The 72,089-nt window shown below is 36.7% G+C and overlaps 2 protein-coding genes across 2 annotated transcripts; both read right to left on the bottom strand.

Annotated features, from left to right (window-relative positions):
- Positions 1-5,098: 5,098 nt before the first annotated feature.
- Positions 5,099-34,044, bottom strand: LOC150090347 (protein SHQ1 homolog). The gene is made up of 6 exons (XM_090390276.1): positions 34,023-34,044; positions 31,337-31,459; positions 23,512-23,663; positions 12,687-12,799; positions 10,666-10,778; positions 5,099-5,262 (listed from the first exon to the last, which is right to left on the bottom strand). The coding sequence occupies exons 1-6, from the start codon at positions 34,042-34,044 to the stop codon at positions 5,099-5,101; spliced, it is 687 nt and encodes a 228-aa protein (XP_090246402.1).
- Positions 34,045-34,072: 28 nt separating this feature from the next.
- On the bottom strand, positions 34,073-34,546 carry LOC150090348 (general transcription factor II-I repeat domain-containing protein 2-like). The gene has a single exon (XM_090390277.1). It carries the CDS (start codon positions 34,544-34,546, stop codon positions 34,073-34,075), a length of 474 nt encoding a protein of 157 aa, XP_090246403.1.
- Between the last annotated feature and the right edge of the window lie 37,543 nt (positions 34,547-72,089).

Here is a 72,089-nt window from a genome sequence, read left to right on the forward strand (position 1 = left end):
AAATGATTTGCACTTAGCTAATATCATAAGCAATCATATGAATATAAATTCCAAAATAAATATAACACTGCTGAATAAAGCAAAAATATTTTTACGATGAATTCAAGGTTACTACATGTGATGAACCTCTCTGGGTGTCTATTTCACATTACGTACCATGAAAATAAACCAATTAAAAATGGGGATACTAGAATCAATTTTATAAAATTTAAAATATAGTCAAAAGTTACTGGAAGAATAAAACAAGAGAGAGAGAGAGAGAGAGAGAGAGAGATCTTTATTGTCTGAAGAGATAAATCTTCATCCAATTTACCCATAATGGTAAATCAATGATATGGGCTTATAATAGAAATTATAGCCCTCTGCATTGGGAGAAGATACAAGGCACGGATCAACTCTGGCACACAAGGACTTGGTGTGTGGGGGGGGGGGTATTTACACAGGAAGGAGAATAATTTTAGAGATTCATAAAACATGACTTAATTATTTATAGAAATATATTTAGGAGGAGAATCATAACTGAGAAACAAATAAGCACATAATTACATGTGACACAATTACACATTACAAATATATTATATGTTGGTGTTCCATGGAATCCTCTACACAGGTAGAAGTTTTCCTTTGAAAATGCATTTTAAACATTGTCTTACAGTAATTTTCTGTTACTGCGAAAGAAATGCACACAAAAAAAAATATAACATTTTATTTTTGTGGGAGAGTCAGTATAGGTAAAGCAGTTTAATTTTAAAACAACCTCCTCTGAGATAAAAAAAAAAAAAAAATATGGAGGGTACCACCTCTAAGAATTTTTCTCTGTGCTTGCTTATTTACAGCAAACTTTATATAACTGGCAACAAGATCCTGAATTTTTTGAAGGAGATGTTTAGGCAAAAAATCTGCCTGCTCAGTGAGGCCTAGTTCTCACAGCAGAGTGATGGGTCAACCCTTAGAAGGGCAGGTGGAATTCACCAACCATTGGAGCTGAGATGAGCCCTGCCCGACAACATTTCTTTTTCTTTCTTTTTTTTTACAAAGGAAAACCCCAAACACGAAAGATATTACAACTTACAGTGAGGGAGGCTGAAAAAGACAGAAGGTACTTGTTAACATTAGACTTGAATTTCTGTAGATTGCAATATTTGGGTAATATGCGTAAATGGAAATTTGTTTCAGAAAACAGAAGTAGAAGGGAAAAATGAGGAAAAGAAAAAATTGATTCTGGGAATTTGCAGTTGGGCTGTGAATGGATATGTGTCACAACTAGTGACTGGTTGTGGCAAATGTCTGGACTGGTTTTGGAAAGACACTGGAGGAATTACAGATGACAATTCAGAAGAATTGTGTTGATGGAAATATCTATAGAAAAGACAAGCAGCAGACTGAACATTATGAGGCAGAACAGAGAGACTTTGTAAGAGATGTGTCATTAATTAACCTAAAACTGCCCTCTTTTCCATGGTGTCTAAATGTTTGAGAGTTTTGGGGGATATCATCTGATATATGGGAGCAAAATCCCATGGTAGGGCAAATTTGAAATTTGTAGACAGCTGTTTAGAAGAAAAGTAATGCTAAAAGCCAAAAAGGAAGTCCAGTTTTTTTCTAATATAGGGGAAGCAGTATTTGTGATGTGATTATGCCAAGAGAGATTAGAAGTCACAGTAATTCCTAATAGAGATATGTGACCTTGATAACACTAGAAATCTGAGTGTTATCAAAAGCCTTAGAAATATCAAGAACAACTGCATGAATTTCATCAAAATTTTCCACTGAATCTATCCAAATATGAGTAACATAAGCCAATACCTCACCAGTGGATCAGTACTGACAGAATCCATGTTGGTAATCATTGATCAGATGGAAGGTTTTCAGAGTTTTAAGACTGGGTAAATTTCTACATTATTATGGAAAGAATACAGGTAAGGACAATGGGGCGATTGGCACACTTTTTTGCAAATGGCTGGATATCAGCAAATTTCCAAGCAGAAGGAAACAGCAGTAGAATAAGAAAGTGTAAAAATGCAACACAGAACAAGAGTAGGCTCAAGAGCACAGGTTTTAAGAACAAGTATGTAAAGTACTACATATGCGAAGCAGTAATCCCAGAGTAACATATCAACTCTGTGGTACCACACTGACAGTGGTAGAGAATGAAAAGGACCTGGGAGTAATTGTGCAGGCAGATATGAAGTTTTTTGAGCAGTGCAGACGGTCTGCAAGAGTAGCTCATGGTGTCTTGTCAATATATAGGAATTTTTCTAGCAGGGATAAGGAGGTGATTATCCCCTTGTATAAGGCAATGGTCAGGCCACACCCTTGAGTACTGTATACAGGTCTGGAAGCCTCATTTTAAGAAGGATGTAGAGCTGTTGGAACGAGTACAGAGAAGGGCAACAAGATTAGTGAACAGAACAAAGGGTTGCTCTTACGAAGAAACGCTTAAGTTTTGCAAATTACAGTGTCTGGAGACTAGGCACCTGCGAGGTGATCTGATTGAGGTATATAAAGCCTTGAATGGTTTGAGCATGCTCAATGCTGATGGGATTCTTCCTCTTGCTCAGAATAATCCCCTGAGAGGGCAGAAATTCAAATTGAGGAAAGACGGTCGTAGGATAGATGTGCGGAAGTTTGCCTTTAGCCAGTGGGTGGTTGATAGGTGGAACATCTTTTGTTGTGGATGTTGATAGCCTAAATAAATTTAAGGCTGAGCTGGACAGGTATTTGGAATGAACGGAGGGAAGGGGTATGTGTGCACGCGCATGCGTTTTTTTGGTTGATGCTGTATAAGCTTCCTTTCTTGCATCATGTGCCCTTGCTAATATTAAAGTGGAAAATGCCATCAAGACTAGAGCATTCTGGCATCAAGATTATTCAGAACTCTAACATCCTTCTGTTGGAAGGCCACAGGAAGCACTGAGAGGAATATACTAGGTACAGTATGACAAGGTTTACCAAGATTGCTGATACAAAGAGTTAGGAGAAAAGTAAGATGATAGTAAGTTGGGCCTATCTTTAGCTGAGAATGGAACAGAACAATCAGGTTGTAACAGAAGTGGGAGTATATAGACAGAAGATAGACAATAGCTTTAGCAAGATAGCAGAATGCTTGACTACCACCTAGACAAGAATCACATTTTTTTTACTACTCTGAGCTTGTTCAACTATGGTAATCATCCTTTATGCACTCCTTTTCTTATTTATTTATTTTTTTTTGCATTCTGGGCATTTCAAGGATTGTTTGTTGCCAGTGCTGAAGTGCTGGGTAGGATGCAGCATTGGTGTATGTAGGCTACCCACCAGTTACTAATTTTTACAACCCTTAATTCAAAAATATCTTTTTCTATAAGCCTGATGAGCTCTTTCCAAGGAGGCTTCAAAATTTATGACTGTAATAAAATATTTTTACTTAGTGGTAATTAATGAAAGCTGTATATGACTGATTAAGTTATCTTTTTCCATGTGGGACAGCTCTTTCAACTAATAAGGTTTGTGCTGAAATTAAGTGATAACACCCATAATACGAGGACTTTTCAATAAAGAATGATCATAATTTTTTATTAACAACTGTATTGCTTACTAATTTCTAGCTCAGCTGCAGAATTTAAGATCAAACCAAGCTGCGTCAGGCAGCAACTGTGCAGTTGACTTATGCACACAATGTGACCTTGGCAGTCAGTCAAGTTTATGCCTGTTCAGTTTCACCTGAATAACAATAGATGTGACCCACAACGAACGAACGCTGCTGTCAAATTTTGTTTCTATCTTGAGTAAACATCAGCCAAAGTGTATCAAATGTTAAAAGAGGCTTATGGTGAATCTATGCTTCCATACAGCACAGCTTGCAGGTGGTTTAGAATGTTTAAAGATGGATGTGTTTCAATCACAAAAATCAGCAGTCCTGGAGCTCCAACTACTGTCACCACAGAAACCATAAACACTGCTTCTGTAATTGTGAGAAAAGACTGTTGTATAACAGTAAGGCAATTGGCAGAGATGTTGACAATATCAGTAGGAAGCATGCATGGTATTCTCCATGGTCATTTGCATAAGACATGTTTGTGCACGCTGGGTTCCAAGATTACTCAAAGTTGGGCAACAGCAAGTTTGTATGGAGGTTTGTCAGAAGCTGCAATGAATAGTTACTGAAGATAGTGAGGTTCTGCACAAGGTGATAATGGCAGATGAGACATGGCTTCATCATTTTGACCCAGAGAATAAGCAACAAAGCTCTGTTTGGAAGTTTATGTCATCGGCAACACCGAAAAAAGCAAAAGTTGTGGTCATATCTTTTTTTATATTCAAGGAATGGTTTACTGGTGTGGTGTGCTGTGCATACGACTGTTATGGGGCCTTACTACAGAACTGTACTGCACACTTTGCAGGAGCACATTCATTGCAAACAACCACAACTACATGCATGTGGGTGGATGCTGCATCACAACAATGCAAGACCTCACACTGCTCATACTGTTATTGAGTACTTAGCCAGCATTATTGTCAAATGTGTTCCTTATCTGCCCTACAGTCCAGACTCTGCATTTACTATGATTTTTTTTTTCTTCCCCAAAGTTACAGGAGCTGCAAGGAAAACATTTCCAGTCATCGGAAGAAGTTGTAAGGACATCGGAGGCAGTTCTCAGATGCATGTCAAAAAATGGCTTCCACCATGTTTTCGAAGAATGGTGGAGTAAGTGCATTTCATCAAATGGGGACTACTTTGAAAAGGACCATCAAAATATGAATGATTAATAAAGGTATGTCATGAAAAAAAAATACATGATCATTCTTTATTGAACAGCTCTCATAGAAGTCATACCATACTTTTATTGCAAGTTGTATCACTACAATTGTAAAAAAAAAAAGAATTTGATATTCAGCCAGTATTTTACAGCTCAAACTAGTAGCCACTTTCAGTGCCATGGTATCCTGATGTCTAGATTTTTTGAGCCCTGTTCTAGCATATCAACCCCAATTTTAATGTTAAATCACTGCTAGAATTAGTCAGATGAATGAAACAAGGAATTTTTATTTTTTTGAATTCTCATGTGCTGGATGTGCAAGTTACTCATCCCATTTCATATTATCTAATGTCTGTACTTTATTGTTCTTTATCAATGAGTAATACAATTTCATATTTTAGTTGTATGATATAAAAAGAATTTATACCTACTGTATTTTCACCTTCTGTTGTACGCACATTATAAGCATAACCAAAAAGAATATCCAGTAATCCTAACAATAATGCTTGCTTATCTGGTTTATCTAATAAATGTAAAAACTGTTAAGAAAAATAAAAAATTTCTTTTTATCATTAAGTCTGTTTCTAATGCTTAACACAATAATTACCAGAAAAAGTGAATAAAGCATTTTTGCTGGATTATGAAACTGGTTTAACCTGCATACAAAAATTTTACTCACTACAAAAATAGTTTTCGTAATGATTAACTTTATAAATTTTTGCTCTTATAAATTTTGTTAAACTACTAAAGCCAGAAATAGAAATGAACATTTATATATCTGATATATATTTTAGCAACCAGAAGCTCACTATTCTCATATCTACAGACTTTGCAAAACAAGAACATACACATTCTTTTTTCTGCAGAAGGCACTGGAACAGAGTATGTTTTCTAAATCAATAAATTAAAGTTTTGCATTCTAGAACTTTTTTTTGCTCCATTGATGGCTTTTGGGGGGAGAGAGACCAGCAGACAAAGTGTCAATCCCATTTAAAATGACAGGTTTAAATGTGAAATTATGCTAGAATTATTTTTTTCATTATAAAGGTATAATTCATTATGAATTTATTCCAGGAGGTCATAGTGTTAATAAGAATATGTACTTAGAAATCATTAAATTTGAGGGACAAAATCAGGAACAATTCACATATTAAATCTAATTTCTGTATTCTTAGACATGACATCCATCTTTATACCAAACAAACCAGCTTTATATGAATAAATGAATGAATAAATATACGAATAAAAAATAAATTTTCTTTTTATACTCCAGGATGGCCACACAGGGTCAGCAGTTTACAAGATAAAGAATACAAGAACAGTACCACATTCGGCTAGCAGTCACAGTTTGAGAGTGACTGCTAAATATGACCGTGATCTAGAACCATGGTCAACAGCTATTGCAAAACCAACAAGTATAGCTACTAACGACGGACCCTCTTTAATTGTTAAGTAATTTCTTTTAATTAATTAATGGAGTGCAATGCTCCAGTTATTTAGTTTAGTTAGAGATTCTAGTTGTTGCAAAATACAGGACAATAAAGAAAAGTTCTATATTAATAAATGCTGTGAGTTTTGCATAAAACTTTCATATTAGTATTATAAGAAAACATCACAACATTGTTCTCTATTGCATATATAAAATTTTATAAATGTGTAGTGTTCAGGGTTCCTTGAAGGGAAAAACTGGTAAAAGTGGCTGAAGTTTTTCCTTGGAATTATAAAATTTCATTTAATATTATAGTTATCCTTCACATTAAAATTTCCAGAATTTGGAAGTTAATTTTTATACAGGAATTAAATTATCTTACTAGTCTGTTCTGAAAGGTTACTTCAACACACTAACTGAAAAATTACAAAATATTAATCTTTGCATATACAAATTGATATCACTTTGGCAGTTGGTTCTAAATTAGAAATAAATTTTTAATTTATGCATAAAAAAGACTAGCAGGGTCTTCCCTAGAAATTGGAACAAGCAGTGGGGCCCAAGTCATATGTCATACTACAGATGTGATATGTGGTTTTGTATTTGTATACCAAGCTTTTACAATCCATGTTTTTTTTTCCTTTTTAAATACTGTATGTGATTAATTCCAGTTTCCTTACAAAAATAAGAACTTGCAATTAACACTCTGCTTCCTATAGATCAAAAGGGGGCCTATTGAGTAGTGTAGAAGGATGTATTTTTTTATGCTCTATTCTTGCAATGATGCACTTATCAGTGCCATATATAGTGTGTTGCCGCCTCTCTATATTTTTGACTAACATTTATTTTTCCTGGATGTAAACTGGAGTTGTTTTCATAGCAATTTGAACATCACTGTGTGTTATAAATTAACATTTATTTTATCTTTTATTATGGTTATTAAACTTCAATAAGTGCTGAAAGAATGTGTAAAAATAACAAGAGAGTTATAACATTGCGGGGAAGATAAAAGTACTTCATAGACTTCATTGTTTTTATGTTAAATTGAAATTTAAGTTTGTATTTTTTCATACATTTCATTGGCATATTTATTATTTTTTCCCCACTCAATAGAGGTGTTAATGAAACATGGATTCAAATGGCTGAATGCATAAATTTGGTAGCTAAAGAAGTAGTAGTGAGTTCAAACAACAAAGGTATATGCAAAGAGAAAGACTTGATGGTGATGCAGTGGCGTGAGGAGGTGGTTTTATGCCAGTAAGGTCAACTACTAGGCAATTGATGGAGAAGTTTAGAGAGGAGAGAACTGATATGAATAGAATCTATATTGATTTATAGAAGGACTATGATAAGAGTCCCAAGGAAAGTAACATGGTGGGACTTGGAAGAGGATCTCATATGGGTATATTAGGGATATCCAGGACATGTATGAATGGGCCCTTATGTATGTAAAAAGTGTTTGTGAGGAAATGGGAGCATTTTCAGCAAGAGTGGGCCTGCATCAGGAATCAGCATTAATCCCATACCTGTTTATTATGATTTTAGATGAGTTAACGAGAAGGAAATCAGTGTTTGACATTTTCTGATGATTATTTTATTAATTGATATGAGTAGGAGACTCCAGGACCCTTCTCCACTCCTCCAACTTTAAACATAAAGCTGGAGGAGTGAAGAAGGGTCCTAGAGTCTAATGGTTTGAAGATCAGTAAAATGAACAGTACATGGAATGTAGTTTTAATGGAAATAGGAGTATGGGAAAGAGCGTAGTGAGATCAGCACGTGACACAGAAGAATAAATTTCAGACCTATATCATTAATATAGTGGAGCAAAGAGATTAATGAGGATGCAACAATTAGAACAGGTGCAAGGTGGATCAAGTGGAGGCAAGCAAGTGGGGTGTTTTACAATCACTGAGTATTACTAAGACAAAGGAAAATTTTATAAGACAGTGGCAAGATCAGCACATGTATGTACTGGCCAGTAAAGAGATAACAGGAACAGGAGTTACATGTAGCAAAGATGAGTCTGTTGAGGTGGATTTGTAGTGTTACAAGGAAGAACAAAGTGAGGATTGAGTATATCAGAGGGAGTTCAGGGGTGAGGCTAATTGAATAAAAAAATGCAAGAAAGTACACTGATAACACAACAGCCAAAGAAGCAAATAAGATCACAGAAATGAGAGTGGAGGGAGTACGAAGAAGAAGAAGAAGACAAAAAAAAAAAAAAAAAAACACATGGGAGACAGTGAGGAAGGATGTGAAAGAAAGCAAAATGGATGAGGATTTAACCCAAAGTAGGAATTAGTAGAAAGAGCAGTACTAGAAATGCTGATCCTCAGTAGATGGGATAAGGCTTATGAAAAAAAAAATATGGTTTCCCACTCTTATTCCATATTTCCTATGGGACCTTAGTCTTCCCAACCATGGTAAACATATCTTCCCCCCTCCTCCTGCTGTGGTTTCAAGAGATGTGGTTTTTTTTTGTATGGGATACATATAATCTGTGTACCAAGATTACTAAAGTCATGCTCCATTTAAATTTTTTTTTTATTTTTTAAGTGTAGCCTTTTATTTAAAGAATTAAAATTTCTTTTTTATTTTTATTAAGGAAAAAATTACAAAAACACAAGATGTTATTTCTGAAAGAACTTAATATGAAACGCATCACTTTTACAAATTTTTTTTCAACTTATTAAGTTTAGTTAATAGATAAAAAAAATGTGTGTTCTTCTGACATAACTTGTAACTCATTACTACCTACATCTGCAAAAGACCAACTGTAGTCCTTGCTAATTCAAGGGCATTCAAATCCTCACAAAAAATATAAAATGCAAAAGTTAAAAAATAAACATAATAAAAAAGGATATATTCTTTGTTAGGAAGCCTTCTCATTTGTTCTTTTTCTTGTTTTGTAAATTGAACTAGAAAAAAAAAAACATTTATTTTGAATTATGCTATATCACACACTTCAATTATGTATGCTAGATTTTGTACAATTCTATAGTATCGGTATTAGCAAATTCTGCAAGAAGCAAGTAGCATTAACAAAAAAAAAAAAAACCTTCCCACCTTATCTGGCCATCCCCTCAAATAATTTGACTAATTCTTCCTTAACTTTATTCAAACTACCCACTTCTGAACTCCCAACAATCAATTACTCTCACTGAATGCAAATTTTACATATCTATAATTCTCAGCAATTAGAGTTGTTAAGAAAAGACAACTGCTTTTAATACCTATATTTTTTAACATTTGGACTGGAATTGTTCAGTTTAGTGTCATTAAACACATAAGACATGGAAGTTTTTTTAACCAGTTAGCGAAGCACCAGACAGGAAAATTCTGTTAGCAAACACTGCTTATGGAATTTTACTGTTTTTATGCAAAAAACATTGCTCAGCAGTGTATTGAGAAGAATGTTTGTTTATCAAACTAGCAGTTCTGTTACAGTGAACAATAAGTTAAAGTGAGATTTGGATGCCAAAAAAGGTCCAGAAAATGCAAAATTTTCAAGGTTAATAAATAGGTTTGAACAGTCTAGTTCTGCAATAGGCAATAAAAAAGTGTTTTATAGGAAGAAAGAAGTCTGTGAGGAGGAAAATATTACATGCAAATAGGAAGCAATCATTTGTAGGAAATTTGTGAAAAGATTGGGGCAATAGCTGGAATCCTGTGGGATTAATTCACACCATTCAGCTGAAGAACTGAAAGGTGAAATCACATGAGCTGGTGGTAGGAACTCTGAAGAAACAGCAGCTGCAGTAATGATAAACTGTGTGAATCCACATGGATCACAAACAATGTTTTTGCTTGAATAATAAACTCCAATATCTCACATGCTTAATAACACCAACTTCACCAATTCCAGTACAATAGATCAAAAAATATAGACATTCGAAATTGTTGCATCTTTTCTTGATGACACTTTTTCTTTTTTTTTTATGTAAACCCCAAACACGAGTTATTAGAACCTATAGTACTTAGTACCATGCTTGGGTTGGAGGTTGAGAAGATGAAAGAAGATAAGTAGAAGACACTGTATGTAAAAGGCAATATTATTTACAGTTCTTACAGAAGAATAAATTCTCAGCTGACAATATATGTTAGCAAAGAATGGAAAGATTTAATTAAACTCCTCCCTTCAACTTTCATCTAAGTATAGTCAGTTCAACTTAAAGTGTTTACTTGGTGTTATAGAATGGTTCCAGTTCATTTTTTATAAGTTCTCCACTGAACTGCCTAACTTCAAACTGATCAGGTATCAATTAGCACTTACACCTAGGAACTGCCAGAAATTTAATTTTTTAATTTGGTTGAAAGTCATCGTTCAATAGCATGAACAATTACTTGGTGTTCCTGCTGGATATCAGCAGGTTGAAGCACTAGCCCACATATAAAGACTGATTTCTTAACATGAATGACAGATCATCTTTTCAGGATAAATGTAGCACAAAAAAGAATAACTTAATATTACGAGAAAAAGCAATTACTACTTACCTACATCATCAGGAATGCAATGAGAATTGGCTTGCATGTCCTTATATAGCTTCTCCCATGGAGGAGTGTATCTGAGCAGCGGCTGTATTGACTCATCTTCATAAAGATCAGCTCTAAAATTAAAATAAATGCTTTTCAATAAATATAAAATGTACTTTTTTTCTTTTCTTAATGATGATCTCAAACATAAAAGATTGTTGAGCTGAGGTAAAAAGAAAATTGTTCACACCAAACACGAACTTCTGTAGGTTGTAATTTTCGGAAAATACAAGTGAAGGGAATTTGCATCAGAGAATACAGGAAATGAATGAAGAAGTAAAGTCAGTATGATTAACTGTGAATGAGTGCAGACTGGTCATTGAATATGTCTCAACTGGTTTAGATGAAAATAAATTGAAGATGCAAACTCACTTAACGTTTATAGATACAACTCTGACTAGATGTGTTTTACACCGAGTGGACGAAATCGTGGGATACCTGCCCAGTTAACGGGTAGGCCCACCTTTCGTCTGGATAAGGGCAGTCACATGGTGAGGCATTGCGTCCACTAGTTCATGAAAGCATTCCACAGGTATTTCCATCCATGCTTGCTGCACCACTGTCCATAATTCTGTCGAATTCCTGGGTGGATGATCCAAAGCTTGAACGGACCTTTCCACAGCATTCCAAAGATGCTGCACAGGGTTCATGTTCGATGAACGTGGAGGCCATTCCATGATGGTAAAATCTGTGGAATGCTCTTCGAACCATGTTCTATTCACCACAGCTCTGTGGAGAGGTGCATGATGACCGTGAAGGGATGCAAATGGTCTGCAAGGATGAACAAGTAATCTGGACCATTCACAGATGCGTCTACTTACCAGAATCCCAATGTGTGCCAGTTGAACGCGCATCAGACCATTACCGACCGTTCACCTGCCTGAACAGTTCCTTTTTGACATGACGGGGTGTATAGCTTCATGTGGTTTTTGCCAGATATGCACCCTACTGTCTGCTCAAATTAACTGGAAACAGGACTCACCAGACTAGGAGACCCATCTCCTACCATCCAAGGTCCAGTGTCGATGTTCTTTTGCACAGTTGAGGCATAGAGTCCTGTGTCGTGGTGTTATCAATGAGACTCTGGTGGGTTGGCAGCTCCAATAATTTATTGCGGCTAATGATCATCTGATGGTCTTGGTGGAGACTTTTCTGGCACCTCCCTCGTTGAAGTCGGTAGTAATTTGTGGCACTGTCGCTCTGCAGTTGGCTGAAACAATGCAAGACAGATGTCGATGGCCATGTTCATCCATGACATTTCTCTGCCTATAGCTCTGTCCGTGATGAGATGTTATTCCGGAAATAGCATATTCCCGATACACTCTTGATACTGTTGAATGGGGATAGTGCAATTTTTGTAACGCCTGCGTGATAGAGTGACCCATCATCATCCCTCATTCAAAGTCTGTTAACTCACGACGTTTATCCATACTGACATTGAATTACCATCTACGTGAATTCAGTGTACCTATATACCTGCCAAGTGGTGGGTTTATCCACTAGCGAGAGGGGTGACAGCATCGCATTGCCCAGTAACCCCATGAATTCTGTCGTTTCCATAACTAGTATCAAGCTAAGTTCAAAAAACATTTATTTTTTTTCCAATCACAATCTCTCATGGAACCCCAGTTGAGAAACCCTGCTCTAAACTAAGGGGTTGCACAATATGGGTTGCTTACATGGCCACAATTGAATACCCCTGTTTTACAGTTACCTAAGCAGGAGATTAACTCAGGAAAGTTTTAATTTTCTAAGGAACTGCTATTGACCACTAGCTGTAAATCATCACAAGAGAGAGAATGTTTAAAAAGTTACTTTTTCTTATGAAAATGGTTTATTTACCGATAACTTATATAGCACATTTATCCAAAAACATTACAAACCTGAGTGCTTTTAACAGAACAATTCCAATTATCTTGATTTTAAATTTTTCATTAATTAGCAAAACTAATAAATGCAGGATAATCAAAAGAAAGCCTTACAAGTAATGATCATCACTAAATTTTTGTTCTTCAGCATGAAGTCTCTCTTCTCTCCGTTTACTTTCAGGTGTTAAATCTGGATTACACAAGTCCATAATGCTTGAAAGCTCTTCCTAAATAAATGTTATATGTGAGTCAATGTAAGTATTATGTAAATAGTATTATTTACAAAATCAGCAATCCTCACATTATGCTGTCATATACCAACCGTATTAAAATTATAATTTTGTACTGCTTAAAATATTGAAATGACTAGATAAAACAAATAAAGTTTAATCGAATAAATAAACGATTACTATGCATAAAATGAAATATAATATTAAACTTCAAGATACTATTTACAATAAAATAATGAAATTAAATTACTAGATGATAAAAGCGCTAAAAATATATACCGTAGCTTTCAAAGGCATCCGCCTCCTTTTCCAACAGTAAGGTTTTTTTCATGCAGCACATCCTTAAATATCAGCAGGCTCGCAGCTCTCAGCACGTGGTTCCACAGGAGCATGGGCAGTATTCTCCTCATGTGTACTGGAACCGGAAATGGCTCGGGAGTGTGCCAGGTGGAACCGTTCGTCACATCCAAGGATCACCGCCTCAAAGAGGGGATGAATACGTATTCCCCTGTCTCTATTAACAGTACTGTTCCCAGAGGAACAGATCCGCAAGCTCTCAAAGCCACTTGCGGTCCCAAAATCTATGCGCCCTGTTGACAATAACAGCTCTGTCTGGGGAGATTTTGGGACCGCAAGTGGCTCGAGAGCTTGTGGATCTGTTCCTCTGGGAACAGTACTATTAATAGAGACAGGGGAATACTTATTCATTCCCTCTTTGAGGCAGCAATCCTTGGATGTGATGAACGGTTCTGCCTGGCACACACCCGAGCCATTTCCGGTTCCAGTACACATGAGGAGAATACTGCCCGTGCTCCTGTGGAACCACGTGCTGAGAGCTGCAAGCCTGCTGATATTAAAGATGTGCTGTATGATAAAAACCTTACTGTTGAAAAAGGAGGCGGATGCCTTTGAAAGCTACGGTATATATTTTTAGCGCTTTTATCATCTAGTAATTTAATTTCATTATTTTATTGTAAATAGTATCTTGCAGTTTAATATTATATTTTATTTTATGCATAGTAATCTTTTATTTATTCGATTAAACTTTATTTCTTTTATCTAGTCATTTCAATATTTTAAACAGTACAAAATTATAATTTTAATACGGTTGGTGTATGATGGCATAATATGAGTATGAATATTCCCAACCCCAGAGGCCTATTTGAAGAATCAGCAATCCTCATAGCATTGGGCTGTAGGTGAAAATTCAAGATTAAAAGATAAGTGTGATCAAAATGTTCAGTGACTGATTCTGTATCCTGAAATTGTGACATCATAGTGAGATATGACTTGTCAACACATTTGATTACTCATCCAGAAATAGTAACATGCATCAAGAAATAGTAATTTGCATGATTTGAATAGAAACATTGTTTTTCACCACATCTGTCAATCAACATAGTGAAAATGTCAATCAATTTTAACACGATTTTGGAAATGTAACATTTCAGACCAAGTTTGTGGCTTGTATCTTCATTGATGATCACAGAGGGTCACTACCCTCTGTGATCATCAGTGAGTTCTCAATGTCAGGATCTTCATCAATGTTGTTGGGATATCAGAGACGTGGTGTCACACAGACATAAGCAGTGCAAAATTGGAATTTGGGGAATACAATGTGTACAGAAAGGACAGAAAAGGAGGAGGGGGTTATGCTGTTAGTTAAGAAATACATAAAATCTAAGGAAGTGCATCCAATTGATGTTGGTGGACAATGCAATGTTGAGTCTGTCTGGTGTGACATAAGTACTGGGAAAGGCAAAATGAGGGTAGGTGTGTGTTATAGGCCTAATGAATCTGATGAGAATAATGAGCAGTTATGCAGAGAACTAGAGTGGGCCAGTAAATCAATGTCTTATAATGGGGGATTTTAACTTTCCAGATATTGACAGGAAATTGTGCTTGGCCACTCGCACACTAGCAAGACTTTTGTGGATTTATTGGATGACTGTTTTCTATACCAACATGTTCGAGAGGCAAACAGAAGGAGTAATACTCTTGATCTGATTATCAGCAGTGATTATTCATGCATTAAGAATTTGTAGATAAAGGAACCACTGGGTGACAGTGATCACAATGTACTGATGTGGGAATTACTTAAAGATGTAACTACCATCAAGGCTAAATGGAAGGGCTTTTGCTTTCGTAAAGGTGGCTACAGAGGTCTCAGACAGTTTTTAAATTCTGTACAGTGGGATCAACTGACGATGTTACCAACGTTGAATTCTAAATGGGAAGCTTTCAGGGACTTAATTTTGGAGGCTACTAGGCTTTTCATTCCAACTAAGAAATATTGTTCAAGGTTTAGTCCTAAATGGATGTCACATGAACTAATGAAGCTTGTGGCAGTGAAGAAAAATGTATGGGATACATATAAAGCATCAGGTGACACAGAAGCCCATGGCAGATATAAACTAGTCTGTAATCAAGTCACAAAGGAAGTTAGGCAGGTGAAGGCAGATTACAAGAAATCCTTCGCAAAGGATGCAAAGAAAAACAGCAAAGAGTTCTTTACTTATGAAAACTCTAGAAGGAAAAGGATGAATCAGATTGGACCACTTAACATACATTGGTTGACTATTGATGATCATGCTCAGGTAGCTGATAAACTGAATGAGTATTTTGCATCTACGTTTACACATGAGGAGTTATTCAATGAGAGGCGTGCCAGACGTTTATCAAACCCTAATAGGGAACTAAGTGATTTTGTAATAATTGAGAGCACAGTGGAGGAGAAATAAGCATTAGCAGAGACATATGATGCAAGAAAGCAAGCTTATGCAGCATCAGCCAAAAAAAAAAAAAAAAAAAAAAAAAAAAACCCCTTCAACTTCACCCCTCTGTTCGTTCGAAATACCTGTCCAGCTGAGCCTTAAATTTATTTAGGCAATCAACTTCCACAACAAGAGATGGAAGCCTGTTCCACCAACCAACTACCCGCTGGCTAAAGGCAAATTTCCGCACATCTATCCTACTTCCGTCCTTCCTCAATTTGAATTTATACCCTCTCAGGCGATTATTCTGAGCAAGAGGCAGTATCCCATCAGCATTGAGCATGTTCAAACCATTCAAGGCTTTGTACACCTCTATCATATCACCTCGCCGGTGCCTAGTCTCCAGACACTGTAATTTGCAAAACTTAATGGAATGTATATTTATCAATGATATTGATGAAGGTATATCAGGTTTAATGTCCAACAAGGTAATTTGCAAAACTTAAGCCTTTCTTCGTAAGAGCAACCCTTTGTTCCGTTCACTAACCTTATTGCCCTTCTCTGTACTCGTTCCAGCAGCTCTACATCCTTCTTGAAATGAGGCCTCCAGACCTGTATACAGTACTCAAGGTGCAGCCTGACCATTGCCTTATACAAGGGAATAATCACCTCCCTATCCCTGCTAGAAAAATTCCTGTATATCATTGATAAGACAACATGAGCTACTCTTGCAGCCCGTCTGCACTGCTCAGAAAACTTCATATCTGCCTGCACAATTACCCCCAGGTCCTTTTCATTCTCTACCACTGTCAGTGTAGTACCACAGAGTTGATACATTGCTCTGGGGTTGCTGTTTCCCATATATAGTACTTTACATTTGTCAATGTTAAACTTCATTTGCCACCTCTCAGCCCGTGTGCTCAACCTTTCCAGATCCTGTTGCAGTAGCATAGCGTCAGTAGCGTCCTTAACAACCCTGCCAACCTTTGTATTGTCTGCAAATTTGGACATTAAACTTGATATACCATCATCAATATCATTTATAAATACAGAAAACAATAATGGACCCAATACTGAACCCTGAGGGACTCCACTAATAACATTAGTCCACGATGAGCAGTGTCCATTAATTACCACTCTGTCTTCTGCCACTCAACCATCCCTTTATCCATAGCAACAATTTGCCACCAATGCCACACTGCTCCAATTTGTGCAGCAGTCTTCCATGTGCAACAGTATCAAAAGCCTTTCTAAGATCCAAATATATAATAACAAATTTATTCCCTGCATCCAATTCTTTTTGTGACTACATCATAGTATCCAATCAAATTGGTCAGGCAAGATCTTCCCTTAACAAAACCATGCTGTGTCTGAGCTATAACTGAATTCCTGTCAAGATGATCCTGCAGTGCTTCTTTAACCAGTGCTTCCATTAATTTTCCTGGAACAGAAGTTAAACTAACAGGTGTATAATTACTTGTGTCAGCCTTTGATCCTCCTTTGTGAATTGGGGTTACATTTGCACATCTCCAGTCTGTGGGTACCTCCCCTGAGTCCAAGGAAGCTCTCATAATTATGGCTAACAGATTGCTTACTTCCTTTGCTGCCTCCTTTAATATAACTGGATAGATCCCATCCACCCCAGGTGCCTTTCTTGTATTTATCTTCAACAATTTCTCCTCCACTTTACTCTCACTTATTTCAAGATCACCTAGCTCACTGCCAGTGTTTACTTCATCTATGGCATTCCCCTTCCTGAATAACTCCTCATGTGTGAATGTAGATGCAAAATATTGATTTTGTTTGTTAGCTACCTGAGCAGGATCATGAACAGTTGAACCATCGATATCAAGTGGACCAATCTGATTCATTCCCTTCCTTCTAGAGTTTACATAAGTAAAGAACTCCTTGCTGTTTTTCTTTGCATCCCTTTTCAAAGATTTCTCGTAATCTGCCTTCGCCTGCCTAACCTCCTTTGTAACTTGGTTACAGATCACCTTATATCTATCATAGGCTTCTGTGTAACATGTTAATTTATATGTATCCCATGCATTTTTCTTCTCTGCCATATGTCTCATTAGTTCATCTGACATCCATTTAGGCCTGAACCTTGAACAATATTGCTTAGCTGGGTATGTTTAAAGAAGTATGTTTAACTTCAACAATTGTTGAAGTTAAACATACTTCTTTAAACTGAGCAGTTCGCTGAGCAGTGCAGAGGGGCTGTTAGGGCAAGTCATTGATTTTTTATGTTTAACTTCAACAATTGTTGAAGTTAAACATAAAAAAGGCACCTGGGGTGGACGGGACTATCCAGTTATATTAAAGGAGGCAGCAAAGAAGTAAGAAGAACATTAGCCATAATTATGATAGCTTCCATGGACTCAGGGGAGGTCCCAATGGACTGAAGGTGTGTAAATGTATCACCAATTCAGAAAGGGGGTTCAAAAAGTGACACAAGTAACTATAGACCTGGTAGTTTTAACTTTTGTTCAGAGGGAATATAATGGAAACACTGGTTAAAGAAGAATTGCAGGATCATCTAGACAAGACTACAGTAATAGTTAAGACACAGCATGGGTTTGTTAAAGGGAGGTCTTGTCTGACCAATTTGATTGGATACTATGATGTGGTCACAAAGGATCTGAATGCGAAAAATAATTATGATATCATATTTGGATTTCAGGAAAGCTTCTGATACTGTTGCGCATGGAAGACTGCTGCACAAATTGGAGAGGTATGGCATTAGGGGTAAGTTGCTACAATGGATAAAGGGATGGTTGAGTGGGAGACAACGGAGTGTGGTAACCAATGGACACTGCTCTTCATGAACTTATGTTATTAGAGGAGTTCCCCAGGGTTCGGTGTTGGGCCCATTGTTGTTTGGTATATTTATCAATGATATTGATGAAGGTATATCAGGTTTCATGTCCAAGTTTGCAGATGATACAAAAGATGGCAGGGTTGTTAACGACAGTATGTTACTCCAACTGGATCTAGATAAGTTGGGCAAATGCGCTGACAAGTGGCAACTGAAGTTTGACATTGAGAAATGCAAAGTACTGCATATGGGTAGCAATGAGAAATGTACCAACTGTGTGGTACTACACTAAGGGAAGTGGAAAGTGAAAAATACCTGTGGGTAATTGTGCAATCAAATATGAAGTTCGCTGAGCAGTGCAGAGGGGCTGCTAGGGCAGGTCATTGAGTCTTGTCAATGATATATAGGAATTTTGCTAGAAGGGACAGAGAGGCGATTATTCCGTTATACAAGGCAATGGTCAGGCCACACCTAGAGTACTGTGTACAGGTTTGGAGGCCTCATTTTAGGAAGGATGTAGAGTTGCTAGAATGAGTACAAAGTAGGGCAACAAGATTAATGAGGGGAACAAAGGGGTACTCTTATCAAGAAAGGCTTAAGTTCTGCAAATTGCAGCACCTGGAGAGTAGGCACCTGCGAGGTGATCTGATTGAGATGTATAAGGCCTTGAATGGGTTAAGCAAGCTGAATGCTGATGGGATTTGTCCTCTTGCTCAGATTAAGAACCTGAGGGGGACACAGATTCAAATTGAGGAAAGACAGTTGTAGAATAGATGTGTGCAAACTTGCCTTTAGCGAGCGGGTAGTTGATTGGTGGAATAGACTTCTATCTTTTGTTCTGGAAGGTGATAGCCTAAATAAATTTAAGGCTGAGCTGGACAGGCATTTGGAAGGAATGGAGGAGTGAAATGGGAGGGTTTTTTTTTTGGCTGATGGTGCATAAGCTTGCTTTCTTGCATTGTATGCCTCTACCAATGCTAATGTGCTGCTGCTGACCAGTGGTTTGTTTCTTTGATTATTACTGGTAACAAATAATGGGTGTATGGCTATGACCCAGAAAAACAGGCACAATCCTCTCAATGGAAGACTCCATCTTCTCCAAGGCAAAAAAAAAAAAAAAAAAAAAAAAAAACAAGCCAAATTTCAATGAAATGTGGAGGTCATGCTTATCACATTTAACTTACACAACAGTTTTCATTATGAATTTGTTCCGATGCTCAAACAGCAAACCAGAAATACTACAAAACAGTTCTATGGCAAAGAGCGATGCTGTTCAACAAGTGGTAAGAATACAACTAGTCAGGTAGGCTTCAGGAACTGGTACTTGCATTGTGACAATGCTCCTGCACCCTTAGCACTTTCCACTCAAGAATTTCTTGTGAAGCATTCCATCACCATGGTTCTCCCCATCTGTCACACTCACTAGGTTTAGCTCGCTGTTATTCCCCCCCCCCCCCACACACACTTAAACCCTTGAAAGATTGCAGATTTGTAATGAATGAGGAAATTATTCAGAACGTAGCACAGGAACAGCAATACCGAAAGAAGCCAGTCAGAAATTCTTCCAGAAGTTGGAGAAGCAATGGACTCAGTGTATACAGTGTAAGGAGACACTATCTCAAAGAAGCTCCATTTGAATAGCCAGTAAGCTTCATCATTTCCTAAAAATCAGTTCAGTCCCCCAAACATTTTAATCACATCTCATATACTAATACTACTACTACTAATAATAATAAAAGTTAACTTCAAAACATTATGTTAAAATGAAAAACTTAATTCTCATCAATGAAGATACAAAACATTTTTAACCTAATCAAACAGGTTCTTGCATGCTAGAACTCAAATATTCAAAATGTTTTTCAAACGCTTCAATTTATTATCTAACATAATGTGGTCTTTTTTATTTTTTTTTCTATAAGTGAGTAAACTTATTTTTCTGAACTTGATGGTTAAACACAAACTTAAGGTATCAAAAATCAGACCATGTAATTAACTGTTGTTGCAGTAGTTAATTATATTTCAAACTTATAATATATAAATATCATTTTATACAGTGTAAAGGAGACTATCTCAAAGGAGCATCATTTGAATAGCCAGTAAGCTTCATCATTTCCCAAAAATCAGTTTTTGGTCAATTATATTGACTGATTTTTCAAAAATTGTAATATATAAATATCAGTGTCACCAACTCACCACATAAATAGAACATAAGAGGGTAGCAAACAAAACCTTCCCTGATCTACACATTATATGCAAGGCTTAATTAATAGACGGTATTCTGTGTATGCTCTATTTCTCACTAGGGTGAAAACTTAATGTTCAATTTTGTGTAAAATAATGAATTTATGTGTCAGTCTGTGTTTTGTAAAGAGAATGGTTGATTTATTTCATTTGGATCTTATATGCTCAAAACAGCAATATTCTATTTTTTTTTTTTTTTTTTTTTTTTTTTTGGTAGTTGTTAGCGCATCGGCTTCTGTGGCCATATTGCACCTCCCAAGGTTTTTGCAGTACTTTGATCCAAGCCCGAGGCGGGAATCGAACCCGCGACCTTTGGGTTGCCGGGCAGGCACTTTACCCACTCGGCTAGCCCGGTCGGCAGCAATATTCTATGAATTTTTTTTTTATATAAAATTTATATATATATATATATATATATAAAAAAAGCCCAGCTTTTATTACTTCACTCATACAATTGTATTAGTATATGTATTAGTGATACTACGCTGGCACTTCTCTAGTCGAGATACAATACAAAATTATTTCATATTGTATTTGGGTCAGGAGGCCTCACCTATAAAAGGACATAAAACTTCTAGAGAAGGCACACAGAAGGGCAACTAGTGTGGTTGGGAGTGATAAGCATTGTCCTTATGAGAAATGTCTTAAAAGATGTGGGCTGCAGAGCATGAAGGAAAGGATAGACACCTCAGGGATGACTTGATCAATGTGTTTTAAGACCCTTAAGGAATAAGTAAAGTTAATGGGAAGTATAATCATGCCGGCAGGTGAAACCGTAACAAGGGGGAAAACAAATACAGTAGCTTGTGAAGCAATGGAAATTTTGATCTATTGAAGTTCACATTTGGTAAGTGTGCTACTGATAATTTAGGATAAGTTGCCTTCCACAGTACTTGCGGTACAGAGTATGACAAAATTGATTGGTTACTCTTTACTGATGGGAAAATCGTGATTGATTGAGGGTTTTTTTTTTTTTTTTTTTTTTTTTTTGCTGATGAGAATAAGTTTGTTTCCCTGCATCATTTGATTAATACTAATTTTCAGGTTTAACTGATGCAAAACCCAAAGAAGGATAGTGATCACAGCTGAAAAAGAATCATCAATTGGCTTCAAAAATGTTCACTACTTCATAGGGAATAAGAAAGATGCCAATTGTGAAATTTTTGAAGATAAGCTAAATAAATTTCAAAAATTAGAATATAAGATGAGCTTAAGGTTGATTTCTTGCATTCTCAGAGAATCTTTCTGGAAAACTTTGGTTCTATCGGCAAGGAAAACAAGTAATTCCACCAAGATACAGTGGTACCTCGGTATACGTCGTTCCAGATCCTTGGACTTATACCAAACAGGACGTATACCAAACGAATTTTTCCCATAAGAAGTAAAGGGAAAGTGATTAATCCGTTCCCATGAAAAAAAATCCTATTGTTACTGGTATATTATACATTGATGGGGTTGTATAAAATAATTTAAACACTGCTTAATACTAAAATACATAAATACAAAAGCAATTACGTAGATGAAATAAATGAAAATTTAACAAACTTTAATTTTCTCTTTTCTGTCTCTTTCCCCTACTTGGACCTGGTTGAGGATCACCAGGTTTGATGTTTACTAAAAATCTGACTGTCGTTCTCGGCATACAGTATGCAGCAGCCAAGTCCCGGATACGCATGCCACCTTCATACTTTTCAACAATCTCTTTTTTCACATCCATGGTGATCCTAACCATTTTCTTCGTTGCTTGGTTCTTCTCATTAACTTTCTTAGAACTCATGGTTAACGAATTTACAAAAAATTTACGCGAAAAAAAAAAAAAAAAAATCACGTGAAAATTCACAGAGTTATAGTGCAGGTTGTTCACCAAATGGTAGAAACTGTTGTACTGACGCTCGTGGGCAGTCGTGGCAGAGATGCCAGACCTTACCCCCTCTCCAAAAACCGAATTCAGTCAATTGAGGACGTAAGTGCGCACTGTGCGTGCATACGTCCTCGGTCAGTTTTATTCGGAAAGCCAAGTGAGGATGGGCATGCGTACTTTGCTAGCGTCCGTCCTTGGTCGGCTTTTATTCGGTTTTTGGAGAGGGGTTAAGATCTGGCATCTCTGAGTCATGGCTTTGTTTCAAGAGAGGTAAACAAGGGTAGCGGGCGGTATCGTGACTCATTTTGATGCACGCGAGTCATATTCCAAACAAAGGTCGTATACCAAACAGGACGTATATCAAGTTGGATGTATACCGAGGTACCACTGTAAAAAGAAGGATATGGTATTCCAAACAAAGGTCGTATAGCAAACAGGACGTATACCGAGGTACCACTGTAAAAAGAAGGATATGGTATTCCAAACAAAGGTCGTATACCAAACAGGACGTATATCAAGTTGGACGTATAATGAGGTACCACTGTATAAAGAAGGATATGGAAAAACAAAACAGAGGAGGAATGTAAACATGATAGAAGATTACTGCCAGTCTTCTTTAAAAAGGAAGATGTCTTATATGACAATATTTATAAGACATCTTCCTTTAAAAAGGAAGATGTCTTATAAAGCAAAAAGAAAAGCCACAAAACATCAAAACATTCATTTGAGATCAAAAAACCTTGGAATTATTCAAAGAAATCTAGTCTATCTGCATAAATATTCATCCCTGTATTAATAATCTTATATTTCTTAACTTTAATTAGGCTTTGTCCATTTTATTTTAAAAAATATATGTATTGTTATTTTGATAAATTAAATACAATTTATATGAAAGAATATTTCCCTATTCCCAACTTGTGAAAAATCCTTAATAAAAACTGGATGTCAATTTTTAAATCAGAATAAGAAAACTTAGAAAAGGCAATATATTAGAAAGGAAACTGTCATTATACAAGTTTAAATCTACAGGCCTACATTATTTTACTTCATACAACTGTTTGTAATTGCATACCTTTAACTTAGACAAAATGCGAGAATGTCGGTTGGCAAATCCATATTTTATTTCAGTGATGCATATCTCATTTGTTCGTTGTGGTAGCTGAATTGACCAATCAAAGTCTTCTTCATCTTTTCCATTTTCTTGACTTTCTATAACACTATCACCTACATAAATAAAAGAAATAGTTTGGTTTTTTTTTTTGTAATGAATAAAATTTTCTTATAAACAAATCAGACTCATCAAGAAATAAAATACTGTAATGCTTTAATAAGTACACCACGATATTTATCTTGGTGTATAAAATGTTGAAATAATATATTGTCTTGAGGGAGATAACCCATAAAGAAAGTGGCTCATTTAAAGACATGATTAAAGCCAAATCAGACTTAATGAAAATGTATAACTATTTGCTCAACAGTAGGTGCCTGATTTTTTTTTTTTTTTTTTTTTTTTTTTTAAATAACAAAACTGAATCTTTAATACAGAAGTAAATTAGACTAATTTTTTGTCCTCCGTGTAAATTTTGACATTCATTTCTTTTCCTGAGATGGAGGAGAGAAGGTTGGATGTTTGTGGCATATTGAATACTTTGCTCATAATGCACCAGTTCATGTTGCTCATATTGTTGTTCATAATGCACCAGTTCTCATCTGAAGAACAAGGAAAGAGATAAGCATTATTCCAGCACAGCCAGCTGCTGTGATCATGCTGTGTAATAATAAATTATTAATAGTTATATAAAGAAATTTCAACCTACTTGATTTTGGACCATAGTGTAAAAGAAAAGAAAATGAACAGAGGATATGGGATAAATTTAGCAGTATTTTTATTTTATTTTATATTATTTTTTTACATCTGATGCTATACAAACTTTGCTTCCTTACATATTTTTGCAAAATACTAAAAATATTCACACTTGTGTGCCTTTAATGCCAAACAACACAGTAAATGAAAATATTAAAAATGGATGAAGTTCAAATTATCACTAACTTTATTACTATTATTTATTTCTGCTAAATTTTTTGAACCTCTAGGAATAAAATATAATTATTTTATTATTTTTTGATATCCCAAGAATAAAGATAAAAGAAAGCAAATAGTGTGATTAAAAAATTTCTGGTGATATATTCCCAACCAGTAAAAAATTCAGAGCTACAGGGCTCAATAACTTTCACAATTTTTTAATATACTGGAGGCTACTAGGCTTTTCATACCAACTAAGAAATACCATTCAGGTTTAGGCCTAAATGGATGTCAGATGAATTAATGAGGCTCATGGCAGAGAAGAAAAATGTAGGCGATGCATATAAATTGTCAGGTGACACAAAAGCCTATGGCAGATATAAGCTAGTCGGTAATCAAGTCACAAAGGAGGTTAGGCAGGCGAAGGCAGATTACAAGAAATCATTGGCAAAGGATGCAAAGAAAAGGAGCTAAGTGATTTTGTAATAACTGAGAGCAAAGTGGAGAAGAAATTGTTGAAGTTAAACGTAAAAAAGGCACCTGGGGTGGATGGAATCTATCCAGTTATATTAAAGAAGGCAGCAAAGGAAGTAAGCAAACCCTTAGCCATAATTACAATAGCTTCCATGGACTCAGGGGAGATTCCCATGGACTGGAGGTGTGCAAATGTATTACCAATTCACAATGGGGATTCAAAAGGTGACACAAGTAACTATAGACCTGATAGTTTAACTTGTGTTCTGGGAAAAATAAGAGTCAATGGTTACAGAAGCATTGCAGGATCATCTAGACAAGACTGCAATAAGGAGTTAAGGCACAACATGGGTTTGTTAAAGGGAGGTCTTGTCTGACCAATTTGATTGGATACTATGATGTGGTCACAAAGGAACTGAATGCCAAAAATAATTTTGATATCATATACTTGGATTTCAGGAAAGCTTTTGATACTGTTGCACATGGAAGACTGCTGTACCAACTGGAGAGGTATGACATTAAGGGCAAGTTGCTACAATGGATAAAGGGATGGTTGAGTGGAAGACGACTGAGAGTAGTAATGAATGGACACTGCTCTTTGTGGACAAATGTTATTAGTGGAGTTCCCCAGGGTTCGGTGCTGGGCCCATTGTTGTTTTGTGTATTTATCAATGATATTGATGAAGCTATATCAGAATTAATATCCAAGTTTACAGGGTTGTTAACAACAGTAAAGACAGTATGCTACTCCAACTGGATCTAGATAAGTTGGGAAATGGGTGAGAAGTAGCAACTGAAGTTTAACATTGACAAATGCCAAGTACTGAATATGGCAAGTAATACCCCAAGAGAAATGTACCAACTGTGTGGTACTACACCCAGGGAAGTGAAAAGTGAAAAGACCTGGAGGTAATTGTGCAGTTAAATATGAAGTTTGCTGAGCAATGCAGACAAGCTGCCAGGGTAGGTCATGGAGTTTTGTCAATGATATATAGGAATTTTGCTAGATGGGACAGGGAGGTGATTATCCCATTTTACAAGGCAATGGTCAGGCCACACCTAGAGTACTGTGTACAGGTTTGGAGGCCTCATTTTAGGAAGGATGTAGAGTTGCTAGAATGAGTACAAAGTAGGGCAACAAGATTAATGAGGGGAACAAAGGAGTGCTCTTACCAAGAAAGGCTTAAGTTCTGCAAATTGCAGCACCTGGAGAGTAGGCACCTGCGAGGTGATCTGATTGAGATGTATAAGGCCTTGAATGGGTTGAGCAAGCTGAATGCTGATGGGATTTATCCTCTTGCTCAGATTAAGAACCTGAGGGGGACACAGGTTCAAATTGAGGAAAGACAGTTGTAGAATAGATGTGCGCAAACTTGCCTTTAGTGAGCGGGTAGTTGATTGGTGGAATAGACTTCTATCTTTTGTTCTGGAAGGTGATAGCCTAAATAAATTTAAGGTTGAGCTTGACAGGCATTTTGGAACAAATGGAGGGGTGAAATGAGTTTTTTTTTTTTTTTTTGGCTGATGCTGCATAAGCTTGCTTTCTTGCATCATATGCCTCAACTAATGCTAATTCATGGTGTATTCAATAGTAAGAAAAGTGGGGGAGGGTACATGCGGTATGAAGTAATGAAATTTTTGGATATGGCTTACACATGGCAAGAATATACCCAGATCCTTGACATAACGTGGCCTCGACAATGCCCCCTGCATACACACTACTCAGACTCCCTCCAGTCATTATCTGGCAGAGTAGAGGCAGCAAGATTATACACTATCTGATTTGGAAGCCTCCTGGAGAGTTACCAATAGGTTTGGTCCAGTGTACCAGCTAGCGGCCAGTCTGTGAACACCGTTTTAGAGTTTAGAGTTGTACCCTCAAAATGTAAGGAAGTTTGGATTTCGCCATGGTGTCCATCATAATCTCAAAAGACATCAGTCATACTGCATGATGGAAGAGATGGGGAAGGTTTCACTGGAACTTGGCTCTGGAGACTAAACATGGGTTCCACCACTTCAAGCCTCCAATAAGCAAGGTGGTGGTATTGCACAGGTTGATGCGAGTCATCTACCACCTAGTATTGCCTGGTAACACAGAGGGGCGGTATTCCTCATGTAGTGAGAGCACCACACCTCCACCCCTGCTTACATTGGTTCACGCTTGGGTGGTCACCCATAGTGTGCTTGAGCATGGGGATTATACCCAGGATTACTAACAGTCCCACCATCACGAAGGTGCAAACAGAGGATTTGGCTGTCACAGACCAACCAGACTTCTCCAAAATTGGGTCCACTTGACTTGAGTGTCACCTGAATATCAGTTCCATCAGCATTTTAGACTCCCAGGTAGCAACTACAGTTTGTCTGGCATATCTGAGAGAATGTCTGCAACAACCTCAAGGACAAAAATTATATGCAGGAAAATACTTCAGAAAATATTTTATTTTTTATTGACCAAACTTTCTCAATTAATAATTCAGACTGAATGAAAACACAATAACTAAGGAATTCATAGTCATACTGGTGTCACTCTCTATATACATTTCATTTAAATTAAAAGAGAAAAGTAGCAGCTCCGGCATACACTATTCCAAGGAGTGCTCTTCACAAGGTTAAGATGATAATTAGTGTCAAAATTAAGACGAAAAAAAAATTATGAAAAATTAAAAATGTAGAAATTTCTTTTTCCTTTATGTAAACCCGAAACGTGAGATATTAGAACCTCTAGTACTTAGTACCGTGCTTGGGTTGGAGGTTAAGAAGACGAAAGAAGATATTTGTTGACATTGGACTTGAACTTCTGTAGACTGTAATTTTCAGGAAATACGTATGAAGGAAGGTTGTTTCAGAAAACAGCAGTTGAATGAATAAATGAGGAAGATGAAAAGTTGGTTCTGTGAGTTTGAAGTTGGACAGTAAATTCGCTGGTGCCGGCACATGTTCGGACTGTTTTGAAAGAGAGAGCGGGAATTATAGAAGCCAACTCAGAAGAACAGTGCCCATGGAAATATCTGTAGAAGAGGCATGCAGCAGAAACAGTACGTCTATGAGACAGCGAGTGGAGAGACTCTGTTAGAGATGAATCATTAATTAACCTAACTGCCCTCTTCTGAATGGAATCAAGAAGCCTAAGAGAGGTTTTGGGGGCACTACCCCAGATGTGGGAACAATATTCCATGGTAGGGCGGATTTGCAATTTGTACAGAGTGAACAGCTGTTTGGAAGAAAAGTAATGCCGGGAGTGAAAGAGAAAACTAAGTTTTTTAGATGCAGAGGAAGCAATATTTGTAATGTGCTTGTAATGTGTAAGAAAGATTAGAAGTCAGGGTAATCCCCAAAAGAGATATATCATTTTGCCTAGAAATCGGAGTGTCACCAAAGATAACCATAGGAGCATAAGAATCCTTTTTTGCGAGATATAAGACAAGACTGAGTTTTAGAAGGATTAAAATCAACCAAGTTGTCTTTGTGGCACTGGAGAATTACCTGAAGATCAGAATTTAAGGAATTGGCAGCAGATTTTTGAGAAGTTGAAGCTGATTGAACAGGGCAAGGTTTCTCAAAATGGAAAGTGCTATGCAATGTGCTATCATCGGCAAAACTACGGATAGGATTTCCAGTCAATGGAAGAAGGTCATTAATATAGAAGAGGAAAGGAGTGGGGGAAAGAACTGAACCTTGGGGGACACCGACATTAGTGGAGAAGTTAGAAGACAGAGAGCCATCTACCATCACCCTCAGTGAGCAATCACAGAGAAAACTGGATAACCAATTACAAAAAACAGTTGGCAAACCATTAAGATGGAAGCTTGTTTAGGAGACCTTTATGCCAAACACGATCGAAAGCCTTTGAGATGTCAAGAGCAACTGCTTGTTCGATTGAAAAAGTCCATAAATGGGTAACATAAGCCAGAATATTACCAGTGGATCAACACTGATGGAATCCATACTGGTAATCGTTGATCAGACAGAAGGCTTCTAGGTAGTTTAAGGGTTGGCGGTTAATTGATTTCTCCATTACTTTAGAAAGAGTAAAAGTAATTGCAATGGGACGATAATTGGATGGGAGGGATTTGTCACCCTTTTTAGGAACTGGCTGGATGTGAGCAAATTTCCAAGCAGAAGGCAAAACACCTTTGGAATAAGAAAGTGAAAAAAGGCGGCAAAGAACAGGAGTAAGTTCAGGAGCACAGGTTTTAAGAATAAGTGGAGAAATACCATCGGGACCTGGAGCTTTCTTAGCATCAAGATTCATCAAAATCATTCTGACATCCTTTTGACGGAAGACCACAGGAGGTATTTAATGGAGCGTGTTGGGAATGGTGGGAGGTGTTTTACCAAGATCATTAATACATGAATTGGAAGAAAAATGGAATGCTAGCAGGTCAGCTTTATCCTTGGCTGAAGTGACAACAGAACCATCTGGTTTGGACAGAGGTGGGAGCAGAGATGGGCAAAAGTTACGGCCAATAGCTTTGACAAAAGACCAGAATGCTCGGCTACCATTAGGGCAAGAAGCAAGTTTTCTACTCTTAGCCTGTTCAAAATCTAGTTTGGACTGATTAATAACTGCTTTACAATTGTTGCAAGCCTTGGTGTAGGCAGAAAATGAAACTGAAGAATTAGAAACAAGACAATTACGATGTGCAACATTCTTCTCTTGTACAGCCTTAGCACATTTATTGGAAAACCAAGGTTTAGATAAAGGACGAGATTTTAAAGTGGAGTGTGGGATAAAGGATTCCATTCCTGCAAGAATAATTTCACTGACATGATCTAAGCAAATGTTGACATCAGAAGTTTTGAAACAGTAATCCGACCAAGGAAAAGAAATCTCGCAGGTCATCCCATTTTGCATTCTTGTAATGTCAAACAACACGAGGTTGGGAATAGCCATGAGATAAAGGCTCCATTGGAGAAGAGACAATCACTAAATTGTGATCTGAGGTGCCTAAAGGACCTCTCACTTCGACCGTGTACTTAGAAGGGTTGTTTGTGAGAAAAAGATCAAGCATGTTGGCTGTTTGTTGTTTTTTGTTTGTTTGTTTTTAGGAGCATTAGCAACTAAGGCCATATTGCTCCGGGATATGCGGTGGTCATTCCCTGTCCTTCCCGCATCCTCCGTATTTGGTGGCGATGGGCTCGAACCCTGGTCTAATCAAGAAGCGTGTGCTACGCACTGCTGCTCCTTCCCACCTGGCGCGTTGGCTGTATGGTTAGGATTGTCCGGTATTCTTGTAGGTAAATGAACAATCTCTGCAAGGTCATTAGTAATTGCAAAAGCTTCAGCATCTCAACCAGCTGAGTCTGTGTGACTAGAAAATGGAAGCCAGCTGGAGTTGTGAACATTAAAATCACCAAGGAAAATTACCCCTCTTGTTAGGAAAGTTGGATTGGAGAAAGTCAATTTGCAAAGAGCTCCAAGTGATTAGTAGAGTTGGGAGAACGGTGTTGACAACAGATGAATTTGACACAATGAGGTAGAGAGATTTTAAGTCAGAGAAGATCGAAAAGAGGAGATTCCAAATTGCCAAGTCTCTGACAGGGAATATCAGAATGGACACGTGCACAAGTACCACCTTTGAGGCGAAAAGAATCATACAGCGAATAATTTGGGCATCTGAGATGAGCAGTAGTTGAATCAACCGATAACTGAGATTCTGTCAGAAAAAGTACATGGGGTTTGGGAGACTGCAAGTGGAAATGGACATCGTTGAGATTAGAATTGATACCACGTATATTTGTGAAATGAATTAGGAAGTGTTTGGGAGGTTTAGATATTTTTGCAGATAAGCTTACTCTATCAGTTTAACAATTCATGGTGTATTCATTGATTCAGAAATGAACAAAAATCAGAATCTCAGATTTATCAACCATTAAATATAGGAATCTATTTGTTAAAAGGTAATACAGTAATCCTCATAACTCCAGATAAAGTGTTAACATGACTCTGATGAAGAATGGCAAAAATTTAAGAGATCTTGGAAGCTGCTAAAGAGATATGTGGGAAGAAGACTGTAAAGAGAGGAAATTTAAAACAGATAGACCCGAGGTAAAGAATCAGAGAAAAGAAAAAATAAGTTTTTGCCAAATAAAACTACTAAATCCTTACTGGAATATAAAGAAAAGTGTAAGATGGCTAAGTTGTGAGTGAAAGAGGCTAAAGAAAAGGCTTGGGAAGATTTTGAGTGAGACAGAGAAAAGAAATATTAGAAAGGTAAAAAATCTCAAAGCAGAAAAAAAAAAATCCTAACCAAGTAATCAAATATAAGAGCAAAGATGAAACAGAAGAAGGATATTTTCAAAGTATGGTGTGAATACTTTGGTGATCTGCTGAACAAATGAATGCTTTTTTGGAATATCATTAAAGTTAGTAAGTTGAGAATAAAATTTACCATACCTATTACTTCAATTAATGGTTCGTTAGAAGACTTGCTACATGGTGCTAACAGTTTGGTTAAGAGATCCAAGCCTTCAAAATACTCTCCAGGTGTCAATTTAGGTAATTTAATGATATAAGACCCTAAACATAAAAAGAACAACAATATTATTCACTCAAGTATGTATTTATCCAAGGATTACTTAAATAAACTCTTATATAAAACCATAAACTTGTGATTTTACATAGCAAATATTTAAAACATTTCAAATTATAAAGGGTATTTGGAGAGTTTCTGGCAAACCACACATTTCATTATATGAAAAAAAAAACAAAACATACATAGATTACAAACATTAAAATTATATGCACGTAATCAAATTTTTAGAGTAATATCTTAAATATTATTATTATTTTGTTAAGTTTAACAAATGTCCACCAAAGCCATTAATTTCCCAAAAGAAGAGAGCTGTACAGTAATCAAATACTTTTTCTTGAACAGATTGTCTAGAAGGGAACTTCACAAGGCTATGACGGAGACATTACAATAATTTCCATCACACAATACTAAGAATAACTGGGGTTGCCAGGTTTCAAAGAGATTATAGTCATTAAGGATGAGTCCAGTTTAAAATGACAATGGCTGTGTTTATGCTGTGTGTGACAATGTCAATGTTTAAAATGACAATGGCACAGCCAAAACAATTCAATTTTAGTTCTACCTAATAAATTTTGTATCCATTTATCCATTTTCTAAAATGGCGTGAAAACTAAATAATTCATTCTTATTTTATGCATTGCAAAATTTTTCCAAAACTGAAAACATGTCCAAGTAGTTGTGGAGATATATTACAGCAGAAGTTACTTATTCCTTGTGTGTGCAAATAAAAAGAGCAAGAAATTAACTGATGTAATTTGTGTACATTACACATTAAACTGTGTAAAATATAAGATTGTGATATCTTGCATATCATCATTTTAAAACTATGTGCACTAAAGGTCAGCTTGTCTGCTTTATAAGATTAAATACTCTCAAACCTCTAAATGAGTAAGCTTATTCAGTACAAATGGTAAAACCCAGGAAAAAGTTCCCCAATTACAACTAGATTCAAACCTTTTCGTTCCGAACTTATTGTTTTTATTGTCACTTTTAACTTATTCTTTGTTACCTTTAACAACAAATGTAGGCTAGAGTTGCATTTCTTAGCCTGGGTTGCACAGATTCCAATAGAAACTTCACAAAAAAGCATACAGAGACATTTTCTTTTATGTCAGTCACAAAGAGCATTATTTACAACAGGCATGTCAAACTCATTTTGCACCACGGGCCATATAAGCTATTTTTCATTAGGCTGAGGGCCACATTCCTTCAATACTCAAAAAATAAACAAAATACAATTTTTAGAATTACTGTATTTAGTATATAGATAACCTGTTTTGTATCCTATGTTGGCATCGTTTTCCACAAAGCAGGTCATCAAAATTTGGTTGAAGGTCTTGAGCTGAAGTAATCTTTAAGATTGATGATAGATGGTGATCATTTAATCTTGACCTTTCTAGAGTTTTGTTATTTTTCATCGAAGAAAACAGTTGCTTGCATAAGTATGTGCTCCCGAACATAGCCAGTATATTCATAGTGAAAGATAACATTTTTGGAAATTGATCTGCAGGTAAATAAGTGTAAAAGTCTGGAATTCCAACTTCTGTATATTTTTGCTTTAGCAAAAATATACAGAAGTTGGAATTCCAGAAAAATTTAGCAAAGAATACAGAAATATACAGAAAAATTTAGCAAAGAGTCACGTTGGATTTCAATTAATTCCATTTGTAAGCTCTCGTCAACAATTTCAATGTCAATAGACATAGGCAAAGTAAAAAGACGAAACTATAATTCACAGTTTTTGAAATCAGAAAATCTTCTATTGAACTCCATTTCTAACTACTTAATTTGATGTGTATATTCTGTAAATTTTAAGTCAGGTGATTTTAACAACAGAGATTGGCAACTTTTAAAATGAGATAAGTTTTCTTTTTCTATTTGTTTGTGCCAAAGTAATAATTTTTCTTTGAAAACATTAATATTATCAAATAACATTGTAACAATGTGATGTTTTCCTTGAAGTTTAAGATTAAGTTGGTTAAGATGACTTGTAATGTCAACTAAGAAGGCCAGATCCTTTATCCATTGTACATCTTTTAATTCAGTACATTCATAATTCTTTGTTTCCAAGAACATTATGATTTCATCCAGCAGCTCAAAGAATCGTTTTAAGACTTTGACTCAAAATCCATCGAACTTCTGTATAATAAATAGGGTAGATCAGTGCGTTCACTTTCTATGTCTTCCAGAAATGAAACAAATTGTCGATGATTAAGTCCACGTGCTTGAATAAACTTTATAATTTTGGAGACTTTTTTTTTTTTAGCATATGTCCGATATTTAAAACCTTGCAACGTAATACTTGCTGGTGAATAATACAATGAAAATCTTCAAAATGATTACTGCCATGTTGTTTACATGTTTCTTTTAGTTTTGCAACAAAACCTTTAGCAATAGCCGTCATGGCAGGTGCACCATCAGTTGCAAGACAAACCAACTTGTTCATTGGTAATTTATATTTATTCAGAATTTCTATGAGTGCACCAAAATATCAGCTCCAGTGGTTGTATCAAGCATAGGAATAATTTCTAAGAGCTCTTCACTTACTTTCAAGTTCACATCCACCCATGAATAAAAATGGCCAGTTGAGAAATATCTCAAATGTCTGTACTTTCATCAATTGCAATAGAATAAGCTTCAAATGTGGATATCATTGAATTAAGCTGATTTCTTAAATTCTCAGCTATTTCATCGATCCTATTAGCTACTGTGTTTCTACTTAAGCTTACACTTTTGAAGCTTTTTACTTTCTCTGGACACAACACTTCCGTTACTTTAATTAAACACTCACTAATAAAATCTCCTTCTGTAAAAGTTTTTGATTTGCTTGTAATCAAATGTGATAACAAGTAACTAGCTTTCACAGCTGCTGTATTTTCCTCAGAAGGTTTGGTAAACAAGTTTTGCTGTTTTTTAAGAATTGATTTCAATTCTAACAACTTACTTTCACAATTTTTCTCAACATATTTATCATAGATTTCTTTATGATGTGTATCATAATGTCTCCTGATATTGTATTCTTTGCAGACTGAAATAGATTTACTACATATTAAGAATACTATTTTGCTCATTTTCTGGATGCAGTAATAGTCTAGCTCCCACTTCTCTTGGAGGTTACGCCGTTCTTCTTAGATTGTTCTTTTCTTACTCATACTGGTATTAGGTGTTGACAATGTTTATTATTATGCGTCTTTTTAATTTAATACAAATAAAACACAAAATTAACTGCACATAGTTAAAAATATAATTCACAAATATACAACTGAGCAAACACTTTGTGGTCTGTGGTATTCGAAGCTGCAGGCGGAGACTTAAAAAAAAAACCATTATGTCCTATCTTTTCTCTCTTTTTCGAGTGCTGTATTGAAAATTGCTTAAATGTAAAATTCAAAATAAATTATGCGAAAATAAAAATAAACTTGATTAGCGTTTTTTTCCATTTCATTTTTTTTTCTTGGAAAAAAAAAAAAAAAAAAGATTTTCAAGAAATCTTGGCAGGTTGCAGCCTTTTTGTTGGAGGGCCGCACGAGGCCCACGTGTTTGACATGCCTGGGTTACAATCATAATGTAATTTGTGTCATATTTATTAATTCAATTTAGCCAACCTCTAAAATGAGCATTTTTACAGGAAGGATTTCTTTTAAGAAAAAAGCAGGTAAGCAGGGAAAAAAATGTAAGGTTACCTGAATCAGCATTATATAGTGCACTCTCTTGTCCATTTTCAGCAACTTTACCTGGAAGTTTTAATCTTAAAAAAAAAAAAAAAAAAAATATATATATATATCCAATAAAAGAAACCGAAAGAATGCAAGTTATTCAATACGTTACCAAATATATATACAATTAAATTTACCTATAATGAACAATCTTTCAGAAAGAAACATCTCAAATCTAAATTATCCTTGTGGGAAACCATCAGGGGTCCTGACCCAATGTCCACTCCTTACCTTCTCACGATTCAACTTGGTAATACGGAACTAACCTTAAATATGTGGCATTAATGCTAGAAGCTTAAAGGGTAAACAAGTGACATTATGATATCAGAATAGCAGTTATCATGGATACCAGGAGAGATGCTGCTACTGCTATAGCTTTTAGAACTAGTTTGAAAAAGCTTAATTGGTCAGGGAGCATTATAGAATAGGGTTTGCAGGCAAATTTTAAGAAGAAAAGTGAGGAAATGAAATCTGTCTCTGCATAGGACTCAGCTGAAGGCTCAAAAAAACATGAAACAGCAGATTTCTTCAATAGCTTAGAACAAACAGTAGAAACTAATAACAAAGAAAGAATAGTGCTAGCTGGAGATTTAAACAGTAGGATAAAAATTGAAAATTACATCAACAGAAATGTAAATAGCTACTAGAATCTTTATGCAGAAACACTGAAATAAGAGTACATGACTAGAAGTCATGCATTGTTATTTTAGTGTTTCAGCATAATTGACTATATATCATTATAAAAAATGAATCTGAAATAACCAGTTGAATCAGTTGGAAGATACAAGAATATATAGAAGATTAAGACTGAAAGTGACCATCAGCTTGTAGTGAGAAAATTAATAATGGTAATTAGTGTCAAAAATTAGTATAAAGTGTAAAATAAACAAAATGGAAAATCTCATATTTACTAAATAGTGAAAGTAGAAACCTTCTTGCTCAAAAGTTAAATGGCATTTCTGATGTTAACATGGCTTTAGATTACCAAAAATTTAAGAAAACTTTAGTGGAAGCTGCAAGAGGTAAATGTGCAAATCTATAAAGACAGGAAATTCAGAATTCTGAATTCATTCAGAATTTCTGAATTCATTCAGAATTTCTGAATTCATTCAGAATTCAGAAATTCAGAATGCCCATGAAGATAGAGAGGCAGAGTAAAGAAAAAAATAAGAAATTTCTGGCATATAAAATTTAAAAAAATCCTTACTTGTATATAAAGAAAAATGTAAGAGCTAATATGTGTGAAAGAGGCTAAACAAAAAATCTTTAGGTTTTGGGAAAGATATGGAAAACAACAGAAAGTTGGAAAAATGTTTTGGCATTTACTTAAAAATCTTAGAATAGAGAGAAAAATGTGTAACACTGTAGGACAAAGAGGTGATCTTAATATATTTTTGAGCTTAGCTGTGATAAAGGGGCAAGATTAAGATGATATCATCTGGGGTGGGAGGGAAAGTAATACACTGCAGGTATTTGTTTTGGAGATGTGCTGTAGGTACGGATGTTTGTATTTGGGAAATTTTCAGACAGAGGGCACTGTAATCAGAAGGAAATTATTAAAGAATTTTATTGTGTCCAAAAGATAGTGCTATGAATTTTTTAAAATTTAATTTTTATTTTTAGAATGAAATTTTATTTTAGCAGTCCTCAGATGCAGGAATCATTAGTGGAAGTGCATGCTCATTTCAGAGGTTTTCTTAAGTTGCACAGGTACATTCTGTGTATCACATATTTTTAAGCATTTTGTAAGCTTGCCCCTGTGCACTGTACTACACTCTGGAATGGCTATGCCATCACATCCCAGCTATAATGTACGGCATTTTTTAAGCCTGCCCTTGTGCACTGCACTCTAAAGTGGCTGTGGCAGTTATGACGATATCGTCAAAATTGTAAGTAGTGCACACTGCACTATATATGTTCTTAATGTGTGCATGTTACATTCTGGGCAGGGCTCCTCAGGGCAATAATTCTGAATGTGATCCAGCCCTTTAAAGCAGTCAAATCCCCAGAGATTTGCATGATGAAATTGTTACTGCACACAAAAGGCATAACATATTTCCTAGTTAAAAAAAGCATATTGATGACATTATCTAGTTTTGAAAGTGTAAAAAAAAAAAGCACATGCTGCTCTGATTTTTGCACTGTACATGCTGGGAGCAGGGTATTCTCAACATCCAGCCCTTCAAAGAGGTCAAAGACACAGGAGAATCACATGATGTAATGTGAGAACAGTGCACTACACTCCCAGATATTTTTCTGGGGAAGGGGTATTCCATCATGCATATTATCAATCATGTTTATGCTGTGCACTCTGAATAATAACCTGATGGATTATTGCTCAATGCATGGACATCCATAATGGTGTCTTCAATTGTCAAAATCATAAACAGCATGGTACATCCTTTGGTAATAGCCAAGAAACAAAGTTCACATGATGAGTACGGAAATCAGTTTTTCATCCCACCAAACTAAAGTTGGCACTGCAGTTCCCAATTCAAAGCTTAACATTATTGGAGGCCCTCGACAGGAAGGGAAAGAATGCGTAAAACTTCAATGCTAGTGGTTTGAGAAACAGGATTTTTCATCCTGCATAACAACTAAAAGTTGATTGATCAGTTGCATGACTATATTCTTAAAAGGACACCACCAAAGATGGGGGGGAGATAATGATGCCTAACAGAAGCACAGAATAAAAACAAAAGCTATGAGGGACCTGAAAATCTGTTTTCATTGGTTTTTCATTATGCAAAAACCAAAGTCTGTATTCAAACTCTTGATTCACAGCTTAATGATATTGGATGATCAATGTAGTTAGTCAAAAAGTGTGTATGACCTGATTTTGATGCTTAGGGGTAGGGAATCCAGCATTTCATCCTGCATAACGAAAAAGTTCATTGTAAGCCTATAATCCTTCCCTAAGTGGGTTGTACAAAAAGGATGATGAGGATTCTTAGAAGATGCACCAAGTAAAAACAAGGGCTTAAAGATACCACAAAATTCACTTTTCCATTGCCTTTTCATCTCTTAAAAAACCCAAGTTGATGATGAGATTTCCTATTCAAAGCTTAATGTTACTGAGAAAGCTAAGTGATTAGTCACAGAATGCATAAAAGGAACAAGGACATGGATTTTCCATGGAATAATGGGTTTTTAATCCTGCATAACAAGTTAGCTAAGTGACCAGGAGACTGCATAGAGACTCAAGGTCAAGGTGTGTTTGTTTTAATTGCAGTCTCCAGGGTTTTCCCTACATACCGCTGTAGCATCTGAAAAGGCAAAAAGCCAAGGCCGGCAGGTGTGTATAACCATCTGTGGTGCTTTGTTGAGTGTTGAGTGCCGGCACCTGGTGACTACCATATAGAGACTATAAAGACTCCTGACACATGCCAGAGAGTACAATCCCCAAGGCTCTAAATATTTCGCAATTGTAATTGTGCACAAAATTACGCAGCAACAAAGTTCTCATTAAAAACTTGCGAGTATTTTTAGATTTTTATAATATCAAAAAGAATTTACCAATTTTAATCAGCTCTCCTGGAAAACAAAAATTGTTATTTTTGTTTGGCATACAGTCAGAAAAGGTTCCCTATCACTGGTATAGGAGTTTACTCTATTCTGGGTGCTAAGGTCTTTCGTTGCAATATTTATCTTGAGAAATTAGTTGAAAATCTGCTTAATGCAAAAATGCATAAGCAAACAGAATAGTCTAAGTAACTAAAACATATACCTTTTGCAAATTTTCTTCATTTGCTATTTATGTTTTTGGAAAATATAAATTGCAAACTGTCTACATTGACAAACTGTTCAATTTTTGGATGATCTGGACATAGTCCATGACAATTAAAATTTTCAATTTACTTTGTTGAGTTTTTTAATATTCAACCAGTCAATGTATGGTTATTGCATTATTCATTTCTAAATCTCCAAATCTACTAAAAAATTGTCTACATTTACATTTATAAAAAACATCTAGGCCTTTCAATCATAAATGGTGATAACTTCTCATCAGTATTTGCACTTGCAAACAACAAAACAGTAAGTTGCTCTTCAGAAAGTTCCCACTTTTACATCATTTTCACCATTTGTGATTGTCTTAATGACATTGCTGAAAAGTGGCCCACATTAAAAATGCTTTTTTTCTTAAAAATCCAAAAACATTTTGGTACAATCTTCTTGGAAGGAGTTTGCTATACCTTGTGACACTTCATTTGATTCACCACACAATGCTTTTGGGATATTACATTTCTCTTCTTAAAACTATTCAACCATCCATAATACATACCTGATAGTTTTATATTATTTTTATATTTTAATATCCAATTTAATTTTAGTTTAAAATGATAAAAAATTTCATACTACTTTAAATTTGTATATTAAGATACACTTAAATTCTGCATCCCCATTCTGGCTGGTGGAATGTGTGAATGATACAATGTACATATAGGCTCAGAGGCAGGAATTTTTTATTTTATTGTTATTTTAAAGACATCAGCAACTCAGACCGTACTGTTCCAATGTGTATTATGTTTGTACAAGTGTGTTAACAGGCTGATAACACACTTGTACAAATATAATGCAAAGTGTGTTAACAGGATGATAACACACTTGTACAAATATAATACAAGTGTGTTAACAGGCTGATTTTGTATGCAGGCAAAAAACCTGGAATAACTTAAGGTAGAGGGCGTCTACTCGCTACGTCTGAGATTGGCTAACTACATCCCCAATTTAAGAAGCCTTCAGAAATTTCTCCAGTCACTGATGGGAATCAACACCAAGAGTACTATATTTTCACAGAATCATAATTTGTTACTGTAACAGTCCAAAAACTAATTTTCTCATGGAAACGTAATACAGTAGAATGTCGGTTATCCAGAATAATTTGAAAGGCTGATTTTTCTTCTTTTTTTAAATTAATGGTAGTATTTGAGACAAATGTTTATAATGTTATGAGAGTATCTCTGCCTGTTTTTTTAAAGTCGTATATCTGGTGAAATTTTAGATTAGAACTGATGAGTTTTCTTGGAAACCATGAGAGATAAGAGTTTAGTCATCACTTCTGTGAACCCAATCTTCCATGACATATTTTGTTCTCTTCATTTCATATCATGTTTAGTTTAGCTCCAGATTCTGTAAGAATAATACTGGCCCGAAACTGTGCGATTTATTATTTTTCTCAGTTTTTTTTACGATGAAATGTCAACAAAAAGAAACAAGAGATATGGAATTCATACCTGCTAACATGAATTCCCTGGCTACACATTCAAGATGACAATATGCACGCATATGAAATTCAAGATGCATACACAAAGCAGAACACAATTTGTATGATGCTTTATTACATCCCCACACTTTGACCTCAGCTGTACAACATATAGGTGCTACTATTTATTACAATAACATTAATTGCCATGCTAAATTAGCAAATTATAAATTTGAACACTGTATATTTAGTATTGAGACAAAACAACATCCATGGAACTTTTTTTAAGTGGCAATTGTATATTCCAACTAATTCTGGGGGGTAAAAAAGAAACACCTTCACTTACTTGTCGTCTGTCAGACAAAAAAAAAGTTAACCACTTGTAACTTGAATAAATCAAAACAAAAACAGAAAACACCACATCATCATTTTGATTGGGATCATGGAAAGGTACACAAGGAAGATGAAAAGAAAAAGTAATTTTACAGTGAAGGGGACATGAAATCATAACCTAAGACCAACTAAACTGCCCATTATGTGATAAAAAGTCCATAAAAGTTCCCTTCCTTTGATAGGAATTATACCCAGGTCTTTTTCCCACTGTACGAGCAGCAGTCCATAACCACTGTGCCAACCATGACAGCTAAGCAAAGGGTATCATATGTTAAGACTATGATAATTTCAACATAGATGATTCACAAGCTAATCAAATATATTCAAATTATTTAAATTTGATCTAATAAAAATATACTCTCAAGATACATTAAAAATAGAATATTAATTAAAGGTTACCTCAATAAATAAGGCTTTGATTGGAAGTCAAAATCATAGTCATGGAAGTAAATTTCCGTTTTTGAAACCTGTAACAAAAAACAAACAAACTTTAAAGTGTTTCCAAAAAATCAAATGTAAACTCTGGGACTGATTTTTATTAATAAATCTTAAGCTTATATAATTAATAGGGCTATGGAATGAATTTTTTTATTTTATACTACCATATCCAATTATATACTATTTCATATCCAATTATATGATCTCATACCTGACAACTGCCTCTCTCATTTATCTTTGGTAAGTTGATTATTTTGTGAATTTTTTAAAAAAATTGCTTACTTTGGATCATGGAGCACTAGTTCAAATGGTCTTTACCGTGTATTATGTCCGTACAAGTTTTCAGGCTGATGTGCAAACTATGTAGACTGTAAAACCTATGACAGTCCATGGGAAAGCTCTACTCCCTCTGACTGAGATTGGCTAATTATTGCCTTCATTGGAGAGGAATTCGTTTAGAATTCCTCTCCAAATGATCATTGAACGATTGATGAACATTCGATGATTTAGATTCAGGTGATCTGAATTCCAGCCTCTCCAAATGAGCAACTATTGGTAAAAGCACTATACTGTCAGGAGCGGCTCTGCTAACATTGAGTGGAGAGGATTATTATCCAATAAATAATTTGCCCTTTTTGATGAACTATAATTATGACAAAATATCAGCAAATTTTTAGAAATATGAATATTAGCAAAAGAAAAAGCATTTAACATGGTATGGACGTGTAAAACGGATACAAGAAAGCAGATATCCAAAGGCTATCCTGGAATGGATACCTCCAGGAAGAAAGAGAAGAGGAAGACCTAGGAGGACACGGATGGATGGAGTACAGGAGTGCATCACAGCCAGAGGTTTAACTGACCAAGACACCTTGAACCACACTTTGTGGCAGGAAAAAATTCCTACCAAAAAATAATTTGTAGGATGAGGAAACCCATTGTAAATGGAAACACTCCTCCTGAAGAAGAAAAAGCATAGAAAATACACTTATTCCTCACCCACTAGCAACACTAAGGATACTCAGATGTCAAGACAGAACACTGAAATAGTGTTCCAAAGAGTGCACGCACACAGTCAGCACTTCAAGGTAATGGCTAATGCTTTATGCAAATTTGTAATGGCTTAAAGCAGGAAGGGCTAATGCTTTAATTTCCATTAAAGCTCATTCTTCTGGGGCAAAAGCACCCGTAAAGATATGAGTTGGATAAACAAGGCAGCAATCTAGAAAGCAAAACTGGGTTCAATATTATTTCTAGACAAACAAGTGGTTATATATTTTGGAGAGGCATACATAGTAACTGGAAAGAGGACCTATATACATAAAAATACAAACCCTTGATTTATGCATGCAGCTATTTGAGAAAGATCTTTTGACACAAACATATGCAATCAGCCAGTATTACTAGCATTTGCTGGGAACTACATTGGTTACCTAGAGCCTGGATAATAAACTTTTTTTTTTTTACTCTTATGAAATATGATTAAAACTTTCTTGGACTGTATTAACAAAAATCACAGTCATTTGCTGGGTATTTCATACTGTTATCCTGAAACAGTAGCTTTGCAACTTGATAGAGTGGGTCAGAGCCATATGATCCAATGTGCACAGTAGGCACTGTGCCTAGGGCCTACAAAAAATGTAACCACATATTTGTTTTTTCTTTTATGATAGAAACTGTAACAAAGATCTGTCTTGAATAAATTTATATATAGCAAGTATAAGCACTGTATATACACAGAGAGGCAAAGTAATGTTGATGTCAACCTCTTTTTTGTATAAAGTGAAAGAAATTGATATAAGAGATTTATCATTTCAAAATTAACAATGTTTTAAAATGTTTTTCACACAACCTCATTCTCAACAGATAGGAAAGTAGTGTAAAGTAAGACAAACACTGTTGTCCCATGGTTGATTGAGGAGACTTTTTTTTTTTTTAAATCAGTTTTAGCTTTCTTAAAAAAGAACATTTCCCCCTTCAGAATTGGTTCCTGAGATTGGTTTTGGTTTTTATGGCACATGGGCGGTTCCTGAGATGGAGATGGCAAGATCCTTAGAGAAATAAAAATATTCAGAAAACTGCTGATCAGCTTGTCAGATATACTGGGCTTTCAGCACATCAGTCACTTTTATTTTCTCTGCATACAAATTATAGGAATTCAATAGTGAATGCTTTTCAATATCTGCAGGATATCCAGTAGTCAACTGGCCTGCAAAACATTTTCCTCTGAACAGTGACTTATCCATGTGGAAACTGAATCAGTCATTCAATTTGGCATGTGCATCTTGTCCTTTATCCAACTCCACAATGAGATTGATTCGTGAAGAAACAGCAGCATTGGATACAGAATCTGCCACTTGCATTGTCCTAGTTTCATCAGCAAACTGTTTCCTCTTTTGAGTATAACTTGCTTTATAGCCAGATATTGCAACTCCTGCAAAAATATGAATAGCATAAAAACATAGCATAATGTGTAATGCTATGTTTTTATGTTATTAAAATAGCATAATATTTAATGATATTAAACTGTTGCCACCACTTTAAACATTTTTTAATTTGTAATAACAAAAGATAAGAACAACTGATTAGCACTGTGATAAAATGAGCATTTACTGCCTGTTACATATCATTTTGCTATCTGAAAAAATTAATTCAAGATAATTTTGAACACCCATCTATCCATAGAAATCAATATGAGGGGCAGTCAATAAGTATTTACCCTCACCTAGAAATATTTGAGTAAGGGACATGAAATTTGGCTGGAAATTTCACCTGTCTCTAGGGGCAAAAATGTGTAGCTTCACATTCTAAAGCTACACATTTTTCCTATCTGTAGATAAGCTCTTTTGGGCCCCATGAATAGAATTCCTTACTTTGAGCAAAAAACCAGGCTTCTACAGCTTCTACTCTGCTAATTACCACCTCATCAGCCTGAAATCTCTGGCCCCATAATAGTTTTTTCATTTTAAAACATTAAAAAATTTCTTGTTTATACTTTGGCATGACCACCAAATCAGAAGGGTTTACGATAAATCATGAATACAATTGTTAATCGTATTTAGTAGTCATGGGCTTGAACCATGGTCCACTCAAAGAGCTGTGCTACTGCACTCTTTCTCCTGACCACTTGGCTCAGGCCAAAGGAAGAAGTCTGAAGATAAAGAGGTCAGGAGAAAAAGGTAGGTGCTACAGATTTTCAAAGCCACACCTGACTGCAAAGTCCACTGTGAGAGCAGCCTTGTGAGCAGGAGCACATTGGCTAGAAGGCAGGTGCCTTTAGATAGGTTCCTGTGTCGCTTCAACTTGATAGCCTCTTAACTTTCCCAGGATGTTTCTGAGATACTCCCCAGTGATGATGTTGCCTTAATGAAGGTAACCTGTAAGGATGATGATGCCTTCAAAATCCCAGAAGACTGATAACATGACCTCATTGGCAGACAATTGAACCTTGGCTTTTTTGGGGGTTGGTGAAGGTGAATGTGTTCATTGTTTGCCTATCTGTTTCATTTATAGATCATAGTGATGTAACAGCATTCATCCATCACCACAATTTGGTCAAAAATTCATCACCAGTCTCTATACAAAGCTCCAACAATTGTACAGAACACTCTTTCCTATGGAACTTTTTGAGAGAGTATCAATAAAAATCTCATCCACCCCCCCAGAATTCCACCTTAGACGTGTGCAGGAACTTGTGCATTATGGTGAAAAACAAGCACATGGCTAATGTTCACTTTATTTGCTATAAAATCTATAGTCACATGTCTGTCTTCAGGGACTAGATGTAACTTTAGCCACAATGGCAGTCTGTGGCTGAGATGGGTCTTTCTTCTCTTGTGCCATTGTGTACACTGCTTTGATAACACCTAAACTGTCTTTTTGCAATTTTTCAGTCTCCTATGATGGTAAATTCTTCCCATATACAGCTTTCACCTCCTCATGGATTAGTTTATGTACAAATCCCTAACTCATATTTCTAGGTGAGAATAAATACTTATTTGCTGCTCCTCATATGCCCATAAAAATGCATCCAGCAAAGGGCCTACAAATTTCATTTGTAGACCCTTTGCTGGAAAGGTTAGGACCTAAAGAGTTTAATCCAGCCCTGAGTGGGTGCAGCAATTCTGTTACTTGGAAGAATTTCTAGTCCCTAGTTTATAATCTCCTTCAGTATGACCTACAATTTTTCATAGATCTCTAAAATGTCATGAAATCTCTGCTCTTGAAGTGTAAAAGATTAGTTTTGGTTGCAAGAAAAAAATTACAGGTAGCCAGATATAGGGGACACAGCCATGTTAGTAACCATTACCAGAAATTTTCACACAATACTATATGAGCAGAAGCTTCATTTTGATGCAGTAATCAAAATCCATTTGTTACTATATTTTTCAGACATGTTCTAGTACCCACTGTAGGACTTCGTATAAATGTTGACTGATAGTTTGGCTCTATGGTAGAAATTCCTGCTATATGATCTCATCAATGTCAAAAAACATTACCAACTGCTCTTGAACAGTTTCTGACCAAGAGCAATATAGCCTTGGTCCCTCATTCTCTGTATCCTTCTGATTGAGCTCCCCATAATTTATTCTTACTCTTAAAACTAAAATTTGCCCCATAGATGGATGCACTTCTATCCAGAGTTGGATCTGTAAGTTTGAAATAAACAACGCAAAGCACAAGTGAAATACCCATCTATATTCACATATAGGAAAATCTTCTGGATACCAAGATGTATCCAGAATTTCCTGGCCTTTCAATACATCCATGAACTAATCTTTCCAGTATAATATATGAAACTGTATGCCAGATGGATGGTGGAAGATGGGCATCGGCTGCCAATGAGCAAGATTAGAAGACATTCCACAATTTTTTTTTTTTTTTTTTTTGGTAGTTATTGGCGCATTGGTTTTTTTGGTTTTAAAAGTGTTCGGTTTTTTGCAGTACTTTGATCCAAGCCTAAGGTGGGATTCGAACCCACGACCTTTGGGTTGCCAGGCAGGCGCTTTACCCACCCGGCTAGCCAGGTCAGCCAAAAATTTTGTGAAATTGAATTATGCAGGTCTGGAATATATCAATAAAAGACATTCAGAAATGTTTCCTAATCGCTTGAATTTTAAACACACTAGATGGAAGTGAAGAGATTATACTACTATATGGGCCGACAATAACCAAATATAAAGGTTATAAATAATGCCATCTCTTTGAGATGGCATTATTTGTATAATAATATGGAAGACATTAAGGTAATTGAGAATTTTACATTTAAATAATTCATAAAAAGATTTTGGGTGCACATTATACATTTGGTAATTATTGTACTAAGGTAATGCTTGTAGATGTTCAAACTTATAATATTAATAACGTAACATAATACAGGGTGTTTATAAATGGTGGGAACACTTTCAGTGATTTACTGCACAAAGACAGACAGATATCAGTGTCATATACATACCTTGTGAAAGAGAAAATGTCAGTTTTTTTTACATCACATCACTTCACAATGATTCAATGTGGGAACTACGTGTGACATAGCAAATGTCCACAAGGTAATCGAACTCCTGACATACCCTGTCCAGCATATCCGGTGTGACCGTGGTGGTAGCTTCTTCAATTCTCTGCTTTATTTTCCTGGACGTCGCATGGTAAAGGTGGTACATAAACATGATCCTTTATGTAGCCCCACAAGAAGAAATCACATAGAGTTAAGTCCGGTGATCTTGGCGGCCATTTCAAGAAACATTTGTCCCTTTCTCCAACACATCCAATCTAGCGCTTGTGTAGCTCAATGTTAAGGTAGGTCCGAACATCATTATGGAAGTGGGGAGGGGCCCTGTCTTGCTGGTAAATAAAGTCATCACTATCTTCCTGAACTTGAAGCATCAATCATTGCTGCAGCATATTGAGGTAGGAATGCCCATTTACAGTGATAGAGGTATGACAGGTAACGCCAACTGGCGGTGAATGATCGAACTACACGCGTTAGTAGTAACAACCGGGAAACTTTCATGTTTTCTCTTTCACATGGTACAAATAAGTAAATGGTATCTCTCTTACTCCATGTGCAATAAATTATTGAAAGTGTTCCCACCATTTATAGACACTCTGTATTACTGGTACAGATGCATTTTAATATTACTACTAATTTATATTTTTTTAGTATATTTTTTTATTTAGTACATGCCATGTAAAAACTGAGCATGAGTAATGCCACTGTATTTAGCACATTTCAAAAAAACTATGCTACATGCAATGTGGATAAGATAACATGTTAATGTATAAATCTTTTGATAGAAAGGAATCTTAATTTAGTATATGTATAAAGAGGTTACATGAAAAAACTGTAAGCAATGTTTTGTTAACAATAAATCCTTGCATAAATCATGCATCCACATTTTTTAGTACAAAATTTTGGGGAAAGTGAGAATAATGCAAGTAAATATGGCAGTAGTGATATTTAGTAAAACAATTTTGACTTCTTCCAGCTTACTGCACCCTAGCTAATATGGCTATTTTGCAATTCCATTTTGAAATTAGTTTTTTGCCTTCTCTGTCCTATTTTTCTGTGTATGACAATTACAATCTTGGTATATTTATTTTCCACTTAAATGTTTGTAAATTACATAAACTACTAAAGGCATAAGTAAAAAACATTTAAATTAATATCTACAACTATTACCTTAGTAAATGGAACTTTGATATGAACAGTGACAAAATCATCATCTTGACTCAGCTCAAAGGCTGGGGTTAACATGACTAACTTTCTATCTATATGAAAAAAAAAAAAAAAAAATCAATAAATTATATAACCATTCATTAAGGAACATGCAGAGAAATATAATGGTGAAATGTTCGGTTGTAACAATTTACCTTTAAAAAAAAAATTGCAAATTTACATATTTTAGTTCCAAAATCTGAAATTTTGGAACTAAAATATCATAAATAAAAAAATCATAGTATTATTACAAACTATGTGGATATTTTTCTTCACTAAAGACAAAGCTAATGACAAAGTCAAGTTTACAGAGCTGGAATGAGGCATTTACTGCTCTATGTAAAAGAATTTATTCTACTGGATGACAACAGTTACAATTAACACAAATGCCAAATAGATTTCATATATTAATGAGATTACTTTAACGACAAAAAAGAAATGGGTCATTAAAGTAATGTACTGTGGACTAGTACTGAACAACTTGCAAAATGAATGATTTTATACATTACAAATACATAGTAACTATTTCTTTCTGACAAAACAGAAAGATATTTGTATTTGGAAATTATTAATGGAATATATTATATTCCAGCCAGCCTATTTTTGCTCTGCTCTTGCATAGTAAACTATTCTCGAAGAAATATTCAGAAATTTCTAGATATTTGAATTCTGGATTTCTGAAATTCTACAGTATTTTTAAAGTCACCCCATCCCTGAAGTACATTTCCTTTCATAGTGTTCATTTGTTGTGTTCATCTTCCATATGAAGCAAGTGTTATTACCATAACTGTATTAACACTTTCATAATCTCAATGCAGATATACCATAAAATCAAAATGACCAAGCTCAACATCATTCCCAAATCCAACAAAGAAGAGAAAAGAACAATGATAGAAATCAAGAAAGGAAAGACGAAGATATCTGTAAATGTCTGTACATCTGGAATTGCTGAATTGACAACTGTTATTATTATGAAGAATTAAAAAAGGGTATTAAAAAGAGTGCCCAAGGGTCAGTGGGTGTAGGTGCCTTTTGATTTATTACAAAATAAAAAGCCATTATGGAAGAAATGGAGACGATTTTAAACATTTCAACTGCAGATCAAAATGCCTGCAACTTCCGTCTTTGGTTCTGTTACTGAAGAAAAGGCAATACGGTACTAACTAGGAGTGATCTTAAAAAGCAACTAAAAGATGATTCCTTGACATTGACTCAAGAGGAATAACCAGAAGAAACTTGTCACAAGCAATTAGATGACTTGATAAATTTCAAAACCAATACAATTTGCATTCATTAAGGAAACTGGAGAAGCTGCAGATGCCAATAAGGAAGTTTCTGAATGATTTGCAGTGGAGCTAAAGATAATTATACAAGAGGTATTGGCCTCAAGTTTATAATTTTGAGGAGACGGGTCTCAATTAGAAAAACAAAAACTACCCAACCACATATATTTCTCATAATGAAAAGAAATCATCAGGATTGTCTTTAAGGATAGATTAGCACTTGTGTTAGGAGAAATGCAATGTGATTTTTTAAGCTTAAACTCTGTCTTAATTGTTCTCAATGTCCTAGAACAGTGTTTCCCAAACTTTTTTGCTCACGGACCCCTTTGGTTTCGAAAAATAACCACGGATCTCACATCCCAGCTCACTTAATATGGGGTGTCTTGATGATAGGTAACCAAAATTAAAATCTCAGAACTGATTTATTATATGTTTACAATCTACCTTTTTCAGCCTGACACAAACATAACTGAATAATAAACTGTCACTATTTGAGTATACAATCAATTGTACCACATAGGCTACTAGTGTGAAGAATGAATTTGTTTTAAGTCCTTTAAAATTGGGAGTGATTGTAGACAAATGAATTCTCATGTCAGGTGCAACAAACAGTCTGTAATGATATTTAGATTTATTAAAAAAAAAAAAAGAGTAAGATTCAAAGTACCCTTTACAGAAATTATGCATGGATCCCCTGGGAATGTGTCTGTGGGGTTGTTGGTTGTGAGATCGTGCTCAGAATAATAGAAGAACTGCCCAAGAAAAGAAGAAATAACTCAAAAATTGATGGATCTGTGGCAATTGAGATGGGAAAGCACAGGCAAGGGCAGGCAGGCATACCATGATTTCATGCTGACACGTGAAATAATGGTATGTGATATTAAGATGAGTCCATAGCAGCAGTTTAGCCAACATAGACATGTAGTGATTACTGGGCATGTGTCAAACCAGGCTCTTTATTTAGCTTAATGGACAATAAACTGTGTATTGCATTTTCCACAATACACTGATTTACAGGTTAGACTGGAGATAGAGATCTGTCCCCTGAATGAAAATAATCTTTCTATCTGGTTTATCGATCACTTATATTTTATTTACTGTTACTGAAGTGAAAGTAATGCATGACTGGAACTCCTCTGATTATGCTAAGGGAAACTTCCCTGAAATATGTTATTGAAGTGAAGCACAGTCGATTCCGGTTATTTGGGACACATCAGGACTAGTGCATTTTGGCCCAATTAAGTGGCTGCCCCAATTATCCGAAGTTTCACATAAATAGTTAAAAATACAATGTATCCCCCTTTACAATTAGTTCACTGTACAATCAAATCACGTTACGACGAACTCACCATAGTAAAGTACCGTTCACTATACGATGTGCAGTAAGTGCCGGACATTGTGATCACGTTTGTGAATTGAATTTTAATTCTATTAAACAGCAATTCTAATTAGTGAAAATAGGAGGAATAATATCCACAGGCTATAAAAGTAAAGATATATTAAGCACAAATTTACCCTTTATTACCTTACCAAGAATATACTTGATAATCGGAATAATTAATACGTACTGTAATATGTACATACTAACTAAACTAGTTGACATTTCTGTTCACTGACATTTTTGGGTGGGGGTTAAAATTTAAAACAGTAAAAAGATAAGCAATCAATAACAATAAACATGGCACACACAAATTGCAAGTAACACAATACACAAAAGTGGGAATGGAGTAACAAGTTACAAAGCTTTAAAAATAGGAATGAAGAGAAAATTCTGAAAATTATTTTTTTTATATGATTGAAGATTCCATGGAAGTGTAAACACATTTTACCACAATAACCCACAGAATTCCAGCTGTCAGTGTTATCGCAAATTCGATAAGATTGAGTTTACTATCCGTTTATGATAGATTGCACTAACAGAAAAGCCCAATAAACAGGTGACTGCTAATTGTTTTATGGTTGTGACCTCCAGAAATCCGACCGAACTATGTGGTAAGGTCGGAGACAATCGTAGGGTAATCTCCAGTGCTGCGGTCTCCTGCCCCGATTAAACGGCATTTTGTCCCAATTAAGCGAAGTAAACCTTGGCTATTTTCTCGACTGGGTTCTGGTTTTTAAGATTTGTACCAAATAAATGGCTGCCCCGATTAACTGGAATCCACTGTATTTGGTTTATACTTGGAGGTGTGCCAATTTTTTTATGCTACATTTGTTTGAAACGCCACATTTCTTTAAAAGAAATGTTCTGCTGAGATAACGTGATAAGTAGTAGTGACCAGGGGCATATTCAGGGGTGGGCAGAGGGTGCATACGCCTCCATTAACAAAAAATTTGAAATTAAAGAAAAAGAACGCAGGAGACATTCTAAAAAAAAAAAAAAAAACTCAAAAGCCTTCTCACCATGTCACCCTTATGATGATACTAGGACCTCATCACCATGCCCCCCTTACAATTATACCCAGTCCTGATCACCATGCCCCCCCCCCTTACAATTATACCCAGTCCTGGTTGCCATGTCCCTCCCCCCCATGATGGTAGCTGGATACGCCACTGGTAGTGACGAACCTCCCCATTAGCAAGGAGTGTGACTCTGTCAATAGGTGAGACTGTCTTTCTCTGTCCCCTGAATGAAAATAATCTTTCTATCTGGTTTATCGATCACTTATATTTTATTTACTGTTACTGAAGTGAAAGTAATGCATGACTGGAACTCCTCTGATTATGCTAAGGGAAACTTCCCTTAGCATAATCTTCCATCTCTGTCCACAGAGGCTAAGAGGTCTGTTCTTTAAGTTTTATGATTAACTTAGTAGCATTAGTTGTTCCAAAAAGAAATAACTGCATATGGGCTGTGGACCCAGACAGCACATTAAGTCCCTTTTTAAAATGAAAAATGAGTTGGCACAGATGGAACTGACGATGAAGAAGTCAAAGGAGGTTAATAACTAAAGAACTTGAAAACAAAGATATTCAAGAATTAACTAAACAGTTAGCAACAGCAGAGTCTGATGACGAATACAAAGAAGTTCACAGTGGGAGTTACTTAAAGATGTAATACCATTAAGAGCAAAGGAAGTAGGTTTTGCTTTCTTAAAGTAATTACAGTGGTCTCAGTTTTTAAATTCTGTACAGTGGGACCAACTGATGATGTTACCATCAGCAAATTCAAAATGGGAAGCATTCAAGGAATTAATCACAGAAGCTACTTGACTTTTTACACCAACTAAGAAATACTCCTTAAGATACTCATGGCAGAGAAGAAAAGTGCATGGGATGCATATAACTTATCTCACAAATTATCAGATGTATATCAATATATCACCATCTTCATCTGTTCATAGCCTACAAGTAGGTGGAGGGACAGACGAAATCATTCATCACTGCTTTTTTAAAGCATTAAATTAAAACCTTTGGCCTTAATGTAACTGAATATATCACATTAATGCAATTAAAACACTGCCAAAATTAAAAACTTATTTCAACAAATTTTTTGTCTATTGTGCTCTAATTACACTGAGTGGAGAGAAATCATGGGATTCCTACCTAGTAACAGGTAGGCCCACCTTTCGCCCGGATAAGGGCAGTCACATGGCGAGGCATTGAGTCAACTAGTTCACAAAAACGTTCCACAAGTATTTCCATCTATACTTGCTGCACTGCTGTCCATAATTTCATTATTGCATTCTTTGGTGGAGGATCCAAAGCTTGAACGGACCTTTCCACAGCATCCCAAAGATGCTCCACAGAATGGTGCAAGTGCACCACCTTTTGATTTCAAAGTAATACACAATTTTTAATATTTTCATTAATTTATTGAAACATAAGATATTGCATGTATTCGAAAATTTGGTGAACAAAAAATTTATTCCCACATGCATCACCTTGTAAAATATCCTGCCAGCATCCATGCTCCACAGAGTTCATGTCTGGTGAACGGGGAGACCAATCCCATAGTGGTAAAATCTGTTGAATGCTCTTCAAACCATGCTCTGTGGGGAGGCACATTGTCCTGCTGGCAGAGTCCAATGCCCTGTGGGCGCACAATGACCATGAAAGAATGCAGATGGTCTGCAAGGATGGACATGTAACCATTCAGAGATGAATCTAGATGTACCAGAGGTCCCAACATATGCCAGTTGAACATGCTCCAGCCCATTACTGACCATCCACCTGACTGAATAGTTCCATGTTGACATGACGGGTGCATAGCTTCGTGCAGTTTCCGTCCTGTCCACTCGAAATAACTGGAAATGGGACTCACTGGACCAGGAGACCAGTCTCCAATCATCCAAAATCCAGTGCCAATGTTATTTCACCCAGTTGAGGCATAGAGTCCTGTGTCATGGTGTTTGCAATGGGACTCTGGTGGGTCAGCAGCTCCCATAAACTATTGTGGCTAATGATCGCCTGATGGTCTCGGTGGAGACATTTCTGGCACCTCTCTCGTTGAAGACAGCAGTGATTTGTGCCACTGTCACTCTTCGGCTGGCTGAAACAATGCAAGACAGATGTCAACGGTCACAGCGCTGTCCACAATGAGATGTTATTCCAGAAATGGAGTATTCCTGATACACTCTTCATACTGTCAAACAAGGAGAGTGCAATTTCTGTACCACCTCCTAGTCTCCAGAAACTGCAATTTGCAGAACTTAAGCCTTTCTCAGTAAAAACAACCTTTTGTTCCCCTTACCAGTCTCATTGCCCTTCTTTCTCCGTACCCATTCCAGCAGCTCTACATCCTTCCTAAAATGAGGCCTCTAGACCAGTATGCAGTACTCATGATGTGACTTGACCATTGCCTTATATAAAGGGATAATCACTTCCTTATCCCTGCTAGCAAAATTCTGGTATATCACTGACAAAACCCCATGAGCTGTCCTGGCACCCTGTCTGCACTGCTCAGAGAACTTCATATCTGACTACACAATTATCCCCAGGTCCTTTTCATTTTCCACTACCCTGAGTATAGTACCACACAGTAGTACACATGCAGTACATTGCATTTTTCAATGTTAAACTTCGACTGCCATTTCTCAGCCTATCTGCCTAATTTTTGCACATCATGTTGCAGCACCATATCTTCATCACTGTCATTAACCACCCAGCCAACCTTTGAATCATCTGCAAACTTATACGTTAAGCCCGATATACCCTCATAAATATCATTAATAAATACACAAAACAATGAGCCCAAACACCAAATCCTGTGGAACTCCACCAATAACATTAGTCCACAAAGAGCAGTATCCAATAATAACAACTCCTTGTCTTCTCCCACTCAACCATCCCTTTATCCATAACAACTCGCTGTTAATGCCACACTGCTCCAATTTTTACAGCAGTCTTTTATGTGCAACAGTATCAAAAGCTTTCCTGAAATCCAAGTATACGATATCAAAATTACTTTTTGCATCCAGTTCCTTTGTGATCACATCATAGTATCCAATCAAATTGGTTAGACAAGACCTCCCCTTAATAAAGTGGAGATTTTGCCTGACTAATCTTAATGGACAGTATCATGAAATGACAAAGAAACTGGATGCAAAAAATCTCTTCAAATAGCTATTTGTTAACTAATTCATGACTAAACCCAAACAAATAAGAAATGTGTAATCAAATTAACAATTTTATGTAAATCAATTCTCCAAAATTTACCAGTTCTACTGCCTTTATAGTCACTGAATAAGTGGCACAGGAAGTACCATGAAATGTCTGAGAACACTAATTCTAAAAATTTAAAGGCAGATTACAATCCATGCAGGTTTAAGTGCTCATTATTTCACTAATTTCCAGTTCTTGATATACCTGCACAACATGCCACTAAAAGAATATTTAAAAAGGTGTACAAGGCCTCGAATGGATGAGTAGGCTCAATGCTGATGGGATTCTTCCTCTTGCTCAGATTACAAACTTGAGGGGGCACATATTCAAACTGAGGAAAGACAGTTGTAGAATAGATGTGCGGAAATTTGCCTTTAGCCAGCGGGTAGTTGATTGCTGGAACAAACTTCCATCTGTTGTTGTGAAAATTGATAGCTTAAATAAATTCAAGGCAGAACTAGACAAACATTTGGAACGAGTGGATCAGTGAAGTGGGAAGGGGTTTTTTTTTGGCTGATGCTGTATAAGCATGCTCTGTTGCATTGGGTGGCTCTACTAATCCTAACGTTAAAAAACAAAAAAATTTGTTTTTATGATAATATCATTAGCATTAGTTGAGGCATATGATGCAAGAAAGCAAGCTTGATTACAGAGCATCAGCCAAAAAAAAAAAATAATAATAAATAAATAAAATAAAAACCTTCCCATTTCACCCATCCAGTCACTCCAAATGTTTGTCTAGTTCAGCTTTAAATTTAGTTAAGCTAACAACAACAGATGGAAATCTGTTCCAGCAATCAACTACCCGCTGGCTAAAGGCAAACTTCCACACATCTATTCTACAACTGTCTTTCCTCAATTTGAATCTATGCACCCACAGTTCTTAATCTGAGCAAGCAGAAGTATCCCATCAGCATTGAGCCTGTTCTAACCATTCAAGGCCTTGTATGCCTCAATCAGATCACCTTACAGGTGCCTAGTCTCCAGGTAAGAGAATTGGATACTTACCTCTCCTGGTAAGAGAATCCCTTTGTTCCTCTCACCAATCTTGTTGCCCTTCTCTGTACTCATTCCAGCAACTCTACATCCTTCCTAAAATGAAGCCTCCAGACCTGTATGCAGTACTCAACGGGTGGCCTGACCATTGCCTTATACAAAGGTTTAATCACCTCCTTATCTCTGCTAGCAAAATTCCTATATATATTTGACAAAACTCCGTGATTTGCTCTGGCAGCCTACTGCACTGCTCAGAGAACTTCATATCAACTGCATAATTACCCCCAGGTCTTTTTCATTCTCCAACTTCCTGAGTAGTATCACACAATTGGTATGTTTCTCTTGGGTTACTGCTACCTATATGCAGTACTTTGCATTTTTCAAAATTAAACTTCAGTTGCCACTTCTCAGCCCATCTACCTAACTTTTCTAGATCCGATTGCAGTAGCATACTGCCTTTACTATCATTAACAACTCTGCTAACCTTTGTATCATCTGCAAACCTGGGCATTAAGCCTGATATACCCTCATTGATATCATTAATAAATACACAAAACAACAATGGGCCCAGCAACCAAACCCTGGGGGATTCCACTAACAACATTAGTCCACATAGAGCAGCATACATTTATTACCACTCTCTGCCATCTCCCACTCAACCATCCCTTTATCCATTACAGCAACTTGCACTTAATGCCATACCGCTCCAATCTGTACAGCAGTCTTCCATGTGCAATAGTATCAAAAGCTTTCCTGAAATCCAAGTCTATCATATATCAAAATTATTTTTTGTATCCAATTCCTTTGTGACCACATTGTAGTATCCAATCAAATTGGTCAGACAAGACTTCCCCTTAACAAACCCATGCTGTGCTGAACTATTACTGCAGTTGTCTAGGTGATCCTGCATCGATTCTTTAACAAGTGACTCCATTATTTTGTCCGGAACAGAAGTTAAACTAACAGGTCTATAATTATTTGTGTCACACTTTGAATGCTCTCACCTAATGATGCTCTTATAATTATGGCTAAGAGTTTGCTTACTTCCCTCGCTGCCTCCTTCAATATAACTGGATAGATTCCATCTGCATTTTTTATGTTTAACTTCAACAATTTCTCCTCCACTTTGCAGTCCATTATTACAAAATAATTTAGTTCCCTGTTAGAGTTTAGTAAACTTCTGTCCTCCTCTTTCTTACAGAATTCCTAATGTGTGAATGTAGATGCAAAATACTCATTTAGTTTGTCAGCTATCTGAACAGGATCATCAGCAGTCGAACCACCAACATCAAGTGGACCAATCTGATTCATCCGCTTCTTTCTAGAGTTTACATAAGTAAAGAAGCCTTTGTTGTTTTTCTTTGCATCTTATGCCAAGGATTTCTCGTAATCAGCCTTCGCTAGCCTAACCTTCTTTGTGACTTGATTACAGACTAGATTAAATCTGCCAGAGGCTTCTGTGTCACCTGCTAATTTACATGCATCCCACACATTTTTATTCTCTGCAACAAACCTCATTATTTCATCTGACATCCATTTAGGCCTAAATCTTGATGCTGTTGTTTTAATTGGGATTAACAACAAGGGCTACTGAGGGCAAATTGTGTCTGTTCACAGTTTAATTACAGTCAATGTATCATTAGAGATGTTAAATTATATGCTCCTGCACAGGCAAATATGTTTTAAATACATGACACGTTCTTGTGTCTAAATCTTGAACAATATTTTTTGTTGGTATGAAAAGCCTAGTAGCTTCCAAGATTAATTCCTTGAAGGCTTCCCACTTAGAATTCACTGTTTTTAACATAATCAGTTGATTCCACTATAGAATTTATAAACTGCCTGAGACCACTGTAGTCACATTTATGAAAACAAAAAACCCTTCTCTTTACCCTTGATGATAGTTACATCTTTAAGTAAATCCCGCATAAGTACATTGTAAATTGTACAAATTCTGCAAATTCTAAATGCATGAATAATCACTACTGATAATCGGATCAAGAGTATTATTCCTCTGGTAGCCCCTCTTTCAAGCTGCTGTAGAAAGCAATCCTCCAATAAATTCACAAATGTGTTGATAGTGTGCGAGTGACCAAACCACAAGTTCCAGTCAATATCTGGAAAGTTAACATTCCCTATTACAAGACATCCTGATTTACTGGCCACTATTTCTCTGCACAATTGTTCGTTGTAATCATCAGAGTCATTAGGCCGATAATGCACTCCTACTCCCATTTTTTCTTCCCCAGTGTTTACGTTACACCAAACTGACTCAACATTGCACTGTCAACTGATGTCAACTGGATGCACTTTGTTAGATTTTATGTTTCTTAACTAACAGCATAACCCCTCCTCCCTTCCTACCTTGTCTGTACACATTGTACTCCCCAAATTGCAATTCTGCACTGCTTATATCTCTGTTTTGTTTTTTTTTTTTATGTAAACCCCAAACACTAAAGGTATTAGAACCTATAGTACTTAGTACCATGCTTGGGTGGAGGTTAAGAAGATTAAGAAGATATTTGTTGACATTAGACTTGAACTTCTGTAGACTGTAATTTTCAGGAAAGACATACGAAGGAAGGTTGTTCCAGAAAACGGCAGTTGAATGAATAAACGAGGAAGATGGAAAGTTGGGTCTGTGAGTTTGAAGTTGGACAGTAAATGGATGTTGGCTGGTGGCGGCACGTATTGAGACTGTTTTGAAAGAGAGAGCAGTAATTATAGAAGCCAATTCAGAAGAACAGTGACCATGAAAGTATCTGTAGAAAAGGCATGCAGCCGAAACAGTACATCTCTCAGACAGCGAGTGGAGAGATTCTGTTAGAGAGGAGTCATTAATTAACCTAACTGCCCTCTTCTGAATGGAATCTAGAATCCTGAGAGAGGTTTTGGGAGCAATGCCCCAGATGTGGGAACAATATTCCATGGTAGAGCGGATTTCCAATTTGTACAGAGTGAACAGCTGTTTGGAAGAAAAGTAATGCCAGGAGCGAAAGAGAAAAGACCAAGTTTTTTTAGATGCAGAGGAAGCAATATTTGTAATGTGCTTGTGCAAGAGAAATTAGAAGTCAGGTTAATCCCCAAAAAAGATATATCAACTTGCCTACAAATAGGAGTGTCACCAAAGATAAGCATAGGAGCAGAAGGATCCTTTTTGCAAGATTTAAGACAAGACTGAGTTTTACCAATATCAACTAAGTTGTCTTTGCTCCACTGGAGAATTACCTGGAGATCGGCAATTAAGGAATTGGAAGTGGATATTCGAGAAGTTGAAGCTGAATGAGCAGGGCAAGGTTTCTCAAAATGGAAAGTGGAATGCAATGTGCTATCATCGGCAAAACTATGGATAGGATTTCCAGTCAATGGAAGAAGGTCATAAATATACAAGAGAAAAAGAGTGGGAGAAAGAACTGAACCTTGGGGGACACCGGCATTAGTGCAGAAGTTAGAAGACAGAGAGCCATCTACCATCACCCTCAGTGAGCGATCACAGAGAAAACTGGATAACCAATTACAAAAAACAGTTGGCAAACCATTAAGATGGAAGCTTGTTTAGGAGACCTTTATGCCAAACACGATCGAAAGCCTTTGAGATGTCAAGAGCAACTGCTTGTTCGATTGAAAAAGTCCATAAATGGGTAACATAAGCCAGAATATTACCAGTGGATCAACACTGATGGAATCCATACTGGCAATTGTTGATCAGACAGAAGGCTTCTAGGTAGTTTAAGGGTTGGCGGTTAATTGATTTCTCTATTACTTTAGAAAGAGTAAAAGTAATTGCAATGGGACGATAATTGGATGGGAGGGATTTGTCACCCTTTTTAGGAACTGGCTGGATGTGAGCAAATTTCCAAGCAGAAGGCAAAACACCTTTGGAATAAGAAAGTGAAAAAGGCGGCAAAGAACAGGAGTAAGTTCAGGAGCACAGGTTTTAAGAATAAGTGGAGAAATACCATCGGGACCTGGAGCTTTCTTAGCATCAAGATTCATCAAAATCATTCTGACATCCTTTTGACGGAAGACCACAGGAGGCATTGAATGGAGCGTGCTGGGAATGGTGGGAGGTATTTTTCCAAGATCATTAACACATTAGTTGAAAGAAAAATGGGATGCTAGCAGGTCAGCTTTATCCTTGGCTGAAGTGACAATAGAACCATATGGTTTTGAAAGACGTGGGAGTAGAGATGGGCAATGGTCGTGGCCAATAGCTTTGGCAAGAGACCAAAATGCTCGGCTACCATTAAGGCAAGAAGCAAGTTTTCTACTCTTAGCCTGTTCAAAATCTAGTTTGGACTGATTAATAACTGCTTTACAATTGTTGCGAGCATTCGTGTAGGCAGAAAATGAAACTGAAGAATTGGAAACAAGCCAATTATGATATGCAATGTTCTTCTCTTGAACAGCCTTAGCACATTTATTGGAAAACCAAGGTTTAGATAAAGGATGAGATTTTAAAGTGGAGTGTGGGATAAAGGATTCCATTCCTACAAGAATAATTTCACTGACACGATCTGAGCAAACGTTGACATCTGAAATTTTGAAACAGTAATCAGACCAAGCAAAAGAAGAAAAGAAGTCTCGCAGGTCATCCCATTTTGCATTCTTGTAATGCCAAACAACACGAGATTGGGATTAGCCATGAGATAAAGGTTCCACTGGAGAAGAGACAATCACCAAGTTGTGATCTGAGGTGCCTAAAGGACCACTCACTTCGACAGTGTACTTAGAAGGGTTGCTTGTGAGAAAAAGATCAAGCATGTTGGCTGTATGGTTAGGATTGTCCAGTTTTCTTGTAGGTAAATGAAGAATCTGTGCAAGCTCATTAGTAATTGCAAAAGCCACAGCATCTCGACCAGCTGGGTCGGTGTGACTAGAAAATGGAAGCCAGCTGGAGTTGTGAACATTAAAATCACCAAGGAAAATTACCTCCATGTGATTAGTGGAGTTGGGAGAATGGTAGAGACAACAGATGAATTTGACATAATGAGGTAGAGAGATTTTAAGCCACAGAAGATCGAAAAGAGGAGATTCCAATTACCAAGTCTCTGACAGGGAATATCGGAACGAACATATACACAAGTACCACCTTTGAGGCGAAAGGAATCATGCAGCGAATAGTTTGGGGAACTGAGATGAACAGTAGTTGAATCAACTGATAACTGAGATTCTGTCAGATAAAATACATGGGGTTTGGCAGACTGCAAGTGGAAATAAACATCGTTGAGATTAGAATTGAGACCATGTATATTTGTGAAATGAACTAGGAAGTGTTTGGGAGATTTAGATCTTTTCGCAGATAAGCTTACTCTATTAGTTTTGCAATTCATGGTGTATTCAATAGTAAGAAGAAGTGGGGGGGACATGCTGTATGAAGTAATGAAATTTTTGGATATGGCGTACACAAGGTAAGAATATACCCAGATCCTTGACATAACATGGCCTCGACAATGCCCCCCCCCCCGCATCCACACTATTCGTACTCCCTGCAGTCACTATCTGGCAGAGTAGAGGTAGCAAGATTATACACCAGCTGATCCGGAAGCCTCCTAAAGAGTTACCAATAGGTTTGGTCTGGTGTACAAACTAGCGGCCGGCCTGCGAACACCGTTTTAGAGCTGTACCCTCGAAATGTAAGGATGATTGGATCTCGCCACAATGTTCATCGTAACCTTAAAAGTCATCAGTCATACTGCATGATGGAAGAGATGGGGAAGGGTTGACAAGAACTTAGCTCTGGAGACTAAACATGGATTCCACCACTTCAAGCCTCCAATAAGCAAAGTGGTGGTATTGCACTGGTTGATGAGAGTCATCTACCACCTAGTACTGCCTGGTAACACAGATGGGTGGCATTCCTCCATGTGGTATGGGCCACATCTCGACTTTGAGGGCATAAATTCAAATTGAGGAAAGACAGATGTAGGATAGACGTGCGGAAATTTGCCTTTAGCCAGCGGGTGGTTGGTTGGTGGAAGAGACTTCCATCCCTTGTCGTGGAAGTTGATAGCCTAAATAAGTTTAAGGCTCAGCTGGACAGGTATTTTGAACGAACAAGAGGGGTGAAGTGGAAGTGGTTTTTTTTTTTTTTTTTTTTTTTGGCTGATGCCGCATAAGCTTGCTTTCTTGCATCAAATGCCTCTACTAATGCTAATGCTAATCCCTGCTTATGTTGGTTCACACCAGGGCGGTCTACCACTGTGTGCTTGTGCATGGAAGTTATACCCAGGACTACTAACAGTCCCACCATCATGAAGGTGCAAGCAGAGGATTTGGCTGTCACAGACTGTCCGGACTTCACCGAAATTGGGTCCACTTGACTTGAATGTCACCTGAATATCAGTTCCATCAGCGTTTTGGACTCCCAGGTAGCAAGTACAGCTTGTCTGGCATATCTGAGAGAATGTCTGTGACAACCTCAAGGACGAACAACCTCATGGTGTGACACCATGTCTCTGATATTTCAACAATATCTGCCTTTGATGCCTTGACCAGCATTTCAAATTCATCAAATTTATTTACTATACTTCTAGCACTGGTGTACATGCAAATATACATGCATCTGTTCTTACTCTTAGTTATCCTAACACAGCCCATGTATTTACTTGTTCCATGATGACTCCCAGCAGCTCTTGATATCCCCAGCAACTTGCTCTCTAAGCTGCTGCTCATTACAATAGAAGCAGTGCAAGAATCGTTTTTTGCCTCTGCCTGCGGCTACTGTTAATCTTTTTGTCTGTGAATCCTCCAAGCTAGCAGTTTCCCGACCCACCTAACACTGCCTCGATAGCATCAGCGAATATTCTTGCACTTTTTCTATTTAAGTGTATTCCATCCCTGGAGAAGATGAGGGGGAAACTCATTACCAATAGTGATATGCTGCATTTGTGGCAATCATAATTAATTTGGAATAGACTAGACATTATTTCATTTTCATGGAGTGTTAACCTTCCCCTGCTGAAACAGCATCTGGCACATGCCCAATTTTTAAAAATTTTTCTGTATTTTTTTTTTTTATTCGTAAAACCAAATCATCCTGTGTACCTTTTTCACAATATCCTCTAACTGGTTATACAGTATTTTCTGTTTTCATTTCAATATATTATGGGTTATGAGACATTAATTTTTTGTTTGACATTTAGAAGAAAGCAGTTAAGCAAAAGAGCTATCTTTCTTCTAGGCAATTCCTATTCCACGTGGCATCTGTGGGATGCCATCAACAGGTGTCCAAACATGCTATAGGTCTTTGGTTTTGCCAAACTAAACACGAACAGCTGACAAAAACAGGCATTTACACTGACAACACACAAACAGCTCTGTTCAGTCCAAGGGATGACCGACCTCGAAAATTCTAAGAAATATGCTAAAAATTTCTTTATTATTATTAGTGTCTCTTGTTTACTTTCATTTGATATTTTTTACATTGAGTTAAACAAATAAAAATTAACAGAAACATTTTCAATTCAGTAAAAAGTTAAAAATTAATTGTGTTCGTTTGCATCTTGGATAAGTTTTCTTTATTGACTAGGATGGCATCATTTAGTATTTTCTTTTTTTTAATTTTTTTATTTAAGGGTTTTTTTTTAATTTCAAAAAGGAGGAGATTACTGTGTTGATTAGTTATTATATAACAGAGCTGTGATGCTAAATTATATTGATATCAATATTTGTAGAGGAATAAGAGACATTTACCTGAATATGATACATACAGTATCAGAGGAAGTGTTCCATATATCATATTTAGGTAAATTTCACTTATTCTTCAACAAGTGTGTTGATCAGTTTAAATTTATAATTTTGTCAGTATTTGTTAGTGGTTTAAACACATAAGAGAATTTTTTTAACAGCCTTTTAGTTTTTTTTTTTGTATTTTTTATTAATTTTTTTCAAGTAGTGTAAGTGTTTGTTGGATTTTTTAAACATAATTTGATTTTGAAAAGGAGTGTGGTTATATCATCCTAAGTTAGTTATATTAATCGATCCTCAGTTATATTATTCTAAGTTTTACAAGAGAGGGGGGGGGGATTCATGTCAGCATTAGTAGAGGCATATGATGCAAGAAAGCAAGTTTATGCAGCAAAAAAAAAAAAAAAAAAACACCTTCCACTTCACCCCTCCGTTCGTTTGAAATACCTGTCCAGCTGAGCCTTATATTTATTTAGGCTATCAATCTCCACAACAAGAGGTGGAAGTCTGTTCCACCAACCAACTACCTGCTGGCTAAAGGCAAATTTCCGCACATCTATCCTACATCTGTCTTTCGTCAATTTGAATTTATGCCCTCTCAGGTGATTATTATGAGCAAGAGGAAGAATCCCATCAGCTTTCAGCATGTTTAAACTATTCAAGGCTTTATACACCTCTATCAGATTACCTCGCCGGTGCCTAGTCTCCAGACACTGTAATTTGCAAAACTTAAACCTTTCTTCGTAAGAGCAACCCTTTGTTCCATTCACTATTCTTGTTGCCCTTCTCTGTACTCGTTCCAGCAGCTCTACATACTTGTTGAAATGAGGCCTCCAGACCTGTATACAGTACTCTAGGTGTGGCCTGACCATTGCCTTATACAAGGGAATAATCACCTCCTTATCCCTGCTAAAAAAATTCCTGTATATCATTGACAAGACACCATGAGCTACTCTTGCAGCCCATCTGCACTGCTCAGAGAACTTCATATCTGCCTGCACAATTACCCCCAGGTCCTTTTCATTCTCTACCACTATCAGTGTAGTACCACAGAGTTGATACGTTGCTCTGGGGTTGCTGTTTCCCATATGTAGTACTTTACATCTGTCAATGTTAAACTTCATTTGCCACCTCTCAGCCCATCTGCTCAACCTTTTCAGATCCTGTCCAGCAGCACAGCATTCAGTAGTGTCCTTAACAACCCTGCCAACTTTTGTATCATCTGCAAACTTGGACATTAAGCTTGATATACCATCATTAATATTATTTATAAATACAGAAAATAATAATGGACCCAACACTGAACCCTGAGGGACTCCACTAATAACATTAGTCCACGATGAGCAGTGTCCATTGATTACCACTCTGTCTTCTCCCCCTCAACCACCCCTTTATCCATAGCAGCAATCTGCCTGCAATGCCACACTGCTCCAATTTGTGCAGCAGTTTTCCATGTGCAACAGTATCAAAAGGCTTTCTAAGATGCAAGTATATAATATCAAAGTTATTCCCTGCATCCAGCTCTTTTGTGACTGCATCATAGTATCCAATCAAATTGGTCAGGCAAGACTTCGACTTAACAAAACCATGCTGTGTCCAAGCTATAACTGAAGTCTTGTCTAGATGATCCTGTAGTGCTTCTTTAACCAGTGCCTCCATTAATTTTCGGGGAACAGAAGTTAAACTAACAGGTCTATAATTACTTGTGTCGCCTTTTGATCCTCCTTTGTGAATTGGGGTCACATTTGCACCTCTCCAGTCCATGGGTACTTCCCCTGTATTTTTTTAAATATTTTTCCCCTATATTTTTATATATATAAAAACTTTATGCATACTTGTCACTGGCTTTCCATTTTTAAATTACAACATAATTAGTTCCGTCTACGATTGTTTCTAAGGATACACATATTGTAAGTATAGTTCAGTGATTTAACCTTCATTCTGTTTATAATTCTGGTAGCTGAAGTTCTGCACACAGTTTACGGGCTGGCTTGTCTGCAAATTACAATGGCTAATAATATTTGTATCACCAAGTTTTTCTTTAATACATATAAATTCCAAGGTACTTCACCTCAAGTTCAAAAAAAAAAAAAAAACAAAAAAAAACGAAAACTCAAAGTCAGTTATTCCGTTACAAAAGCTATTATCCCTATCATAAAAATCAAAACAATTTAGAATACTGTAGTAATTACTTAAACCTACATTACCGTAAGAGCACCTAAGTTTTGGTCCAGTTATATATTTTCAAATATACACACAATAATTTACAGTAAAAGAATCTCCTACTGCCACTTACAGCACGAGCTCTAAATACTCTGGAGCGAACGCTACCTAGTAGCCAAAGTAACGGGAGAAAAAGAGAAACCAGAACAGTACTGTACCGCATGCCAAAAGACCTTCTTTTGAAAGGGTTCTCAAAGAAAAAAAATAATAAAAGATCAATAAATAAATATATATATATATCGCACCCTCCATTCCGATTCGCATTATGTAACCTACTTCAGTAGTATTAATTATAAAAAAATATATTTAAAACAATACAATAAACAGAACTATTAATTTCATGTACCGAACTCAGAACGGGTCATACAGTTCAAGTGATCCAATACAAAAATTAATGCTGAGGCTACGCTGTCTTCCTTAAAAGAATTGATGGCAGTCTTTGGAATTGGAGTAATTTTCATTCGCAGCCCGTTAGGAGGGTTGTACCTGCTAAATCACCCAAAGAACTGGACCGTGAATAAAGTACATATTCATCATCATCAGCCATTTTCAATCCAATGCAGGATGAAGGCCTCTCCAGCAACTTTCCAGTTCCTTCTGTTTTGTGCAATGGCCATCCATTTACTACCCACAAACTGATGAATTTCATCTGTCCATCTCCTTTGTTGCCTTCCAGGTTTTCTTTTAGCTCCTTTTGGGTACCATTGTGTTATTTTCTTAGTCCATCTGTCATCACGTCTTGGAGCTATGTGTCCTGCCCAAGTCCATTTTAGTTCTTTAGTTTTGATAAGAATGTCCTGTACTTGTGTTTGGTGCCTAATCCATGTGTTTCTCTTCTTATCTAACAGTCTGATTACTAATATAATTCGTTCCAGTCTTCGCTGTATAGTTTTAGGCTTCTCTTCCCTTCCATTCTTTTGGTGAGTGCCCAAGTTTCACTTCCATATGTCATGGTGGGGAGTGTACATTGGTTCATTATTTTACGTTTCAGACAAATTGGGACATTGCTCCTCAGTATGTGACTATATTTCTTGAATGCTATCCATCCAAAATTTATTCTTATCTTGAATTCCAGCCATTTATCATTATTACGGCTAATGACTTGTCCAAGAGAAGTATATGAATCCAATCCACATTTTCAATTACTGCTCCTTCAATGATTATATACCTTTCTGTGACATACTTGTTCATCATTACTTTTGTTTAAGCCATATTCATCTTTAGTCCAAAATCCTTACCATCTCTGTATAATTAAGATTTTCCTCTACTTCTTTGGGAACATGGCTTATGATCACTAGGTCATCTGCAAATCATTAAAGGTTTAGGTACTCTCCATTCACATTGACTTTTTTCTGCGACCAGTCCAATCTTCTGAAAGCTTCTTCAAGGGCAGCAGCAGTAAACAACTTCGGAGATAATGTGTCTCCTTTAGCCAGCGGGTAGTTGATTGCTCGAACAAACTTCCATCTGTTGTGGAAGTTGATAGCTTAAATAAATTCAAGGCAGAACTGGACAAACATTTGGAATGAATGGATCAGTGAAATGGGAAGGGTATATATTTTTTATTTTTTAGCTAATGCTGTGTAATCTTGCTTTCTTGCCTCATGTTCCTCTACTAATGCTAACTCCTTTCTCAATTTTAAATTTGCTGCTGTCTTTGTCTAATTTAATAAAGGAGGTAGCGTTCTCATATATTTTCATCAAAATTATAATGTATGGGATGTTTATGCCTTGTCTTTCCAGTGCCCGAAATATTGCATTATGCTTTATGGAATCAACCCCAAATGCTAGGCATAATGCTGTTTTATAATCATTTGCTTTCTTCGTTAGCTGCGATATTGCGTGAAGGTGATCCATAGTTGAGAATCCTGTCCTAAAGCCAGCTTGCTCTTTTAGCATTACCATTACCATTACCATTAGGAAAGGCACAAGATGCAAGAAAGCAAGCTTATATAGCATCAGCCAGAAAAAGAAAAAAAAAAAACTTATTTCACCCATCCACTCGCTCCATATGTTTTTCAAGGTCTGCATTGAATCTATTTAAGCTATCAACAACTTCTACAACGACAGATGGAAGTTTGTTCCAGCAATCAACCACCCGCTGGTTAAAGGCAAACTTCCGCACATCAATCCTACAACCGTCTTTTCTCAATTTGAAATTGCGTCCTCACAGGCGATTATTCTGAGCAAGAGGAAGACTCCCATTAGCATTGAGCATGCTCAAACCATTCAGGACTTTATACACATCAATCAGATCACCTCGCAGGTGCCTAGTTTCCAGGCACTGTAATTTGCAAAACTTAAGCCCTTCTTCATAAGAGCATCCCTTTGTTTCATTCACTAATCTTGTTGCTCTTCTCGGTACTCGTTCTAACAGCTCTACATCCTCCTTAAAATGAGGCATCCAGACCTGTATACAGTACTCATGTAATGCGCATTGTCGCAGCGGTGGAAGCTGTATGGCTTGAGGATCCATCTGCCTCTACCCGTGGTCGCTCTGCTCAACTAGGCATCGCGTGAACATCGCTTCAGAAGATTCTAAAACTGGATTTAAAAATGTTTCCATACAAGATCCAAATGGTCCAAGATTAACTCCCGCAAGATACTCAGCAGTGCCTTCAGTACGCCATTCGATTTCAACACCTAGCCAGAGATAACAACAACTTTTTGAACAACTTGATAATGAGTTATGGGGCCCATTTTCATTTAAACGGGTACATCAAGAAGCAAAACTGCAGGTTTTGGTGTACTGAGAATCGCAGGGAATTACATCAGCATCAATGGCTTCCCCAAAAATGTACTGTTTGGTGCGGTGTTATGGCTGAAAGAGTTATCGGCCCCTGTTTCTTTGAAAATAAGGAAGGTCCGCCAGAAAGAATCAACGGGGCCCTGTATAGGACAATGCGTGAAAATAAGGAGGTATGGTTCCAAAAGATTGGAGCAACTGCGTAGGTGGTAGATAACTTTCATCAACAGGTGAAATACCACCACTTTTCTTATTGCAGGCTTGAAGTGGTGAAACCCATGTTTAGTCTCTAGAGCAAAGTTTCCGGCACTTCCCCCCCCCCATACTTCTCGTTCAACCCATGCACGATACTAAGTACTATAGGTTTTGATACCTTTCGTGTTTGGGGTTTTCATAAAAAAAAAAAAAAAAAAAAAAACACTGCCAGGGCGACGATGCACTCCTGCAAGAAATTTTCGGTGAACGAATAATTTCAAAAATTGCTGAATTTGTTTGGCCTTCGCGTTTACCTGATTTGACGGCTCCGGACTTCTTTTGTGGAGCTACTTGAAAGAACGGGTTTAACTAAATAAACCTCGAACAATTCAAGAACTTAAGGAAAACATTCGAGCCGAAATCCGACGTTTACCACCTGAAACCTTGCGTACGGTCATGGAAAATGCTGTAGAAAGAGCCTGTATTTTGAGCAGGAAAATGGTGGTCATTTGAGGGATGTTGTTTTTCACACATAATACTAAAATAATCTATTAATTATTATTTCCAAATAAAATAATAAAAAATTAAAAAACATGTGTTTGTAAAAGTTATTTTTGTTTTATATCTTTCAGTCTTTCAGTGGCCACCCTGTACAAAAGGATAATCACCGCCTTATCCCTACTAGCAAAATTCCTGCATATCATTGACAAGACACCATGCTACTTTTGCAGACCGTCTGCACTGCTCAGAAAATTTCATATCTGCCTGCACAATAACCCACAGATCCTTTTCATTCTCTACCACTGTCGGTGTAGTACCACAGAGTTGATACGTTACTCTAGGGTTACTGCTTCCCATATGTAGTACTTTACATTTGCCAATGTTAAATTTCATTTGCCACATCTCAGCCCATCTGCTCAACTTTTTTAGATCCCGTTGCAGCAGCGTACTGTCAGTGTCATTAACAACCCTGCCAAACTTCGTATCGTCTGCAAACTTGGACTTTAAACCTGATATACCATCATCAATATCATTTATAAATACAGAAAACAATGGCCCCAACACTGAACCCTGAGGGACTCCACTAATAACATTAATCCACGAAGAGCAGTGTCCATTGATTACCACTCTCTGTCTTCTCCCACTCAACCATCCCTTTATCCATAGCAGCAATGTGCTTCTAATGCCACACTGCTCCAATTTGTGCAGGACTGCCATGTGCAACAGTATCAAAGGGATTTCTAAGATCCAAATATATGATATCAAAGTTATTTTTTGCATCCAGTTCCTTTGTGACTACATCATAGTATCCAATAAAATTGGGGAGACAAGACTTCCCTTTAACAAACCCAAGCTGTGTCCGAGCTATAACAGAAGTCTTGTCTAGATGAATCTGCAATGCTTCTTTAACCAGTGCCTCCATTAATTTCCCTGGAACAGAAAGTTAAACTAACAGGTCTGTAATCACCTGTGTCTCCCTTTGATCCTCCTTTCTGGATTGCAGTCACATTTGCACATCTCCAGTCCATGGGTACTTCCTCTGAGCCAGAGAAGCTCTTATAATTATTATTATTATTATTATTATTATTATTATTATTATTAATACCCATATGGTGCAAGGAAGCCTGAGGCTTATGCTGCACCAGGGAAAAAAAAAATTTCCAAGTTACCCTGAGAGAGAGAGAGAGAGAGAGAGAGAGAGAGAGAGAGAGAGAGAGAGAGAGAGAGAGAGAGAGAGAGAGAGAGAGAGTCAAAAGTAGAAGGGAATCACCAAGGAAGAGAAGAATGATGATATCCAGCTCAGGACCCTGGGTGTGCCAAGCCCATACTCACCAGATGTGAGCCCCCGGGGTTCTTATGGCTAAAGGTTTGCGTACTTTCTTTGCAGTGTTCTTTAATATAACTGGCTAGATTCCATCCACCCCAGGTGCCTTTCGTATGTTTATCAACAATTTCTTCTCACTTCTCCACTTTACGCTCAGTTATTACAAGATTATCTAGCTTACTGTCAGAGTTTAATACACCTCTGGCATTCCCCTCCCTGAATAACTCCTCATCTGTGAATGCAGATGCAAAATATTCATATAGTTTGTTAGCTACCTGAGCAGGATCATCAACAGTTGAACCGTCGATATGAAGTGGACCAATCTGATCCATTCCCTTCCTTCTAGAGTTTACCTAAGTAGAGAACATTTTTTCCTGTTTTTCTTTGCATCCTTTGCGAAAAAGATTTCTCGTAATGTGCCTTCGCCTACCTAACCTCCTTTGTGACTTGGTTAGAGACCATCTTATATCTATCATAGGCTTCTGAATCACCTGTTATTTTACATGAATTCCGTGCAGTTTCCTTCTCTGTCACATGTCTAATTAGTTCTGACATCCATTTAGACGTAAATCTGGAAAAATATTACTTTGTTGGGATGAAAAGCCTAGTAGCTTCCAAGATTACTTCTTTGAATGCTTCCCATTTTGAATTTCCTGTTGGTAACATCTTCAGTTGGTCCCACCGTATAGAATTAAATACTGTCTCAGACCACCGTAGTCACCTTTACAAAAGCAAAAACCCTTCCCTTTACCCTTCATGGTAGTTACCTATTTGAGTAAATCCCACTTCAGCACACTATGGTCACTGCCACCTAGTGGTTCTTTTACCAGCAGATTATTAATGCATGAAGGATCACTACTGAAAATCAAATCAATAGTGTTACTCCCTCTAGTTGCCTACCGAATAGTCTGCTGTAGAAAACAAACATCCAATAAATCCACCAAAGCCTTGATAGTGTGTGAGTGACCAACACACAAATTCCAATCATCTCTGGGAAATTAAAATCCCCCATTATAAGACACTCTGATTTACTCGCCCACTCTATTTCTCTGCACAATTGCTCATTATGCTCATCAGATTAATTAGGCCAATAACACATACCTTCTCTCATTTTTCCTTTCCCAGTGCTTAGGTCACACCAAACAGACTCAACATTGCATTGCCCACCAACATCAATTGGATGCACTTCCTTAGATTTTATGTGTTTTTAACAGCATAACCCCTGCTCCCTTCCTGTGCTGTCTATAATTTCTGTACACATTGTACTTCCCAAATTCCAATTCTGCACTGCTTATGTCTGTGTGACTCCACGTCTCTGATATTCCAACAATATCTGCTTTTAATGTCTTGACTAGCACTTCAAGCTCATCGAATTTATTAACAATACTCCTAGCATTTGTGTACATTAAGTATACATGCACCTGTTTCTACTCTTACTTACCCTAACACAGCCCATGTATTTATTTGTTCCACTATGACTTGCAGTAGTCCTGGAAATCCCCATTACCCTGCTTTCCAGGCTGCTGCTCAATTGCATTTCAATAGAGGCAGTGCAAGAATCACTTTCTCCTCTGCCAGCGGCTACTGTTAA

This window comes from Mastigoproctus giganteus, chromosome 2 (genome assembly GCF_048544385.1).
Source record: "Mastigoproctus giganteus isolate SK-2022 chromosome 2, ASM4854438v1, whole genome shotgun sequence".
NCBI lineage: Eukaryota > Metazoa > Arthropoda > Arachnida > Uropygi > Thelyphonidae > Mastigoproctus > Mastigoproctus giganteus.

Excerpts from the sequence above, each read along its gene's own strand:
- LOC150090347 (XM_090390276.1), bottom strand. The coding sequence starts at position 34,044 with ATGGGTGGATGTGAACTTGAAA. Across the intron at positions 12,800-23,511 it reads GCATTTTGTCTAAGTTAAAG|GAAGAGCTTTCAAGCATTAT; the intron begins GTATGCAATTAC and ends ACATTTATTTAG. Across the intron at positions 5,263-10,665 it reads TTGCATTCCTGATGATGTAG|ATAAACCAGATAAGCAAGCA; the intron begins GTAAGTAGTAAT and ends TACATTTATTAG.
- LOC150090348 (XM_090390277.1), bottom strand. The coding sequence starts at position 34,546 with ATGAGCAAAATAGTATTCTTAATATGTAGTAAATCTATTTCAGTCTGC.